This window comes from Glycine soja, chromosome 6 (assembly GCF_004193775.1).
Source record: "Glycine soja cultivar W05 chromosome 6, ASM419377v2, whole genome shotgun sequence".
Classification (NCBI taxonomy): Eukaryota; Viridiplantae; Streptophyta; class Magnoliopsida; order Fabales; family Fabaceae; genus Glycine; species Glycine soja.
Window position 1 is genome coordinate 17,147,381 of NC_041007.1, and position 72,089 is coordinate 17,219,469.

General features: G+C 32.8%; 3 protein-coding genes and 4 pseudogenes across 6 annotated transcripts; 3 read left to right on the forward strand and 4 right to left on the reverse strand.

Annotated features, from left to right (window-relative positions):
- Positions 1-7,918: 7,918 nt before the first annotated feature.
- On the reverse strand, positions 7,919-9,657 carry LOC114416541 (annotated as a pseudogene).
- A 924-nt stretch (positions 9,658-10,581) lies between these two features.
- Positions 10,582-14,615, reverse strand: LOC114416542 (NAP1-related protein 2-like). Of its 4 annotated transcripts, none has more exons than XM_028381447.1 (10): positions 14,356-14,615; positions 13,982-14,104; positions 13,813-13,863; positions 13,329-13,400; positions 13,079-13,192; positions 12,924-12,985; positions 12,176-12,236; positions 11,983-12,039; positions 11,792-11,839; positions 10,582-11,058 (listed from the first exon to the last, which is right to left on the reverse strand). In XM_028381447.1, exons 1-10 carry the CDS (start codon positions 14,476-14,478, stop codon positions 10,978-10,980), a joined length of 792 nt encoding a protein of 263 aa, XP_028237248.1. In that variant the 5' UTR covers positions 14,479-14,615; the 3' UTR covers positions 10,582-10,977. The 4 variants fall into 4 exon arrangements, with proteins under 4 accessions (XP_028237248.1, XP_028237246.1, XP_028237247.1 ...); XM_028381445.1 differs by having other exon boundaries at positions 11,765-11,839; XM_028381446.1 differs by having other exon boundaries at positions 11,983-12,042.
- Positions 14,616-16,989: 2,374 nt separating this feature from the next.
- LOC114416544 lies at positions 16,990-23,163 on the reverse strand (annotated as a pseudogene).
- Positions 23,164-24,425: 1,262 nt separating this feature from the next.
- LOC114414089 lies at positions 24,426-25,654 on the forward strand (annotated as a pseudogene).
- Positions 25,655-27,157: 1,503 nt separating this feature from the next.
- On the forward strand, positions 27,158-28,991 carry LOC114416545 (glutathione S-transferase U9-like). The gene is made up of 2 exons (XM_028381448.1): positions 27,158-27,527; positions 28,400-28,991. Exons 1-2 carry the CDS (start codon positions 27,207-27,209, stop codon positions 28,784-28,786), a joined length of 708 nt encoding a protein of 235 aa, XP_028237249.1. The 5' UTR covers positions 27,158-27,206; the 3' UTR covers positions 28,787-28,991.
- A 1,740-nt stretch (positions 28,992-30,731) lies between these two features.
- LOC114415882 lies at positions 30,732-53,586 on the forward strand (annotated as a pseudogene).
- A 96-nt stretch (positions 53,587-53,682) lies between these two features.
- Positions 53,683-54,652, reverse strand: LOC114415883 (methyltransferase-like protein 23). Its single transcript, XM_028380741.1, has 4 exons — positions 54,545-54,652; positions 54,366-54,470; positions 54,196-54,282; positions 53,683-53,700 (listed from the first exon to the last, which is right to left on the reverse strand). Exons 1-4 carry the CDS (start codon positions 54,650-54,652, stop codon positions 53,683-53,685), a joined length of 318 nt encoding a protein of 105 aa, XP_028236542.1.
- Between the last annotated feature and the right edge of the window lie 17,437 nt (positions 54,653-72,089).

Consider the following 72,089-nt stretch of genomic DNA (forward strand, 5'->3'; position numbering starts at 1 on the left):
GCCTTTAACACACTCACTTTAGATGGAATGTGTATTATTTTCTGATGTGTTTTGACTAGGGACTCTATGCCTATTTATATAGATCAGATTCTATCCATCATAAAAATTGATTCCATAATATCAAGATGCAAATATACTCTCAACAACTTTATAATTAAAATTAAAATGTTTTTACCATATTTGACTAAGTCAAGTGGTTGAGAAAACAAAAGAACTGGGTGAGAAAAATTAGGACCACTTTAATTTGATTTCAAAATCAAAACTAACATTCTCTCACTTGGTCCAATGTTTCTCACACTTTATGATATCTACAACACCGATAACTTTATGCTCACACGCAAGATGCTAACAACATGAATCACAGTGGTAGGTTCTCTAAAAATGATTATTACCTTCCATGTATTACAATGTAATCACTCTTAGTAAAAGCAACAATTTAACTAAATAAACAAGTTCAATATTTATTGAGTCCAAATTACATATTTTTCTCAACAAAAATGTATATAGTAAAATGAGAAGACAAACAAATAACTAAAGTTTCACTACAAAAAGGAACTTTATATGACAAAATCAAGTCCCATACTCTTAACATGATCCTTAAATGACTTTGTTTGCATGCCTTTTGTCAATGGATGTGCAATCATTAGTTCAATACTGATGTTTTCAATGATGATTTAATTTGCTTTGACATGTTCCTTCAAGACTAAATACTTAATGTCGACGTGTTTGCTTCAACTTCCACTTTTATTTTTTTTAGCCAAAAAAACAGCAGCTGAATTATCACAATATATCTTTAATGGTCTAGGAACATAATCAATCACTTGTAGATCGACCATGAAACTTTTTAACCAAATACCTTGTGATGTCGCTTCAAATAATGAAATAAACTCAGCCTCCATGGTAAGTAGCAACTAATGATTGTTTTGCACTTCTCCAAGATATTGCTTTGATAGCCATCATGAAGATGTATCCAGATGTTGACATGCGAGAGTCAACGCAACCAGCAAAATCCGAGTTTGAGTAGCCGACAACTTCTAAATTGTCAGATCTTTGATATATAAGCTTGTAATCTTTGGTTCATTGAAGTTATCGTAACACTTTCTTTGCAGCTGTCTAGTGCTCTATTCCTGGATTACTTTGATATCTCTCAAGCATTCCAAGCACAAAAGCAATGTTAGATCTTGTACACACATATGCATACATAAGGCTTCCTACAATGGAAGTATATGGAATGTTTCTCATTTGTTCCTTTTCAAGCTCATTTTTAGGACATTAATTCAAATTAAATCTATCACCTTTCACAATAGGTGCCATGTTGGGTGAACAATATTTCATCCGAAATCTTTCTAGAACTTTATTAATATAGGCCTTTTGAGACAAGCTGAGAATCCCTTGAGATCGGTTTCTATGGATCTCTATGCCAATGACATATGTTGCCTCACCCATATCTTTCATGTCAAAATTCTTAGAAAGGAATTGTTTCACTTCATGTAACATTCCAAAATCATTGGTTGTAAGAAGTATATCATCCACATAAAAGACTAAAAATATTATTTTACTCCCACTGACCTTGCGGTATATGCATCTATCCATACCGTTCTCAACATAACCAAATGATGAGATGACAATATAGAATTTTAAATACCATTGATGTGATGCTTGTTTTAGTCCATATATTGATTTCTTGATCTTGCAAACCAAGTGAGCCCCATCACTAGAGGAAAAACCTTTGGGTTGTGTCATATAAACTTCTTCTAAGTCACCATTTAGAAAAACCATTTTCACATACATTTGATGTAATTCCAAGTCAAAATAAGCAACTAATGCCATTATGATGTGTATGGAATCTTTCATAGATACAGAAGAAAATGTTTCTCTGTAGTCAACTCTTTCCCTTTGAGCGAATCCTTTGGCAACCAATTGGGCCATGTGTCTCTCAATGTCACCTAATGAATCCTTCTTGGTTTTTAAAACCCATTTACATCCAATAGGCTTTATCCCATTAGGCAACTCAACAAGATCCCAAACTTTATTATTTGCCATAAATTCCAATTCATCTTTCATAGCACCATACCATAGCTTGGAATTACAATTGTTAATTGCTTGCAAAGCCGACTTAGGATCATTTTCAACTCCAAAGTCATATTGAGACTCTTGTAAATACACTTGATAATCACTAGGAATTGTTGGTTTCTTTATTCTAATTGATATTCTCAATGTTACATCCACACCTTCTAGTTGTTGTTCAACAGGTTGCTCAACATCTTGTGTTTGATGTTGCTCAACTAGATATTCTAGGATAGGATCAACTTGATGTGGAGCTTGTGTTGCTCGATTTTGGTGAGTATCACTAAAAACCACTAGCTTATAACTTGATGTGGGAACTATTCCCTCACATTGATTTTTCTCAAGACCAATGCCTTGAGTTAAATCACTCCCACTAGCCACATCATTTTCTAGAAACTTTGCATTTCTTGACTCAACAATTCTAGTGCTATGAGTTGGACAATAAAATCTATACCCCTTAGACCTTTCAACATAACCAATGAAATATGCACTAATGGTCCTTGAGTCCAACTTCTTTTCATTTGGATTATAAATCGTAACTTCATCTGGGCAACCCCAAACATGCACATGTTTTAAATTTGTCTTCCAACCTTTCCATAATTCAAATGTGGTTTTAGGGACCACCTTTGTTGGTACCCGATTTAGTATGTACATAGTTGTCTTAAGAGCCTAATTCCATAATGAACGAGGAAGTTTGTAATTGCTAGGCATACTTCTTACCATGTCCATTAATGTTTGATTTCTTCTTTCAACCACACCGTTTTGATTCAGCGAGCCAGGCATGGTGTATTGGGCCACAATACCATGCTCTTGAAGAAACTTTGCAAAAGGACCAGGTGCTTGTCCATTTTCAGTGTATTTGCCATAAAATTTGTGTCGCCTATCCGATCTCACAATCTTTATTTGTTTTACACATTGTTTCTCTACTTCTGCCTTGAAAACCTTAAAGGCATCCAATGCTTCATATTTATTATTAAGCAAGTAAAGATACATGTGTCGTGAGTAATCGTCTATGAAAGAGATAAAATATTTTTGGTCATGCGAGTCCATATCGGGACAACAAATGTCAGTATGTATAATTTCTAATATTTCTGAACTTATCTTGACATTTATCTTTGTCTTGTTAGTCTGCTTTCTCTTTATGCAGTCCACACAAGTACTAAAATCAATAAAGTCAAGAGTCTCAAGTACTCCATCATTCACTAGCCTTTTAATTATTTCTATGGAGATATGTCCTAGTCTCCTATGCCATAATTTCGATGATTTTTCATTCATGATACAACGTTTAATACCAGCGTTTTCTTGTGTAACTATCAAATTATATGGAATCATGTTAGATAAATTAATTTTGAACAAACCATCATTCAACACACCATTTCCAATAATAGTAGACTTAAACAATAAATCAAATCTGGATGCGTTAAACTTTATTGAATAACCCAAAGGAACAAGTCTAGAAATAGAAATTAAATTCCTGAAAAATTCAGGAATATAAAAGACTATTCAATTCAAAAACAAATATAGATCCTAAATTAAGTCTACATGTGCCAATAGTCGCCACATGTGAACGCATCCGATTCTCAGAGTAGATGAATCGTTCACCTTCATTTGGCTCCCTCTGGCTTGAGAAGCCCTACATGGTATTAGAAATATGAATCGTAGATCCAGAGTCAATAAACCATGTATCATGACAAATATTAACCATATTGGATTCAAAACATACAAAGGAAAAATAATTACCCTTCTTTCCAAACCAAGCCTTATGTTTATAGCAGTCCTTCTTCATGTGCCTTTTTTTTTTTTTACAGAAAAAACACCCAGACTCCTTCTTAATTTTGGCAATAAGAGGTATATGGTTTTTTTCTTTCCTTTCCTTCTTCCCTTTATCTTAAGTCATGGTAAGAGCACCTTCACCAATCTCTTGCGCAAGTCTCCCTTGGACACACATGGTCAGAAGTTCATTGATTGACCATTTCCCTTTATGTGTGTTGTATGATATTTTAAAGGGACCATACTGTGATGAGTGAATTCAAAATTAGGTGCACCATGAAGGACTCAAAAATTTCAACCTGGAGCGACTTAAGTTGAGCCGCTAGATTCCTCATTTCCATAATGTGTTTTCTCACACTTGTAGCTCCAATGAGCCTCATAGATGACAACTTAGACATTAGGGTGCTAGCCAAGGCTTTCTCAGAACTTTCAAACTGTTCATCTATGGCTTTCATGAAATCCATGACCTTTTGGCATTCCGGAATTGAACCACGGATACTATACGCGTCTTGATGAACATAATGGAAAGACAGTTAGATCTTTCCCATCGTTCGTATAACGCAATTTCTTCTGAAGTGCTAGAATCCATAAGCTCAACTGGCTTATCCCTATGGAGAGCATAGTCAAGGGTCAGCAACCCCTAAATGGGGAAGAACTTGTTCCTTCCATTGCTTATAGTTTTCCTCTGTTAATATGGGAACATCAATTTTATTATCGGAGATTATCAAAGATTGAACCATAGCATGTAACCAAATATCAGTGCTTATAATAATTTAAAATGTGTGTGAATCAATACATCATCAAAATCTACTTGTGGGTTAAGATTCTAACAAAGAAAATCCTTTTACGGTTTGAAAAGGCAAAAATGCTTTTAATGGAATTAATCATGCTCGTATGTTTTAAAGGAATAACACACAGTGGATTAATAAAATATAAAATATATAAGCAAAATCCATATATATTTAATGCAGCGTAGAAGCCTCACAAAAATAGAAAATAATCAATTTGATTTTTTTAAAAGAAACATTGCAATCGTAATTTAAAAACTACCAGCACACAACACATGCCTATTACTAGAACAAGGTTTAATATTTAAAGGCTTAATTGACAACCATAAGGAAAACCAAGCTCTGATACCAAATGATGAATTTTTACACCACAAGCAACATAACAATACATTTAATTTGATTAGGTTACTAACCTTCAGTCATAGCTCTTTTTCATAATTCAACAGATGAATTTGACAACACTCGTAGTTTCAATGGTAAAGAATACTTCAAGCCTTTAAAACACTCACTTTAGATGGAATGAGTATTATTTTCTAATGTGTTTTGACTAGGGATTCTATGCCTATTTATATAGATCAAATTTTATCCATCATAAAAATTGATTCCATAATATCAGGATGCAAATATACTCTTAACAACTTTATAATTAAAACTGAAATGTTGCTACCAAATTTGACTAAGTCAAATGGTTGAGAAAACAAAAGAAGTGGGTGAGAAAAATTAGGTCCAAGCAACCTTTATTATGAAACTAGAACTAGGCATGATTAATTGATTGTTTTTGTTGGCAGTGATGGATCCACAAAGGATTCTAGGTATCAAAAAACTTATCAAATAAGAGTATGAAAACATCTCTGACCTAAAATTAGACCATCCAATTTTTTTACAAAAGAAAACAAGTTAAGTAGTGAAATAACATAAAGTAACATGTTCAGAATATTATGCAAATAATTCATAAACCCATGTTCCAATGTCACATCCTATCAGAGTATTGTGTTTTAGCGTCCTCTAGGATGAGGTTCTCCATAGCTATTCATCTAACCATCTGCTTCCACAAACACAAAGTTCGAGATCATCACAAGATCCAAACACAATCAACACACAAAAAGTTAGTTGTCACATTCCTAACTAATAGAGAGAAATGGAACAACATAGATATACATATCATAAAAATGAAATACAATTTACTTAAACACAGCTCAGATCATTCCACCACTTATCGTGTGACATCACATCTCAACACTACACATCTCACACATTTTTATATCATTAACGTACTCAAGAATCAAAACATGATATCACTCAACCAATCAATATCAATCAATACGCAAGTGTTATGCAACAATTATACTAAGATTCAATCTTATATGCAATGTAGTACCATATTAGTGAAAAACCTCGTCGGGTGCCTAAGAGTACATGACAAGACAGACCACACACTGGTAATTTAAGTCACTCTCACTTGATAAAATCATAGGGAGGCCAGTCGGGGTCACTCTGTTTTGCAAGAATGCTCCAATCATATGGGATTAGCATAGGCTTCAAGGAACATTCAAACTGAGTGTATTTACCCCCAAGGCCTACACTTTGAAGAGTCCATCAGGGTCTCCCCTCCTGATTTAGGTCTAACCCAAAAAATATTTTAGCACACAAACTCTATCTATGAACTGTATAAAACACACGACTCGTCAATTGTTCTCAAAATAATTTTAACTCGTCGCGTCTCAAAGTGATTAAACTCGTGGGTTCCCATAGTGGATCCTATCACAATACTCATCACACATGAACTCGTCGCCCTTAAAAGGTCTTACAGTCGTATGATTGTATGGTTCATAGCTTAAAATTCAATACACAAAACATCTCAATACATGTGTGATCTCACAATTTAACACATACTCAACTTGTCACTTACACACAATTCATCACACTCCCATAATCCCAAGACAACACATTATCACGCCTAATGCATCATATACATGTCACACTGTGATAATATTAATATGTTATGTTCATATGATTAAATCCCTCAAACAATTTCATATAATCATATCAAAATCAAATGAATCAAAATCATAGGTCAAAAATACGAAAACACCAAGAGCACTCAATTTTATCAACCAATTCGCATCAGGACATCAATTGGCCTATCAAACATAATAATCTCATAATTATAATCGTAAAGGAAAAATTATAATACAGTAAACATCTCAAAACAAATCTCATTTTGATCCTCTAAGGATCTCTACACTTGTTTATTTTAACCTCAATTGCGATAAACTCATCTCTTACATCTACATGGGCTCACGTGTGTAGTCTGGTAGTGATAGTGACGTCTCTAGTGGTTTTCTAAGATTTCTCAAGTTTTTCCTCTATTTGTTCTGATAGGATTTACAAGTATTAGAGATAAGGAGAAATGATTGAGGCCTCCATTTTATTGTCACCGTGCGAGGGACATTTCTCTCATTACAGACATTATTTCGCAAATCCCAACAGTGGGAATTTACAAAAAATGAGTTTCTAATCTGGTGTTCAAATTTCACAGCAATCCAACGGTTAACGAGTCTTGTACACAACAATCCAACGATTACTGAGACCAATTTGGGTGTATACAGGAAAGAGAGAGTTACGTGCGAGGGACATTTCTCGAGATTATAGTTTTACTAGGACATGTTTAAGTATATGCGAAGAAGAGAGAGTTTTGAGAGAGGGGAAGGGAAAACGAATATAAGAGAAAGAAAAAAACGTATAAATGTATTGTAAATGTAAAACTGACCTAAGATGTCTCTATTTATAATTTGGGTACTTTCAGCCTATTGTTTACTCTATTTTTTATTTCATAAAAAACTTTATTTTACTTCCTATCAAATGAATAAATAAAATCTTCTTTTTATTTTCTAAGAATATATATTTATTTTATTTACCTTAAAATTATTATGTTAATTAATAAAACTATTTCTTATTTATTTAATTACAAAAACCTCATCATTTTGTGAAAACTCAATTTATTTTTAAATAAAATTATTTTTAATTTATTTTATGAAAAATGGGGTGTTACAAGTAATGTAATAGGAATTATGTATTTTTCAATTCACCACATTGTAAGATACTAGCATATTATGCTAGACTAAAACCCTATTGGTTAGGAATATGTAATACTATCTTTGTTCCTTTTATCTATCTTTTAAGGTTGTTAGGGAGAAACCAATGAATACAGTAAATTTTCTTGATTCAAATAAAATAGTTGTGAAATTTCTTATTTTACCCCATTTCTTTTCACTTCACAATAAATGCATGAATAAATTAATTAAAAATTAGGAGACAAGTAAGAGTATAATTCATAAAAGGATAATTAATGTGATATTAAACTTTGTAAATGATAGATAAATAGAAACAAAAAATCTCTAAAAACAATCAATAATTAAAAAGGAATGGAGGTAGTACAATACAAACAAATAGCCCCTAAATTTTGGTGCATTTGAAAACCGAGTTACCTGGATAACATCGCTTCCATTGACCACAATAGTGCCCTCTTGGAACAGCAGGGATCCACTCAACATTCCTAAGGACTTGCAGGCCTCCCACTCCATCCTGGATAACAAAGGTAAGTATGTTGCTATCTTCATGCTCTGTGATTCCATTATTATCATTGTTAGAAGCCGGAAAGTAACGCAAGGCCAGAAGGAAATCCCAACTCCTATCATGATTGAACTCCTTCAAGAAGTTGGTAGGGAGACCCAAACACTCGTTTATAATGCTCTCCAACAGTAACCCATCTTGCGCATTTACACAAACATTTCTTCAATCACATCCCTATCACATTTGGCACGCATTTTACATACCTCAGTCACAGATCTACAATATTAAATGAATGACTAATGTGTGAAAAGCTTTACTAATATCTAAAGATGAACCTTTTTTTTATAATCAAAAGAGAATATATTGAATAAGTTGAGTACACTGTACAAGAGATACTCAACAAGAAAAAAGTTTACACAGAAAGTAAAGATACAAACCAGAGGCAACTCACATAAACCAATCAGCAACCCTCATAGTATATCCAACGTAATACCCCAAAAAACAAAAAACATGATCTAGCCAACAATCGAATTTATGCAGTTTTAAACTATCGAGTTATATAAATAACTTTTTTTTTAACTATGCATAATGGAGATTTTTTTTATCAGCAAACGTTAGCTGTTAAATGTTAATTTTATTAGCAGAGGGAATTCAACCCGTGACATTTCTCTTCTTTTCTCCCTTAACCATCCAATCCATCTTACATCAGCATGCATGATGGAGATAATGTAGATTTGAACATCAACACTTATCATATTCACAGAAGTGTTCAAAGGTTTAGTCTTAACCCAATTCAATTCATAAACTGAAGTAGAGGGAATTGAATCCACAACCTTTCCGCTCTTTCCTTCTCCCTTAACCATCTAACCCACCTCATATCTACATGGATAATGGAGATAATGTAGATTTGAACATCAACACTTACCATATTCACAAAACTGTTCAAAGGTTGAGATTTATCCCAATTCAATTCATAAACTGATGAGAAGTGATTGAATTGAACTAACCTGAACTTGGGAGGGTTTTGAGGGAAAGCTGGAACCTGGGGGAAAAAACAGAAAGTACTCATTCTTGTCTGGGGAGTGCAGAGGCTGCTTACTGTAGCCAGCAGGAAGTGGTGCATTAGTGGAAGGACTACTCTTGCTCTTTTCTTCATCAGAGTAATCAAAGAAGGTCTTAGATGGCTGCATGGCCTCTTTAATCAAATCAAGAGAAACTCCATGGTTCACAATTTGGAAGAAGCCATATTCAGAACAGGCTTGAGTGATTGCTTCCATGGCTTTCTTTTTGCCATCCTCATCCTCTCTCACGAATGGAGAGAGATCAGCTGTTGGAATGCATGCCTCACCCATCTCTTGCTTGCTTCTTCCTAAATGAAACCTCTATGTTTGTGCATTGTTGTATTTGGCACCCAACCCAATAATATATCATGTATGATTTCAATCTGAAACATGACAAGTTATTGCTGCTTTTTTCTTTCTTTCTTTAAAATAAAAATAAAACTTCGTACCCCATTGTCCAGGAGGAGGGATGTTGTACCCAGCCTTACCCTTGCATATACAAAGAGACTGTTTCCGGATTCGAATCCATGACCAACAAGTCACCAAGGCACAACTTTACCGCTGCAGAGGTTACTAGTTGCTTTCTTAGAGTCTGCAAGTTTTGGAGTTTTCTGGTTTCATGTGTATTGATTGGTATTTGCGATTTTTGTTAAACAACGTTTATAATAAACATTTATAAATAGATTTGTGGGGTAGAGTAAACTGAACTCATACTAGGTTTATAGTATCTTTTTTACAATGTTTATAGTTGACCTGAACTCGTACTTTATGACAACGTTTATAATAAGCATCACAAATTAATTAAAAATAATCAAGTGATTCTTCTTTCAATTGCTACTGAAAATTCATTTCTTCTTCCAATTGTTTGACCATAGCTATGTTAATTGCTATGATACTATTACAGCTATTAAAAAAATTATAATAACTTTTTTGGTACAGAAATATAATATACCTTTAATTAAATGGATTAAATAAAATAAGTAGGTGTAATTTTTTAATATTACAAAGATCTAGGTGTGATTACCACTTATCTCAGAAAAAAGTCTGTAATTATCAGAAACAATAATGCTACCTGCACAACGGCGTGTTCTAAGTGACCTTGACGGTAAATGTGACTGCATCTAAATTTAAAAGTCTAAAGGGAACACTTAAATTCAGATGCAGCATGACAATCAAAAAGAATCTAACTTAATTAATTAAATAAAATATCTGAATGTTGTAAACTATCCCGGTACCGTACGGCATGTAAATTACATTCAATTGTGACTTGTGCAAGTAGCATTACTTTTATTTGGTGAAAGATTAATCCCAACAGTCATTGGTAAGAGGAAATAAATTGGATAACATTGAAATAGCATTTGAACATCTGTATCTGATAAATGCTTCCCATGGTATCCTGCACGCTAAGAAATACCAAACTGGACTGCTATACACTAAATACTGCAATTTTTACTATTTAGTTCCACGACAAAGGGTTATGAAAAAAGAAACGATGTAACATTAGTATCTGAAAAAGTGCACAAGGGATGAAACCAGAAATAACTTCGTAGGACAATAAATAGGCTATAGTCAGAGAGAGAACCAATAACTGGCCTTGGTAGCTCCACCAGCTGACATAAGATGACAACCACAAAGGGAGGCCATGATCATCCCCTAAAGAACGCTTAAATACTCCTACAACCCCAAAAAAAAAAAGTAATATGACCATAATGTATTTTTCACTTGTCATCCTCCTCCTCACCCTCATCGTCATCCTCCTCTTGATCGTCATCATCATCACCAGATTCATCCTCCTTTCCCTGTTAATGATGAAAATATGCAACTTCATAATACAGCATAAATATTTGTACATGCCATCTCAAAAGTAGTAAAGTAACTAGAAATGCAGAACCCAAAAGACCTAAATCAATTGAGAACAACAGTAAGCTTAGTCAATTTCTTTAGTAAAGCAATTCCACCACCAGAAGCATTTCATTTCATTAAACTACATTTAGTGCTGAGGTCTGCCCTCTTTCTTCATGTAAGCATAAACCATAACTTATCAACAGTAAAAATTGATAAACCATAAAAATCACAAGCACCAAACCAATATAATGAGTTAACCGTCTATATCTTAGGGCCATGACTTAATTGCTACACTATTGGGCACTTACAGCAGTCACTTCATTGGGATCCTGAACCTCATCATCCTTCCATTAAATTTTGCCTCTTTATGTTGAATTTTGGCTTCTTTTAGTTTAATACCCATATCCACACTACACACTAACTGGTAGTCATCAGTGTTATCAATGGCGGAAGGCCAAAATTCCACCATATATGGCGCCGCCATAGCGGGCTCACAAATTGCCGATGGTGGTTGGCAAAAAAACCACCATGCCATTCTACCATGGTGCCACCATTTAACAGCACTGCTGGTAGTGCACCAATACATATTAAGGATATAACTAGAAACAGTCACATTCCATAAAACAATAGAAGCAAAACTCTACAGCATTTGCTAATCACCTGGGCTTTTTCTAAGGAAAAAATTACCTCATCATCAGCTTCATCCTCATCACCTTCCTCTTCGTCAGGTTCTTCCTATTCCAATATAATCAATTCTTGTAAGAGACAAAAGGAAAGAAACCATGGTGAGAGTAAAATGAATGATGATGCAAAACCTAGAAGCAGAATCGTCACTAAAGAGAAAGAGAAAAGGATATCAAAACTGAAGGTTAACTAACATTGTTGAAATAAGTAAGTGGATTTGGCCATAAATCATCCTTGATCAATTCTGCAACCTGCTATTTAGAGAGAAATATTATTACATTAGGGTGGCACTTACACAAGCTAAAGAAAGTCAATTATTATAATAGAGATATGGAAAATCAATAGCAGGGATGCACAACTAATTATACAAAACCGGACAAAATATACCTCATCATGAATGTCATCTATATCATCTTTCTGCTCGGTGTCACTAAACCAACTGAAGAAGCTGCATACATTAACACAAGAAAATCAAAATAAAAATTTTATTGGTTTCAAAATAACGATTTTATTGGTTTCATGAAGTGTTTAACAAAAGGAGTTTAGACAGTAATTTTTACATAAATTATTATTTGACAATTGGTTAACAAGAAAGAAAAAATAAAGAAATTGTTCTATTCATTCATTCATCATAGAATAAAATCATTTGTAAATTTAGAATGAGCCAAGTTCCAGTAAGTTGGAATCATACATTAGTGAATTGTCAACAAATTGAATTAATTTCCAGATTTTAACTATAACAGAATAACATTAGAACAAAACTAAGAGAGAACAATTTATAAAAGAAAAATTTGCTAATATATACAGTATTAATTAAAATTGGTCCCATACACACTATAGTTAACCATTTATTGAGAGTTGATAATTCAATAATCTTCTGTAATACCAACAGATCTGATTGTGATCATGTCAGACATATTTCTTAGCTTCCCTGAAGGAGTCAACAATCAACAAGTGAACTCAAACAAATAAAAATTACCCCATTCATACATGGGTCTGCTTTAACTCAGACACTCAGGTCTGGGAATCAATCATATATAAGAATGGGAAGCCAGAACAATTGCTAGTTAACAGTGCCTGTAAGCATTGCTTTCTTTGTTTCAAGATTTTCTGGAAAAAATATGTAGGCACCAACCTGACATCAGTAGGAGCACGCTTGTTCCTTTTTTTCTCATGATTAACTCCATTGGGTATGCCCTGCATGTTTAAGGATTACGTTTTCAGAAACAAACAAAATAAAAGCTGTACGAACCAACAGAAGAACACCAAAAGTGGCATTCATAGTCTTACCTTGCCCTCTTTCCATTTTATGGGTGTAGCAGTAACCTTAGTTGTTCCTTCTTCAAGGAAGGTATAGGTCTTTACAAGTTTTGTATCCTCAAAATAGGGATTGGCATTGAAATTCTGAACAAAGAACAATTTCAAAAGTGGTTATTATTCAATTAAGTGAAAAGTTCAAGACATAAACTTCTAAAACCAACAAGTAATTGCAAAACATTCTATGAGGCATACACCAAGGTAAAGAGGAAAAGCAACTTACAAAGGTGATTGAGTAGCCTGATTTGACATCTTTAAAATCTTCAACCTCAAGAGAACTCAAATACTTAAATATCTACCAAACAAGGGGGTCAGTAACAAATTAGAATTACTCATCAGGTATCTGTAACCAAAACAACAACAATATTTTAAGTACTTCCACGGAACCTTAAAAACAGGGTCCAAACACATTACATGGATAAACAACTCTCAAGTACTCCATTCAAGTAGAGCAAAGTGTTTAAGCAAGAATATTCCAAAATCAGCCACAACCTGAGCTTTCTTTCAAAAGGCTTGTTTTCACATGCATAAAATTCTTGCATATGAAAACAAGATCAGAACACCTTACAAGGGTTTCAAATGCCGTTTAAATAACATCATCCAAACAAAACCAAATCACTTCATAGGTGCAAATTATGGGGGTAGACAAAATCAAACAAGCCGAAAATAAGACCATCCAAATTTAGTATATGAAAAAAATGTCAGACCTTCTGATCTTCCTCGTTCAAAAGATCACCAAGAGCAGGATGGCTCAAAAACTGCACAAGGACAGCAACAATAGTAAACAACGCATTCCCAATATCATAACAAACAACAATTTCACAATTCAATTAATCAATTTCACAATATGTATATAAAGTATAAACTCAAACTCACAGCAGTTAACCAGAAATCGGGAATAGCCTTGATAATATCATTCCTCTTATCATAGACGGGCTTCCGTATCTCATTGTACTTCTGCTCTATTTCGAGCACTTTGTCACTGGCTTCCTCATTGATCTAAAATATAACCCAAACAAACCAAAAACAAAAACAAAAACAGGTTAATTAAAACAAGTTCGAAACCAGAAACAGATAACCAAACACATTGAGCGCGCGTGCAACTCTGAGACTCCATAAGCAAAAGTCACATTCCGAATATCACATAAAAAAAACCTCGGAAAAACCCGAAGGACGATCCGAAATACTCAAAACTGAAAGCCGAACAAAAGGAAGAAGAGTGGGAGGGGAATTGAACAAAATTGGTGCACCTTTTCGAGCTCGTCTTGGATCTCCTGCAACTTTTCGATAGAGAGGACGAGTTCTCCGTCGATTTCATCGAGGTTTTCGCCCTTCTCGGAGACCTTCGGCTTCTTGCTCCTGTCAGCCACCATTTTTTCTTCTTTCTTCCTTTTTCTGCAACTTCGGTGGTTTCGTAAAACCCTAACACAGTTCTAGGTCGAGCGAGTAAGGGGAGTGTGAAGTGAAAGTGTGGGTTAGTTAGGGTTTTGGGGGGTTTATATGTGTCGTTCGTGCGTCACCGCAGTGTGCGGGGTGCACCTATTAAATCAACAACCGCGTGACACGTGTCGGTTGTAGGGGTAAATTCGTCATTTCGAAGTCAGGGATTTGTTTATTTAATATGGGTCAATACTTAATTATGGTTGGGTAACTATTGAGACATGCTTTGGTAAGAATTTTAAGATACGCGTGCTCTTTTGTTCTGTTTATGAAATGAATGAATGAATTATACGAAAGGTCCTGTTTGTTACAAGTGAGAAAGTTTATTACAGTTGTTTTCATACTGTGAAGGCAAATACAGAGAGTGCACATAAAAAATGTGAGAAGCAATAAGGGTGAAAAAAGATACTAATTTTTTGAAATATCCAACAAAACTGTAACACAGTAACTCACGAGTCACGAGTCACGAGTCATAAGTTATCTAGGATTGGTACCTCAAATCCCAGTTTGTTTGGATTGAAGAAGCTCTTGTCCATGTTTATAACTAGTTAATGTTGGACATTTTGAGTCACTTCTTAATGGAATTATTAATGGAACTTTCTTCTTAATCTAAACAAATAAAATTTGACTAGCTAAAAATCTTGATTTCATTTTTATAATTGTGTTTAAGTTATATTTTAGAACAATGATTATTTTTATTTAGTCCAAAAAGTGCCTTATAATAAGCCTTTTAAAGGAGAGCCAAGAAGTGATTAAGGGAAAGACAAAGAAGCTAAACATGTTGTGGAGAATAAACTTCGACATTATGATTTATATCCCACAGTTTAATCAATTAAGTTGTCTTGACGAGACAAAATAATTACTTTTTTCTTATTGATTCTTGTAAACATCACTTTCTTCACTTGGCGAGCTATCCTTTCTAAGGAGATTCATTAACACCCAAGGATATTTAATAGTTGCAACCGGATGAAATTATTTGTTGTGTAAGTCTATACAATAATTCTCTAGGTGAGCCTCTATAGGTAGTTCCAACGTATCATTGATGTTTTGTTCGTAATGTTGGAGTTGTTATCCTATTTTACCAATTTTGTACACCAAACAAAATATGAACTTCGTGAATTTGATTATCTCTAGTTAGAAAAAAAAAATGTTAGAAAGTTTGGGTAAAGTAGAGAAGACCAACAAATATCACAAGGCGAGAGATAAAAAAAAATACACTATTTTGTGTTTGTCCTATTCGTTATTACCTTTTTCTCTTCGAACAAAGTTTTTAAAAATAATTTGTTTTCATAATTTAAGCTTTTGGACAATTTAAGCATTCCTATAACAAAAAATTAACCATTAACAACTATCATTTGCCAATAAATAAAGGCATTCCTATAACATTTTCAAGTTAAATATATTTTTAAAAACGTGAAGCATTTTATTTTTTTATATAACTAAGGTGTTGAAAGATATAACATATGTCACTTTGTTGGTTTTGTTAGAAATGTCACTTGAAGGATTCAAATCTGTAATTTCTTTCCCTCCTTTCTCTCTTTATCCTTCTTCTACCACTCAACAAACCTTATATCTTCTTGTTGTTTTTTCTTTCCTTTCCCCGCCAAAAATTACATTTCCAACTTCATGCAATCCAATGATAGAACACCTTCACTTTTTAATATTATACTATTTAACTTTTGTAGTGCTAATAAAGTGTGCCCACTTAGACTGTGTTTATTTTCACATTCAACCATGTTTCTCTTTAAAAAAATCCCATTTAACCTGTCTCCAAAGGTGTGTGATTTATGTAAAACAAACACACATTAAATAATTAAATTGTTTACATATGCTAGCATAAGTTCGATTTTTGCCCATGTACACATTAAATAGTTAAATTGTTTAAATATGCTAGGAGTACTTTGTTAAGAGAGGTTGTATCCACTTCGGAAATCTCTTCCTCTAAAAAGCGATCAATCCTCCAAGGTCAGCTGAAGGATACCTTGATGTTCAAAATTAGAAAAAACATTTAAAAAATCCATATTATTGTATTAATGTTATATTAGAAAACCTTTATACTATTACATTATACAGAGAAGAGATGCTCAGCAGTTGCTAATCCAGCAATTGGAAAAAAAAAATTCTTCTAGGGTAAGGGTAACCATTGAAAATTGTTTAAAAAAAAAAAAGATTTGTCACGTCACACAATAAAATATATGTATCATCTTTATTTCTGCTTTATTTTGTGTTTGGTAAGCCATCTTTAATTCTGTTCGAGCTATGAAAATGAGACATTTCATTGATTTCCATATACGCTTATTTTTCCATTTCACTGATTGGTAGTACATGCTTAAATCTTACCAAGAAAATTATGGCAACCTCAGAGACATGATTTAAATATCTGTCAGAACATTGAAACCCTGCTCTGCAAATTTTAAATGTTCAGTTATAAAATGAGCAAGATAAGGCCTAAAATTCACTCATAAAGCAAGATACCAGTGACTACACAAAAAGATGAAAATGTAAAACCAAAACCCAGCTCTCTCATGACCTGAGTTTCAAGATCATATACATAGATTGGTGATCTCAAGAATGCTTTGTTGTTTGCTTGTTTTAGAAGTAAAAACATGTGACTCAGGAGAAGCCAAATAAAAAATTTTATGACTATCATTTATGAACTCTAAAAAATAGGACATCTATTAACTCTACATTTTAACAACAAAAAAAAAAAAACAAGAAAACCCTATGCACACTAATGTTATGACACCAGACATTTTCATGCCCCAAGTATCTGACTCAGCTGGAAACATCTTAAATCCAAATCAGTTTTAGAATCAGTTTGTCAACCGTCATTTTAGAATTGTTCTTCCATTTTAATACTGCTTGGGACATCACACTGAGCTCATGGTGTTGTCACCGACAACCCAATACTGCTTGACAGCAAACAACACCTTCTCTGAAACCAGCGGACCGTCCTCATGATCCACCATTTTGGTATTCCATCTCATTCCTTTCACAGTTCTTTTCACCTGCATTAACATGTTGGCTTGATCTCGGAATATCACCGCTCCTTCAGGCCGTAAGATACGGTCCATTTCCAATAGAATGTCTTCGGCATTACATCTGCATTGATCATTTGAGTTAGCAAGTAGTTTGTTTCCCTTGCACACCTGTCTCCAAAGATGTTCCACTACACGGTCCCTTATAAACATTTAGCAGGCTTACCAAATTGTAATTATCTTTATGGTTACCGAACTTCATTTATTATATCCAAGTGCCTAGAAAAGTACAACTAGCCATGGAAACTACATTTCATCTGGGAATATAAAAGGAAATGAGAAAGAAATCAACTTACACATTCTTGTACAAGCTAAAAACGCCATTTGCATGGATAAGGTCATAGGTCCTTGGATATGTGGAGAAAGCTTCACACCTGGTAAAGAATTGATAATTATTAAATAGAACAAGGCCCTGTTTCACCCCTTTTCAGATTAAAAATCTCTGCGAGGTAGATTGTATGAAAGTCCATTGAAAGCAAATTTAGCATAATTTATTGCTTAAAGAATAACTCTTGAATGTAACCCTTGTACATAAGGTTTAACAGTACTGATCATCATTGCACCTGCCAACAATTAAGAATAAGAGTCTAGACTCGTATAAAAAAAGTCACTGCCTGGAATTTTGTAACAATTCATTGCACATGAATTGATAGTATATTAGATTTCTCTCTATTTTCCTCCTCTTAACTAAATCCCTATTCCCTAACATGATATCAAATGGTACCATTCTGCATGACCCAATCTTGTCACCATTTTGGTGTTGAATTTTTGAAAGTTTGGAACACTTTTATGTGTCTCCCTAGGGTTATCCGATTTGACACATTCACTCTCTGACATGTTTGATGCATTTGTGCTATTTCTTGGAACTTTTTGTGAAAGTTATCTCTAGTTTGTCAGTGATTTGGCTAGTATATGGCCCTCTTACAATGCTACCGTATTGACGGAAAGAACATTGGAAGATTGTTGTCATGTTGCCCCTTTGCATTAAGGAATCATATCAATGCTGACTAATATGTGATTTCTTTCCCATAGCACTGACTTATGCTGCCTATGGCTCTCACCAGCCCTTTCTTTGTCCCAAGATGTAATAAGGCCCCATTTACAGTCCCTAAATATTTTGATACATATTTGGTTAAATTTCTTTTAGTATGTTAAATTGTAACTAACCTAAAATAGTAAGTTTAAGTTTGAAGGATAGTATTAAAAAATATATGATAAGTTATTATCATTGTATCTTAGAATATTTAGAGCATTTTACACAAACTCTTAAAAGTGGTTTCCATATTCCATGGCTTGCTCTGTGTATTTGATTAAAATTAAGAGTCTAGTATTAGTATAAATTGAAGTAGCTCGCTATTTTATAACATATCATCACACACCATATATCAATCATTTCAACTTTTGTTTCTTTCCCCTTATCTAGATAAAATTCATATAATTCAACAAACTCTTTCTAATTTAATGGACCGTTCAAAATCCTGATCAAATCACCAAAAAAAATCCTATTTAATTGGTTTACAGACTCAAACACACAAAATGCGAACTATTTGCACTACTTTATGCAGTGGAAGGTCAAGTTTACTAGATCTTAGAGTTGTCATCTTAATTTATACTTTTATAGATAGGTTAAACTTACAGAGAAAAGTAACTAAATGAAAAATTAAAGTTGCAGAGGAGAAACCACGAGGAAAAAGAAAAGGTAAGGAAACCATGTCACAGTACCAGTCATGATAAATGCCAATTAATCCACGCTCAAATATAACACCCAGGTTAGCTTTCTAAGCAATTGTGGGCACAACATTCATAACCCACAATTTGGGAGATTCCAGTGCAGCAGCAAAACTTCCCAGACCAGCATTCATGTCCATTATGTTGCGATACCTCCCTGAGCTAATGATTTTGTTGATCCGTTTGTAAGCATTCACATGCTTCTTCCATAACCGGTTGTCCTCTTCGAATGCTTTCACAGATACACCAGGAACAAATCCACTGATAATTCTGAAAGGAACAACATTGATTGTCTCTTGGAATGGCTTCCATGGGCCACTTGATTTACTAGGAGTTACACAATCTTCCATTTTCTTGTACCTACACATTATCAGACCTTTCAGACAATTATTGAAACCAATAGTCCATAATTCAATGGTTAAGACTACACTAGTAACTTTTTGTAAAGAATTGAAGAAATCTGATCCAAGATAAACCATGTTTGTCAAGTACTCCATCTTGAAAGACACCATTTTACCAGCCAAGAAATAATTCTTACATAATGCATATAGAATAAAATTAAAACTTCTTGTATCCTTCAAAATTCCAATAAGTAACATCTCAAGGAAGCAAAATGATCATCATTTTCTCAAAAACAGTGTATTATTGTTACTTAGAAAATATGAATTTAGAAGAAATTTAATCAGTTATTTAAATTAAAATACTTATTTTCCTTCCAAGTTGACAAAGAATATGGTGCAAGAGTAACAATAATAGGTATCTGACTTTCCGAACATAAAGCATTAACTAATCAGTGAAACAAAAAAAGAGAAGGGGCAAAAGATGAGTGAAATAATTTACCAGACATCATCAGAATTTGTGGTTTCACAAATTGTAGGTTGAGTATCCTGTTCACTGCAATCATCATTATGTAATTTTTTTCTCCAAATCGCAATTTCACCCTTCTCATATTTCTTTTCCCAGCATAGTAGTTTAGCAGTATCCTCAATCTGCCGTTGCTCCTCCTCAAGCTCATCTTCAGGACGTTGCCATGCTTGGAAGCTATTCTTCCAATTGATAGGAGGACCAGAAAGTATCCAATAACCACCAGGTCTAAGAACCCGGTCAACTTCCTTCATGTACTTTCCATCTGAGAAAGAAGTTTCAATATATACAGTTTAAAGATATTTCTCACAACCATAAATCCAAAGTACTACTTTAATTAACCAATCATCAAACAGTAAATAAGAAACCAAGAAACATAGTGAATAATACAAATCAGACATTAATCTGTTATAAGAAAAAGGGAGCTTTGAAAATAACAATCAGGCCATAGTTTAAGTACTCAAAATTAGTTTAGGTTGTCTAAGGCTAGTGCGAACAAATCCAAGTAATTAACAAGCAAACCTTTTAAGTTTTTAACTTTACAATCAATACAAGTTGAATACGGCTGTATTTTTAGTATGTATGCATATATCATAAAAAAAAAGGTATATTTGTCGTCCATAGAAGATGGAATAACATACAGAATCATCTCCTAAAGAGATACCAGAATTGTACTAGGCCAGAAACATCATAGTTATTCTCACCATTTGCACCCCATTGAATCAAGCAGCGAGAACAATGTGCCATGTCGAAAGCTCCAGAAGGGAAGGGCAACATTATTGTTCCAAGAACACCAATGATTGCTGGAACACCTCTTTCCAAAGCAAATTGAACTTGAGCTTCATGAGAGTCCCTTGGGGCAATTGACATTGCAACAACATTTTTCTTAAATAGGTATGCACCAAAACTAGCAACCTAGCACCATCAATAATCAGCAAGTGAGCTACAATATATAATAAATAGGCACAACTACGGGCTCAAACTCAAATTTTGAAAAAGAAACAAATTTTATTTCAATGAATAAGAAAATGTTGCATGGATGAAGCATTCCAAAGTGGGAGGTTCCCTTAGGAAAGCTTACAATTAGCCAGGAATGTCTCATTATGGACAATAGTTTCTTCATGCAAACATTTATGTAGAGGCCAACAAAATAAATGCAATCAAAACAAGGATGTTTACTTATAATTTGACATACCCCACAGCCAGGATCCAATGCAGTTCTAACCATCCCATTGTCCAATGGAATAACAGATGCAAGTTCATCAATGTAAGCATCAGCTCCCTTGGGAAACTGCGTTCCACCACCAGGGAACCTGAAAACATTTCCTTCATATTGTATCCAATTCTGCACAGCCTTCTCAACTGTCAAGCTCTTGTAAGGTGCATTTGCATATGGTACATAATCACGACTCTTGGGTCATGAAAATGGTGTTGCATATCCTCTGGGAGTAGGTATGAGACAATACAATTTTTCTTCATCGGGAGGGCAATGCCTTTCTCTGTAAGCCATATTGTCTCGGGGAAATGTCATTGCTCGCGCTTGATCGTGACAAGGTGTGTAATCAATATAGCGATCGTCACACGGCTTGAACTCCTTGACTTGTGCGCCAAAACCATTAGGTGTTCCAGAATTATCATCATGGTGGGTCTCATAGTTTAGATCAGAGAGAACAATACAATCTGTCCGTTTAGTAATCTCAACCGCTATGCTGTCTCCCTTTCCAAAACCACTCCGTTGCCACAAACCCAATATGTAGAAGAAACCACACAATCCAACAATGATGAAAATAGATAGTGAACTCCTATTATTTTTATTGTCCCCAGGGTTTCCTTTCGTAACCATGATGAATCTTTATTATGTAAATTCTACATTGTTAAAGTGAAACAAATTAATGCATAAATTTAAATTGAATTACTAGCAAGCAAGCAAGATGGTCCATTTAGACCAATTCAACCAATGACAACAACAATCAATGCAACTAAAAATCACTCTATTGACCAAATAATTTACATAATTCGAATATATAAGGGTTTCATTTTGTGGTTGCATTTGCATTGTAGCTATTGTCAGTTGCCGCCTAATGCTGTCCAAGGTTTTAAAGAATAGTTCACAACCATAATTGCAGCTGCAACATCAAGGCTTTCGGGGTTTTTGTGACTGCATCCCAACTGCAATTGTTGCTGCATTTATCTGTAATCTTTTGCAAAATCAAGTATTGCACAACCCCAATTTGAAATCTTGCTGCGGTCAGCAATCACAGATTGTGAAGCTATCCACAATTTCTAACCCTTCTGACAAACTAATTCCTTCACCAATCTCAGTTAAACTAATCTTCAACATTCAACACATTAAACTGTGAATAAATTAAAATTAACATGGACCACAACCTCATGTTATTCCCCTGGCTCCCTTCGGAATCTTCAGTTTAAAGCATAAAGAATCAAGCAACAGTGCAAATTCAAAGGTAAAGAAAATAAAGCAAAACATTAGAATTTTATTCAATAAAACAGTTCCTCTAATTAAATACATCTTTCTTCTCTCTTCATAATAAAAAAAAAAACAGAAATACAAAAAGAAGAAGAAAAAAAGAATCAGAAAAATAAAAAAATCTGTTATAGCGGTTAACAAAGGTCATTATAAAATAACAAGATGTGAACGAAAGAGGAGAGAGATTTCGTCAATTACTGGCACAAGAACGACGCAAAAAAGAAATGATGAAAATCTTGGGTGGGGGTGGTGGGGCCCCTTATGGAATCAAGTTACGCAGCTTCATTATAGGGAATTCAAAAACGAAGAAAGAAGGATCTGTGGTGTAGAGAACGAAAATTTAGATGATTTGTTGTGTTTGGAATGAAGAAGTGGAATTATGGGTGTCTTTGTTTCTCCGAGAAGTTCGAGGGTACGGAAATGTCCCAGTGCGGGTGCTTCTTCAATTCTTCACTCTTTCGTAGGAATATTAAAATTTGTCGGTTTAACTAACACTTAAAGATCGAAATTTATTCCAAATGTGTGACCCTTTCACTTTTGGTCAATCGCAACAGTCCACGCCGGATCCGTTGGTCTTTACCCCTTGTGTTTTGTTCTATTTTATTGCCGGCAAATCCAAATCCAAATGTTTTTTTTTTATTATTTTTATTGTGTGTTTGTTTTGTTTACCTTAAATCCAAATTATTTATTACTATTATTATAACAAAAATGCCCTTCAAATAGTTGGTTTAGTCAATGATTAATTCTTAAACTATCAAAATTCATTTAAGAGGTTAATATTTCTTATATTTTTTAAAAATTAAACTTATGATCACATGATTAGGATAATATTTATCCCTCCATATTGGTGCTTTAGATGGTTGGTTTAGAATAATGATAACTAAAATTTTACTTTTATTATCAGTTGGCTTAGTGTAATGATAATTAAAATATACTTCCTTTATCTCATAATAAGAAATTTTAAATTAATTGATTTTAACTTTTTAATATAATATTATTTAATTTTTTTATTTATATCCTTTGATGATAAACAACAAACTCTATCAATGAATTAATTATGAGAATGTTAGTTTTGTAAAATAGTTATACTCTTTTATCTATTTATTATTATTTTTGTTTGGATAAAAAAAAATTAGGATCATAAATATGAAACATAAGGAGTATTTTTTTTTTCTTGGTAAATGAGGTTTGAATCCTGATGTTTTGAAGATTTCAAATTCTTCCCTTGCATATTCCTCCTTGAACCAGGCTGAACATGTCAAGTGTCCATGACTGATCAAGACTGCATTGAGGATAACAAAATCAGTTTAGTCAAAGCTAAAATATTGTATTAGACAGGGACATATACAAGGGGGACAGACAGGGGCTTTGGCCCCTTCCTTAGGATCTTTTATGTATATGAGAAAAAAAATAAAATTAATAGAATATTAATAAAAATATATAAGAAAAATAACTTTTTGAATTGATATTTATTTAATTTTTTTTATAGATTATATCTCTAATTTTATTTATAAAATTAATAATAAAATATTTTAATAATAGTTAAATATTTAAATAATTATGTAAAAAAAAATTGATCCCCTTTTATACACTTCTAGGTCCGTCCCTAATATTAAACTTTATGTTCAAATCGTGATCAAGATTTACATCATTACTATATGTTCTTATCAATAACTTGAAGAAAAAGTTCGTGACATAACAAATTAGAATCTATATAACCCTCCCACTTTTGCCATTCATATCATATCGAAGGAGACTAATAGAAAGAAATCAAGAGCTAGACATGGCAGAGCAAAACAAGGTGATCCTACACGGGATGTGGGCTAGCCCTTTTGTGAAGAGGGTGGAATTGGTCCTTAAACTCAAGGGTATACCTTACGATTATTTGAAAGAAGATTTAGCTAACAAAAGTGAATTGCTCCTCAAATACAATCCTGTCTACAAGAAGGTTCCTGTTTTTGTTCACAATAGAAACACCATTTCTGAGTCCGTGGTGATCCTTCAGTATATTGATGAAACTTGGACAGATGATGGCCCAAAATTGATGCCTGATGATCGCTATAAAAGAGCACAAGCACGTTTCTGGTGTCATTCATTGATGAAAAGGTAATTATGTAACAAAACTTCAGTATAGAACTCAAGCATGCGTGTCTCTTAATTTTTTTATGCTAGTATAGTAGTATTTGCAATTAGTAGCTTAAAACCTTACTTTTTGAGCTAAAATTTTGTTATAAAGAGATGCTAATTATTTATAGATAAGAGTATATCGTTGAAATAAAAAAGATTAAACTGCTAGAAAATAAGTATTATAGGAGGAACATGAGCAAGAAATAAATTTTGTGGGCAAGTTAAAATTTCTCATGTTGGAGAACTTGAAGATGTTTAGTTACTTAGCTCTGTGCAGCATATATGAGAAAAACTTGCAAAACTAAAAGCCTTTGTCGATTTCTTCTGATGCTTTAGTTTGTTTGCTTTTTTTCCTATTACAGTTACTTGAGAACGTGCTTAAAGTAATCAAAACTGAAGGAGAAGTTCAACAAAAAGCCATTAGTGAAGTGTATGAGAAACTGAACCTACTTGAACAAGGAATGAAGAACTTCTTTACAGAAGGCACTCCTAGTGTTGATCAGAATTTTGGACTTATAGACATTGTGTTTGTTTCAATTTTTGGCGCTTACAAAGCTCAATAAGAAGTTATTGGTATAAAGTTCATAGATCCAGAGAAGTTTCCTGTGTTATTTTCTTGGTTGATGGCTATAATTGAGCAATATAGTGAAAGAGGTAGCCCTTCCTCATGATAAAGCAGTGGGAATGCTTCAGGTTTTTTAGGCACTCTGCACTAACATCTTCTGCCACAGCTTGATATAATTTAGTATAATCCCCTTTACTTCAAAGTTTGGTTTGTTTAGTCTGATGTAGTGTGTCATAAAATTAATTATATCATATTTCCAAGTAGAAATGCGACATGATAAACTTACAATGTTCTTGAAATTTGACCCTTTTAGTAAATGTTTGTTTCTTAGTCTAAATTGTCGTCCCACAAATTTTAAGACAAATCCAACGAATTGGCGCAAAATGAAAGGTCCTTATTAGTATTCGGCCTTACCAAGGTTAGCCCAAATGTAATCCTAATTGGGAAAGAAAAGGAAATCAAACTCATAAGTATTGGTAATAACCTTAGGTCAATCAATAAGTGGACTAGTGGATGAACAATTAATCATGTACTTGACAAAATTACCAGTAATATGTTTCGATTTAATATAATATTAGTAATTACCTTGTAAAACACAAAATAAATTTTTATTTTATATAATTAAAATTTATAATATTAAATATATAAATTATATTATAAACAAATTTTATAATAAAAAAATTTTTAGCATTAAATTATATTTTAGATTTATGATAAATAATTGGATAAATTATATTTTTAGTGCTTAAATTTTTTTAAATTTTTATTTTTTATGTCTTATGTCTATTTTTAGTTTCTTAATTTTTTTTATCCTTACTTTTAGTTTTTTTTTGTCTTTACTTTTAATCTTTTTAAAGAGCTAAAAGTAAGACAAAAAAATTTAAAGCAATAAAATAGATTAAAATAATTCAAGGACTAAAAACATAAAAAAATTTAAGAACTAAAAAGATAAATATTTTATATCGTAATATTTGTGATCATTGATAATTTCTTTTCAAAAACAGCGTAATTTAATTTAGAAATAAATATGAAAAATAATAAATTAAAAGATAAAATGTTAAATAAAAATTTCTAAAAACGTTTTCGTTGAAAGAAAAAAAAATCCTAAAACGTAAAAACACTTCTATCAAATTATAGTTCCTAAAAGCATTCTCATTACAACTTTTTTAGGGGACCATAATGGAAATGTTGTATCAGAAACTTCCTTTTTAGCCACAAAAAAAAATTATCACAAGCTTTCTTGCCAAAATTAGAAGAACTTTTTGCCTCAGATGGACTCAACAACTTTCAAAGGATCTGCTGTTTTTCAGCATTATTTGTGAGAGTGATTGTCTCCATCCAATTGCTCCACCAGAGAAGTTACTTCCAGGACATTTTGGATGATTGTTTTTGTCTTAGCCAACTGTTCTAATACTGCTCTTTATCTTTCACTAAGAGAACTGAAAATCAAGTGAGCTTGCCAATTTAGCTTTTTTCTTGTAATGATATGTATTGGGTAGAGGATTACCCTCACCAGATTCAGTCTTTTTATTTTTGCTGATGTTACAGGACTTATCACTTGAATGATAAGTAAGCATTACACAAATATGCAGTTGACTCACGGAAACCAAACTCTCCTTGGAGTGGAAAAATATATTGTTTTGCTGACTTCACTTAAATTTTGACCAGATCTGAATTAAAACAATTCACATTCACATAGAAAACTTGGGGATCAAGTTTGCTGACATTTGGAGTATTATATTCTAACCCCACATGAAAAACTTGGGGATCAAGTTCAAAAAATTTATATAAACACCATCATCAATTCATCATATATCCAATACAAACATAGCAGAGAATTAGTCCATAGCAATGGCAGAGCAAGACAAGGTGATCCTACACGGGATGTGGGCCAGCCCTTATGCCAAGAGGGTGGAATTGGCCCTTAATTTTAAGGGCATACCCTATGAGTATGTTGAAGAAGACTTGAGAAATAAGAGTGATTTGCTTCTAAAGTACAACCCTGTTCACAAGAAGGTTCCTGTACTTGTTCATAATGGAAAGGCCATTGCTGAATCCATGGTGATCCTTGAGTATATTGATGAAACATGGAAAGATGGTCCTAAACTGCTTCCAAGTGATTCTTACAAACGAGCCCAAGCTCGATTCTGGTGTCATTTCATCCAGGATCAGGTAATTAACTTGGCTTCCTTATTAATTATTAGACCATATCATTTCATGTCTTGCTTCCAGAATGTTTTAATATTAGTATTATTAGATGCTAAGGTTTTAAGTTGTGGTCGCGGTTTATTGTGTTCTTTGATATTGCAGAAAAATACTGCCTATAAAACTACAATTGTGATCATAGACACTTGAAAACCTTAATGTTTCGGCCAAAATTACAATTATAGACCGTTTCTCAAAACCATGAGTAGATGTATGAAAAAGAAAAATGATAGTATCAATCGCTTTAAAACTCAACAATGAATAAAAAAATTGCTGATTTGAGTTGAGATTTTGTTGACTGAGTTGTGCACGTGGTAACTGGTGTAATATAATTGCTTTGATATCGCACACCAGGTGTTTGGTGAAAGTAGTAAGAGATAACAACAGCAAACTCTTATCCCACTAAGTGAGATCAACGACATGAATCACATGATATCATTCTACACGATAAAAGTAATGAGAGATCGAATGCTAAAAAAGTAGGTGGTATTTCTATTTCACAAATTTTGTTTTTTAACTTGTGATTAAAACTAAACTCAAATGATTTTGAAAAAGTAATATATGCATCTGTGATTTAATTCTCACAAACCAATATGCATGATAAATACGTTTGACTTTTATAATAATTGTTTTAAAAGTTATATTAAAGATTATTTACAATAACTACACTTTTACACTCATGTAAATTAAAGTGTTAGCTATTTTAAGTTTAGTATTCTAACTGGAATATATAGGATTCCCTATTTTGAACTTGGGTAAATCAAACTTCTTGCTTAAACCATACACTCTTAATTTTGTTCTAATGCATGTTTTTTTTTTCCTTTAATTTTTCGTTGCAGTTAATGGAGAGCACTTTTCTAGTAGTCAAAACTGATGGAGAAGCACAACAAAAGGCCATTGACCACGTGTATGAGAAACTGAAAGTGCTAGAAGATGGAATGAAGACCTATCTGGGAGAAGGCAATGCTATTATTTCTGGTGTTGAAAACAACTTTGGAATCCTTGACATTGTGTTTTGTGCTTTATATGGTGCCTACAAGGCTCATGAAGAAGTTATTGGCCTCAAGTTCATAGTGCCAGAAAAGTTTCCTGTGTTGTTTTCTTGGTTGATGGCTATTGCTGAGGTTGAAGCTGTGAAAATTGCAACTCCTCCACATGAAAAAACAGTGGGAATTCTTCAGTTGTTCAGGCTGTCTGCACTGAAATCTTCTTCTGCCACAGAATGATATATACTTCAACACTTTAATAGACTGTCCATCGTTTGCTTCTTCTGCGAGTCTTTAGTGTATGTATCTTTCAATAACAGGATGAGTAACACCTGAGTATGTAAAGCGTGATGATATAGAGATATACCTCTATATATCAAATACTCTTCTATAAACACTTCTTTCTTTCCTTATCATGTGATATCGTTTATCATATTTATACTTATCTCTCTTCCTTTTTGTTTTTCTCACTGTTAAATAGCATTCAGTCCACCAACCTTTTTCCGAATGTAAAACATATATATTGTGACAAGATGGTTTTTGTGCTTCAATTTTAATTGATTTTCAGGGTAAAAAAAGAATTTGATATGATAATTAAAATTAATAATTATGGTTCAATTTGAGTTAATTTAAATATAATATAAAATCTGGTTTAATTTAATTTGATATTTTTTAGTTTGTATTGGATTAATTTTAGTGGGTTTTTGCTTTATACTATATTTGTTTTTCTTAAAGATACTTAGCAACTTAACCAAGTAGTTCAGATTCAAATCCTAGTTGATCTTTGAATATGGAATAAATCGCGCAGAAACAATTATGGGTCAAACTTGATGTACCTCTCAATCAAACTTTGAATTAGTCAGAGTCTCTTTTCCTTGATAAATCAAATGGTTAAGACAAAAAAAATGAAAATTGAATATCTCATTACAATATGTAATTCTCAAAAGTCTAAATTATCTTATATTTTTAGTGTTAAGTGTGGTGCCTGAGATTGTCACACTTTTAAATCTTAACATTAGTTTCTTTTTTTTTTTTAAAGGAAATCTTAACATTTGTTGCTTTTTGTATTTGCTTAACTAATGATGACTACCCTAAGAGAAAGACTTTTCCTTTTAAAAGGTGGGATGATCTTATTCTTGAGACAATAAAACCTTAAGATGAGTGCACGACAAGGTCTTAGAACGATTTATTGTAAGACATTGTGTTGGAATAAAAGTGTGAGGTGAAGTCTCACATCAGGTAGGAATGAGAAGGTTAGGAACCATATAAGTGAGGATAAGACTCATAAACTTGAGTATTAAGGTTTTGTGTTAAAGTGTGGTGTCAAGTTCACCTATATGATTGCTCATGACCCATTGGTGTAAATCTATTTGGTGTTTATCCTCCTCGGTTGCACAACAATTGGTATCAGAGTCGATGGTTCAATGTGATGACTAACTCAGACGAGTAAGATGGTGGCGAAAAATCCATGGACATGGAGATTACTTGTACTCAAAGCCTTCCTGGCAGCTGAGTCCATGCATAGAGGCTAGGCAGTGGGTCCCACAAGTGTTGTGGCAGTACAAGGTACTAGAGCATGTTGGTGATAATGGCCAGATGAGCCGCAGCAGCCACGATTAAGCTCTAAGGGCAATCATTGAATACTCATGAATTAAAAATGACTTCTGCTTAAGGAGTAGGTTACCATGCGGAAGACACTCACGCTTGAGCGAAGATTGTTGGAATACATATGTTTTGGGTTAAAGTGTGGTGTCAAGTTCACTTATATGATTGTTCTTGTCTCATTGGTGTAAATCTCCCAAGTATTTACCCCTCTCAGATGCATAACACAGAGTTAGCCTTCCATCATAGGATTGTGATTATGTTAGAGTAAAGAATGTTTGTATACCCTTTGTAAGTTTTGCTTTAATAAACAAAGAGAATTATTTTTCAAGGTAAAAGGACTAAAATATAGTTAAAGTCTTGAAGATTACACTCACATCATCATGGAAACACTTGCATTTTAACCAAAATTGATTTAAATCAATTCACAATCACATTATATTCTATTCCCACATAGGAAACTTGGGGATCAAGTTCAGAACAATATATATAAACAACCATTGTACTAACATAACATGAACTCCATCATCAATTTATCATATCCAATACAACATACTATAGAGTACAAAGTAAGTCTATAGCAATGGCTAAGCAAAACAAGGTGATCCTACACGGGATGTGTGCCAGCCCTTATGTCAAAAGGGTGGAATTGACCCTTAATTTTAAGGGCATACCCTACAAGTATGTTGAAGAAGACTTGGCAAATATGAGTGATTTACTTCTTAAGTAGAATCTTGATCACAAGAAGGTTCCTGAACTTGTTCATAATAGTTGAATGACTTGAATCCATGGTGATCCTTGAGTATATAAAACATGGAAAGATGGTCCTAAACCACTTTCCTAGTTTCTAGTGATTCCTACAAAGGAGCCCAAGCTCGCTTCTATTGGACTAATTTCATCAAGGATCAGGTATTTAATTATTGACTTAAATATGTTTTTTATTCTTAATAAATATTTTATTTTTGTGTTTGCTTCTTAATAAATCTTTGTTTTGCATTAAGTTCCTAATAAAACAACAATTTTATTTTTGGTCATTGACACTTTTTTTGTTCCTGATAAATTAGCAAATTTTGTGTTTTCTCCCTAATAAATTTTTCCATTTGTTATTAGTTGGGACTAAGACAAAATTCGCTAATTTATTAGGAAACAAATACAAAATTTACTAATTTACCAGGAACTAAAACAAAATGTTAAGGACCAAAAACAAAAGTGTTGTTTTATTAGGGACTCAATGCATAATAAAAATTTATTAAGGAGCAAACACAAAAATCGAATATCATTAGGAATCAAAAACATATTTAAGCTTTAATTATTCAACTATATTCATGTCTTGCTTCCATAATGGTAACCATAGTATTAGTAGATACTAACTAGGTCCAACACAATTGCTAGATAATTGAGTTTCTTAGGTATCAATGTCGATCTTGGACCTTGTCTCGAGGTGTGATGATACAAGACTTATGACTAAAAAGGGCCCAATTTTTTTAAAAAAATTATACTGTTATATAATAATTTTTTAATATTATTTTGTGTTATTTTTATAACCAAATTGAAGTTATTATTTTACTTCACATTTGTCCTCTTTTTGTTCAAATTAAGTTGTGACATGTGATTAATTAAAAGGCACTATCATGTTAGTTGTTAGTTCTTTTTATGTATTACCTTCATAAGTCCATATTAAATGAATTTTTAACTCACATTGACATAAACATGTATTAGATCTATGATAATAGATTTAAAATATTCTTTAAAACATGATTTTAAAGTTTTGTTTTTTTAACAAAATAAGAAACATAAACAAATATTCAGATTATAAAGAAAATAAAACTAAATGTTTGTATATTAATAAAGAACAAAAATATGTAAATTTTAATATTAAATGATATTTTATCAATGGTGGATGATAGCAACCAAATTAGATATTTTTTCAAGAAACAAAATATAAAATAAATTTCAATTGTAAATATAAAATTAATATTTTAAAATATATAAGTAAATTAAAATTATAGAAAAATGTGATGGGTTCCTCATAGGTTTACCCAAATATGATAAAACTCAATCAGGATGGGAAATGGTTTAAAAAATATAAATCTATCTATTTTAAACCTAAACATGTCCTATCTTTTGCATGGATGGAAATGGAGATATTCAACGTACCTCTAATCTATCTCATTGTCAAGCTTATCTTATATATAAATTTTTTTATGTAATTTTGTTTAGAATAAATTGAATAATAGATGATTGTTAAGTCTGACAGCGTCCAAGTCATATTGGACTATACCAAACAATTAAATCCCTAAGTTTTTTATGATTGATGAAGTATAAATTTTATATGTTAACCCTTCATGCTTAAGCTACAGGTTTATCTATCTCTATGAGATACAACCAAAAAGCATGACTAAAAAGGCTCCAGACAAAAGCTAAAGTATAAGTCATTGGATGATACTACCTCAGTGTCCAGTTCTAAGAAGACAAGTGTTTTAGCACTTGGCTCATAGTACAAAAGTAATGGAACAGTTACTCGATCCTCAAGTACTGAAAGGAATCATCAGAAAGTAACGTCCATAGGTTCAGGAAGTAATCTGTGCAATAGCACACAAAAGGAAATATTTAAATTGTCTTGTCTTAAGATTCTTAATTCTTTTTGTCTTATGTTGTTAATGTTATTTTCGATTTGTACGTTAAAAATCATCTCTAAGTATAAGGCGACACTGGCAAGTTGTACTTCTCTAAAGATATGTTGTAGAAAGTGTTTGTGGCCCCACACACTCTCTCTCTAATCCTCAAGTACTGAAAGGAATCATCAGAAAGTAACGTTCATAGGTTCAGGAAGCAATCTGTGCAATAGCACACAAAAGGAAATATTTAAATTGTCTTGTCTTGACATTCTTAATTCTTTTTGTCTTATGTTGTTAATGTTATTTTCGATTTGTACGTTAAAAATCATCTCTGTGTATAAGGCGACACTGACAAGTTGTACTTCTCTAAAGATATGCTGCAGAAAGTGTTTATGGCCCTCACACTCTCCCTCTCTGCATAGTAATGGCCTCGTGTAAAACGCTAGAGCTATTGACAACAACTAGTTGGGATCTCTCAATGGATCGAAGTTTTGAAGTCTATATAAAGCTTGAAGATGTTTGAGTTAAGGTTGTCGAATCATAAGAGAATAATCTGAGTCAAAATGAACAAAGTGTTGTAATGCTATCAGTCTTATTGGACGAAAGAAACTTGAGTGAATCTTAGCTTTGGTAAGTTAACAAGTTTCATTGTATTCAAGCTTATTGGGCAAACACTCCTTGAGTGATTAGAATACACTTTCTATCAAACATATTTGTTTGTGAAAGCCAGGAGTGGATTAGTGATAAAGAATACATGGGTCTTAATCTTAGGGGAAGATTAATGATAAAGAATACTTTGGTTTTAATCTCAGGGGGAGATTAAGGGTAGTGTCAGGAATATCCTAGAGAGTACTCATTGTAACCAAAAGTGCCATAGAGAATACTTGGTTGTAATCAAAGATTTGATTAGTTGAACTCTTCAAGTTTTGAAGGAGAGCTGGACGTATCCCAAGAGTTGGGGTAAACCAATATAAAATTGTTGTGTTTTCTTTACTGCTTCTATATAACTAGTCCATCTCTATAGTTTACTTCTACACTATTGTGTCCAAGTTTTGCAAACTGGTTTTTAACGTACAAAGTGATTTCTAACTCCTTGGACAAATCCTATCATCCATTGATATCTATTTGAGAAAAGTTTTCAAAAGACTAAGTTTTTATCCATCACACTATTCAACCCCCCCCCCTTCCTAGTGTGTTTCAGGTACTTCAATTGGTATCAAGGATTTATCTCTGGGTTAAGCTCTCGATAGAGTAAAGGAAAGAAAATTCTTGAAATGATGGAAGAAGGATTTGTTGCGAACAAGCCTCCCATGTTCAAGGGAGCCAGCTATGACTACTGGAAGGAAAGAATGATTGGCTTCTTTGAATCCACTCACGTTGATAAGTGGGATGTTGTAGAAAAGGACAATCATATTCCTTTAAATGCTCAGAAGAACGAGATCCCCGGGAACAAATAGATAGATGATTATAAGTCCATATTTCTTCTTAATTCATGCGAAAGGAACATTTTGTTGTGTACTCTATCACAAGAAGAATATTCCAAAGTTCACATCTTTAGAAGCACCAAACAGGTGTAAGATACCTTAGCCATTACCTAAAAAGGGTCCTTAGAGGTAAAACGTAACAAGTTGAGCCTTCTAACACATAAGTATAAACTCATTAGTATAGAAGATGGAGAAGATATCCAAACCATGTTTCAACGCTTCCAAACCATTTTGAACGAGCTTCACTCTCTAGGTAGACATTATGATAATTATGATCACATTGATAAAATCTTACGAAGTTTATCTAGAAAGTGGAAACCTCAAGTTACAACATTAATAACCATCCAAAATCTAGATTCAATGACTCTTGAAGAGCTCATTAAAATTCTTAAAGTCCACCAGCAAGAGCTTGCTCAAGGTGAAAGAACAAAGAAATGGAAGTCATTAGCCCTTAGGGTTCAAAGACCAAAACATAACTTTGCATCCAAAGAGTCATCTTCCAAAGCCCTTATTATTAATGATGCTTCAGGAGAAGAATCTAAGGATGATGACTTTGATGAAGAAGATGACGAGCTAAGTCTGATCACCGGGGCATTACTGGACGAAAAGGTATCCTGTGGACCAAAAATCCTTCTTAAGGATTTTCAAGACTTGGCAGAAAAGATGAAATCCTTAACCACAACTCTTGAAAATTCAGAAGAAGAGAACAAGGAAATGCTTAAACAAAAGCTCTTACTTCAAAAAGAATGCATGCTTGCTAATAATGAGCTTGATTAGTTGAAAAAGGAAGAAATTAGATCTCTGGATGAAATGTCAGCATTATAAAAAGATTTCTTCTGATTTAAACTATAAGCTTTGAGAATGTGAGGTCTTGAAGGAACTACCTCCTGAGATTGAAAAACTTTATAATAAGATAGAAACCTTGAGAGATAACCTAGGAAAATTTGTTAGTGGTCATAAAGCTCTTAATAAAATTATTTAGGTGCAAAGAAACCCTAAAGATAAATCTAGCCATGGTTTCAAAGGCAAAAAGGTTGTGCATGGTGAAGAAGTAACTGTTTGTTATTTCTATGGAAAAGGGGATCATGAAACTCATAAGTGCAAGAACCTCTCTGAAAAGGGGAACCCATCAAAGGGTCCATGCAGTGCTTACCAAAACCTACAAGATAACCAGGAAAAAGACCCAAAATGATTTAGGTACCTAAGAATAAAATAATTCTCGTTGCAGACCTCTTTGATAGCAAGAAAGAAACACTAGTCATGGTACCTGGACAGTGGTGCTCATGACACTGTTGGATCAAGTGGCCTTAGAATAATTAAGAAGGGGGGTTGAATTAATTATTAATGTGTCTTGACTAATTAAAAATATAACCTTCTTAATGTTACTAGATTCGATTAGGCTTTTACTACAAAGTTAAGAAAGTAAAGAACAGAAATAGAAACTTAACCAAAAGTAAAAGCGGCAATTAAAAGTACACAACGGAAATTAAAGAGTGTAGGGAAGAAGAAGACAAACACAAGATTTATACTGGTTCGGTCACAAACTATGCCTACATCCAGTCCCCAAGCAACCTGCGGTTCTTGAGATTTCTTTCAACCTTGTAAAATCCTTTATAAGCCAAAGATCCATAAGGGATGTACCCTCCCTTGTTCTCTTTGAAAAAACCAAGTGGATGTACCCTCCACTTGAACTGATCCACAAGAGATGTACCCTCTCTTGTTCTCAGTATAACAATCCCCAAGTAGATGTACCCTCCAATGTGTTGGGACAAAGAATTCTCAGGCGGTTAGTCCTTTGAAATCTTTTGTTTAAGGGGAAGGGAAGAATCAAAATAATTCTCAAGCGGTTAGTCCTTTGAATCTTTTGGAAGAAAGAAGAGAGACACAAAATAATTCAGGCGGTTAGTCCTTCTATTTTTTTGGCAAAGGGAGAAGAGAGAAAAAGATGAATAACACAAGTTTTTGAACAATGAACTTTTCTTGGAAGAGAAAGTGTTGAACAAAAACTTTTAGAAAGATGAAGAGAAATGAATTAGAAAGTTCTGTAGAAAGTGTTGAAGGATGTTATGAAATTCATGCCATGGTCACATATTTATAATCTCTTGATGACTCAAGTTAAAGTTTAGGACTCTTGGTAATTTCTTTAAAACTAGTCACCCTTTAAAAATTGTGACTATTTTGAAAACTAGTCACTTAAAAAGTTGTGACTTTTAAAAAAAAACTTCAGAAACAAGTCACTTGAAGAATTGTGACTTTTAGAAATTTATTTTTCGAAATCAGTCACTGGTAATCGATTACCATCAAGGTGTAATCGATTATACATCAATAGATATGACTCCTCATGTTTAAATTTGAAAATTAAAACGTTTAGAAACACTGGTAATCGATTACAAGTATTGTGTAATCGATTACACAAATTTAAAATGATTTGAAAATGTTTAAACACAAGTTGTGACTCTTGAAATTTGAAATCTAACATTTTAAAACACTGGTAATCGATTACATGCTCATGGTAATCGATTCATGTAATCGATTACAACTTTGTAAACCAGTTTTGAAAACAATGTTGGCTACTAGCAATCGATTACTACCTTCTGGTAATCGATTACCAGAAAGTAAAACTCTTTGGTAATGATTTTGTGAAAACTTCTTGTGCTACTCAATGTTTTGAAAAAAAAATTTAGTACTTATCTTGACTAAGTTTTCTCTTGATTCTTGAATCTTGAGTCTTGAATCTTGATCTTGATTTTATCCTTGAATCTTGATTCTTGAAACTTGATTCTTGAATCTTTGGAATTTGCTTAACTCTTGATTCTTTGGCATCATCTAAGCCCTATGCCTGGTGGGGTGGTCACTTTCAGAGGGAATTGGAAAGGTTTGATAACTGGTGTAAGTAAAGTCTATATTCCTCCATATCTTCCTATTGATAATGTTTTACTTGTTAAAGGGTTAAAGCATAATCTACTAAGCATAATTCAATTATGTGATAATGGATACAATGTCACTTTTAACATGGATATGTGTATCATCCAGAACAAGGACAACCCTTCACTCTTTTTGCTAAGAGACAAGGAAATTTTTGTAAGATTAAACTTGGTGATCTATCCAGTCAAAAGGTGTCATGCTTACTTTTAGTCAAAGAACATCATTGGGTATGGTATAAGAAGTTTGGTCATGCTAGCTTGAGGTTGATCTCAAAGCTGCAAAGACATTGTCTCGTAAGAGGACTTCCAAAGTTTTCATATCAAGATGATTCTCTTTGTGAAACTTTTTAGAAAGGGAAACAAGTAAAAATTTATTTTAAATCTAAAAATGGGTTTTCCACTTCTAGGCCTTTAGAGCTCTTACACCTTGACTTGTTTGGACCAACAAGGACTGCATCCCTCTCTGGATGCAAATATGGTCTAGTCATAGTGGACGATTACACTAGATGGACATGGGTCAAGTTTCTAACCCACAAGGATGAGTCTTTTGGTACCTTTTATAAATTCTAGAAAAAGATTCAAAATGAAAAAGACATTTGTATCTCTTCAATCAGGAATGATCATGGAGGATAGTTCGAAAAAGATCTTTTTGAAAAATTATGTGAGGAGAATGATATTCACAATAGTTTTTCCACTCCAAGAACACCATAACAAAATGGAGTTGTTGAAAGGAAAAATAGATCTCTTCAAGAAATGACTAGAACCATGCTTATAGATCACTCAACTCCCAAACACTTTTGGGCTGAAGCAATAAACACTGCTTATTATTTACAGAACAAATATATGGCCAATCTTAAAGAAGACTCCTTATGGATTGTGGAAGGGACATAAGCCCAACATCTCTTATTTCCACCCATTTGGATGTCAATGTTTCATTTTAAACACCAAGGATAACCGTGGAAAGTTTGACTCCATATGTGATTATGGAATCTTACTTGGATACTCTGAATCGTTCAAGGCATATAAAGTGTATAACTCTAGAACCTTGATTGTGGAATATGCCATTCATGTAAGATTTAATGACAATAAGCGTAACACTACAATGTTAGAGTTGGATGAGTCCTTTGCAGAGATGAAAATAGAAAACATCGTCAAGTTTGTTGTTGCGTCTAGTTAAGACAAACTTGCATCCAATGCACCAATGGACAATCAACCTGAAGAAGTCAGAGAACCAACTGGACGCTTGCTGAGGAAACATCATTCAGAGTCCCAGATCCTTGGTGATCCTAAGGACAAAGTCCAGACAAGGAACTCTCTCAAGCATACAACTCTATATTTCCGAGATTAAGCCAAAACACATAGATGATGTTATGTTTGATAAATAATGGGTCAAAGAAATGCAAGAAGAGCTGGACTAGTTTCAGAAGAATGATGTCTAAAAGCTTGAAGAACTCACCAAAAGGCAAATCTATTGTTGGAGCAAAGTGGGTGTTCAGAAACAAGCTGGACGAAATAGGTAAAGTTGTGAGGAACAAGGCTAGGCTTGTAGCCAAAGGTTACTCACAACAGAAAGGTGTAGATTATATTGAAACTTTTGCTCATGTTGATCGTCTAGAGGAAATACACATTTTATTACCCTTTCCTACTCATCATGGTATGATGTTGTATCAAATGCACGTAAAAAGCATGTTCCTTAATGGATTTATCAAGGAAGAGGTCTATGTGGAACAACCCCTTGGGTTTTAGTGTTTTATCTACCCTCATCATGTTTTCAAACTTAATAAAGCTTTGTATGGTTTAAAGAAAACTCCTCGAGCTTGGTATGAAAAATTAAGCTCATTTTTAACTGAAAATGGCTTTATTAGAGTAAAGGTAGATACTACTCTATTTTGTAAAGATTATGGAAGTCAATTCTTGATCGTCTAGATATATGTGGATGATATCATATTTGGTGCTACTAATGACTCTTTGGGCGATGATTTTTCCAAGCTTATGCAGGTAAAGTTTGAGATGAGTATGATAGGAGAATTGGAATTGTTCCTTGGACTTTAAATCAAGCAAATAGAGGAAGGCATATACATACATCAAACCAAGTATGTGAAGAAACTTCTGAAGAAGTTTAAGATGGACGATGCAAAGCAAATGAAAACGCCTATTCATCCAACCACTATACTTGGACTGGACGAAGAATCAAAGCAGGTGGACGAAAAGACATATAGAGGAATAATAGGATCTCTTTTCTATCTCACTGCATCTAGACCTAACATTATCTTCAATGTATGCCTCTGTGCCAAATTACAAACAAAACCAAGGGAAGGTCATATATCTGCTATTAAACGCATATTTAGATATTTGATTGGAACTCCTAACCTTGGTCTATGCTTTAAGAGAGAAAAGGAACATAGGTTGCTTGGTTGCTGTGATGTGGATTTTGCTAGAAATAAAGTGGAAAGAAAAAACACCAATAGAGGTTGTCACTTCATTGGTGGATGCTTAGTTTCTTGGACGAGCACGAAACAAGGGACAATAGCTCTCTTGATAGCAGAGACAAAGTATATATCAATTGCAAGTTGTTGTTCTCAAGTCTTGTGGATCAAACATCAGCTTAAGGATTACAACTTATTTCAGAGGCAATTTCCTATCTTTTGTGATAATACTATTGCCATAGATCTTTCTAAAAATCTCATCATGCATTCATGTGCCAAACACATAAAAAACACATCACTTCATAAGGGATCACGTTCAGAAGGGTACTATAGAATTATAGTTTGTATCCACAAAAGATCAGTTTGCTGATTTATTTACAGAACCCCTTACTGAGGATAGGATAATCTCTTTAAGAGAAAGGCTTGGCATATTCCATGTGGAATGAAGTTTCAAATCCATGTGTGAAATCTTAACACACCACTAAGCGTCTAGAGGACCTATCGTCCAATGAGCTTAGTCAGTATTGATGCACAACAAACATGCATCCAATATATGGACTGTGACCCTAGACACAAGTTTAGTAAAACATATCATTTTGAGTGTACTTGTGATGAGTCACCTAAAGCAAGTTGAATCTTTTTTGAAAAAGCCCACATCTTTTCAACTCCCCCCTATGATCAGTTTCTCTCTTTTCACCCCAAACATTTAACTGTCACCATCATTCATCATTACAATATTTCACTATCAAAACCTTTTGTAAACTTTTCACATTCTCTCTCTCAGAAACCTCTCTGCATCCTAACCTATCTTCCCTCAGACACTCAGAAACTTCCTAAAACCCTAAAAATGGCCAAGAAACAAAACCAACCCTGAGATGTCCAAGCCACACCTGACTTTTGAAACAACACTCCCTCTGCATCCTCAGAGGACGATTCTCCTGTTCAGATCAACAGACTTGCACCCGTGACTATCCTTGCTATGAAAGTCACAATGAAGGACAAGGAACCAGGAGTTCATATTAAACACCTCTTCGATATCATCTCACTGGAAAACGCTGGCTATGCCATCAAAGCTTATCTCATGTTGTGTGACATTCACCACTTCTTTGAAGACCACAAGATGGTGGTGCCTGAACTTATCAGGGAGTTTTGGAGGGCTGCCAAAATCTACAGAAACGAAGACAGTGGAGGATACTTTGCTGGAAAAGTACTAGGGATACCAATGAAGCTGCCTGTTAAAACTATCACTCAAGCAATTGGTTGCGAGCATCACGAAACCAAGTTCATGAACAACTGGGGATATGAACTTGAAGACCACATTGGGAACTCCGTGTGAGGACCCTACTTGGCAAAGACCCCAAGGTGATATGGAACACTACTAAGCAAGGCCAAAATCTTTTAGTGGATAGTCAACAAGGAAATTATTCACAAACAGGGCTCAAAGTATTTCTTATCCAAATGGAGGGCACTCCCTTTGACTTACGCCAAATTCTCTTCAACTATTTTGCAACTAAAGTGATGAAGGACAAGAGCATTAGGAAAGACATCTACCATAGTGTCATCCTCATTAAGGTATTTGAAGTCCATGGAGTAATGAGAAAGTTCATGTATGAGACATCTATAGATGTGCAAGATCAAATCTACCTGGACGAGTTGTTTATACCAAAGCAAAAAAGCTTCAGTCAAGAGAACATCTCCAAAATGAGATTGGCAAATGTTGGCTAGTTCCAACACACACCCCAAGTGGATGATTCCATACTTTCTGAACTTCATCAGAAGTTTGGAGTCAACACTGGGCGGGACGACCAGCTGGACGCAGTTTGGGAGAAAGTTGTTGAAGAAGAAAGAGTGGACGCAGATGAAGCCATTGCTCAAGCTGAGTAGAGAACCAAGAAGAGTATGGACACACCTTCGTCCAAGGTTGCACCCGCTCAATAGCATCCACCTCCCACTCTCGCTGCTCCCAAGGAAACAAATGCCACGACTCATGTGTCCAAACACCAACACCTAAGAAGCAAAAGCCTTTATCCACTTCTAAACTCCTTAGGGCACTCAGTGAGATTGAGGATGAGGACAATAGGCCTTTGGTCTTCAGGAAACACAACGCTACACCACCTTTAGATGAGACCTGTGTGCCTCATGTGAAGAAGGTGAAACCAACACAGAAGGTTCTTCCTTCTTCTTCTCAACCCCGTGCTAGCAAACGAGAAAAGAGAGGAGCTCAAAGACCCAAGCGCCCAAAGGGTGAAAAATCTTCAATTGCCAATGATACTGCCGATGACCCTCCCCCAACTGACATTCAACCTGTTCGACATCAAATTTCAACTGTTTAACAGTTTGAACACAGTCTTTAATGCACTGAGACTTTTCATCTTAAGAAAAAGAAGAGAACTGAGTCCACTGCCAATATGGATGATGAAGTTCATTATGAAGCACCTCCATCACCCATCCACCTTGATCGCTTCCAACATCAAGGTCCACCTACCATCGACCCCAACCTAACCAATGAAGATATTGCACGATTGTGTTTTCTAGTGGTCTTTCTTTCTGAGAATGCTTACAACATTCAAAGAAGATTGGATGCGAAATTCCAATCTCCGGTGGATTGGATGCAATTTCCATTGGACATTGAAGAAGAAGTAGTTACTTACCCTCCGTCCATGCATACATATTTACAAGTTGCATCTTCCTCTATTGAGATGGATCCACCAACAGGGATTGAAGTTCTTCCTCCACCATCATGGAAGAGACTTCAACCCAAGGTATCCAAGCCTTCATCCACTGCGGCTCAACATACGAATGTTTACAAGATTCCATCAGGGGCCTGCAGAGAAAAGGTAACATATGATAAGGATATCATTGGATGGTTTCGCAAGATTGACGCCTAACAAATTGATCCATCATGTGATAATTTCCTACTGCCTTTTTTGTGTCTAAAGTACACCCCATTATTCACTCCTATGTACAAGTTTTTTCCATTAGTCTATGGTCAGCAAACCCTTCCTCTGACTAAGGATGACATATATAATGTTAGGATGATTATGATGCAATGCGAGTTGATTGATAAATGGTCAAATTATCCTCTTGGTATTCACATCAGACCCACCACTACCATCAAGTTCATGCTCGATCGCAATGCTCTGAGGTTTCCACCATTGGACCTTAGGAAGAAGAAAGTCAAGTTTCCTCCCCACAAAAAGCCTATGCCTCATCCAGACCTAAAGGACAATGTTTCCTTACGTCCAATTCCTTATGATTGGAGCAAGTACTTTATAAATGATGTTGCTAAGAAGATTGTTGCTTTGAAGTTGGACGCTAAGTTTGATCAAAATGATGCCATGCTCTTTGATTTTGAAGACATGTATGAAATCTCTTATCTTGCATCCACTTTAGAATATGACAAGGAAGACACCTCCAATCATACGTGTATCGTGCAGATCTTGCATCCAGCCAAGATTTATAGATTCAGTGATTGGAAGATGTGCTTCCTAAGGCAAGAAAAAGATAATGAGTCCTATCAACACCTCATCCATGATACTCTTGATCTTCGCTCTCAGTTTGTCTTTGACTTGTACAAGTATTCTAAAGCTGTAACAACAAGAGTCATTGTAACTGCTTGGGCATAGTTTCCTGCACTTAAAAAGCATCCATTCTCTCTTGATCAGAATCCTTGGGTACCAGGTCAAGGAAAGGGGTTGAACCTTAGAGGAAACAAGACAAACGAAACTTCCAACTGATGGAGATGCAGAATGAGGATAAAGCCAAACAACAGTAGGAGAAGATTGAATATAGAGAATTGTTGAAGCTATGCTGGTTGAAGTTACTTCACAACCTCTACAGATCATTGAAGATGCACTCGCAACTGTCAACATTTCCAATACTCCTCGTGAGGTGACTCCCTTGACCACCTTTGCTTCAACTGGTGTGTTTGAAGAGAGGATACAAGAACTGTTGCGCCTTCAATAGGCCAACCTGAAAGAAACTATGGAAAGAAGGTTTCTTGTTTGAATGCATGAAACTAATATGTTGATCAAGAACACCCTGGAGTCCTCACTCAAGTCCTTCAATGATTTTGTTCTTTTTAAAATGAGTATGCTTATGCCACAAAGGTTGCCTCCATCCATCCAACCACCACCAACCATTGTTGTACAATCTCATCCTAAGGTTCTTGCACCCATCATTGTTGATCCAATGCTTGCACCTCTGCCTTCGCTACCAAAGCCACCACCATCTATCCCTTAACCTCTGCCCATTGAAGGTTGACCATGATGTTCAAAGTCATTTCCTTTTTCTCTTCAAACCCGTGTCTTTTGATGATGACAAAGAGGGATAAAGTAGAATAAAGATTTTGATTTATAAAACACTTGTACTCATCTGAATTTTTAATAAAAACAAGTGTTCTAGTGGTCACATATGTGTGTTTTCATGTTTTTTAATCTCCCTACACATATGCTATGCATGCTCTGATTAATACATATTCTCTTATACATGCATAAGGTAATGAACTCAAGGAGAGTCTTATTTATCCTCACATAATCTGCTCATTCATTATGATAACATATTTGCTCTGATTATGAAATATTTGCTTTGATTATGTCTTTGAAAGATCTCTTTATGTTATGATGCTTAACAAGTTTCTTGTATATCGAAGTTATATTCTTCAGATACACAAACAAAGAGTAAGTGGTGTGTGATAGTAAATTCTAAACTCTTTTGATACTATTAACGTTTTAATTACTGTAGGATTTACGTCAACTAAGTGTAACTGAATCCCAATTGTAGTACTAAACTAAAGCTCTAGTCGTCACCCAAGGAAATAATGCAAGGTTGAATATTCAAATTAAAAACTTTCATACAAAGATATTTTTGTGTTTTTATATTTTACACTACCTAAAACTAAAACTAATCAAAACAGAAAATAAAAGATATATTTTTATAGAGAGATTAATGTGCTAAAAATTTAATAACAGAAATTAAAAGAAAATGTAAGAAGTTACTTGTTGACGATATAATAATTATAGACGAAAACAATAATGTTCAGATGTTAAGATTGTACACGGAATCCCTATATTTGCTGCAATTCCTCACACTTCTACGCCATTACATCATTCATCCTCAATTCACTAATGTATTCTATCCCTAATCCCTTAGGTGATAGATCCTAAATCACTTGCCTTGATTCCTAATTCCTTGGCAAACCGACACAAGCAATCAACATTACCGTTTAGGAATTAGCGAGGCTTAACTAAGATTATTTTATCCCTATAGATAATCCCAATTAAGTATCCGATTCAATTTGGGTTTCAACAAGATTTGCCAAAGTGTACACCAATTCCTAGAATCATCTATGAGGTGTGCAGGCTCACAAAGCATCAAATATAGAAGGTAAATAATGAACTCAAACAATATATTAATGTGATAAAATTACATCAAATAGGGTTCAATCCCTTCTTCTCCTAGCTAAGAAAGAAACTAGCCACTCATAAAATACAAGAAGAGAAAAGAGAAGAAGGTTTTTCAGTGAATGGTGGTGTGTAGAGATGTGTTTTTTTGCTACTGTCTATGTCTCTCTATTTATAGAATCATAGATGCATTTAATAGAGGCAAATAATCTCCTTAACTTACAAAATAATAATTTGAACAAGGAAATTAACTCTTCAGCCAATATAATTTGTTTTAACTATTTCAATTATCTTCCAAGTGATTCTCTTCATTTATCTCTAAGCTATATCTCCATAATTATCTCTATTTTGAATTAATTTAGTTTTTGGACGCACTGTCTGGTGTACTTCTCTGTTTGAACTAGCTTGAGTGGCCTATAACTCGCTTGAGCGAGGCTACCTTGTAAAATTGCTCTATTTATCTGTAAAAACTCACAAAATCATATTAAAAACTTCTAAAATCGTAATTCATATCTACAATATATTAAAAATTGGAAACATAACAAATTTGATTCAAAACAAGGCCTAAAGTATTAAATAAATGTCTTAAATTGCATATGAAAATATGATAAATTTGACGCTTATCAGATACCTTGATCTTAATTTCTTCATCTTATCCTTTTTGGTATAAAAACTTATATTGTTTGTCATCATAAAAAGGGAGAGATTGTTAGTTTGGATGCGTCCAAGTCATATTGGACTGCACTAAAATATAAAATCCCAAAGGTGTTGATGATTAACAAAGTATAAATTTTATATGATAACCCTTCATGCTTAAGCTATATGTTTATCTATCTCTAAGAGATACAAGCAGAGCATGAGTAAAAAGGTTGTGGAGAATAGCTAAAGTATCAACCATTAGACAATATTGCCTCAACGTCTAGTTCTAAGAAGACAAGTGATTCAACACTTGGCTCATAGTACAAAAGCAATGGAATAGTTACTCGATCCTTAAGTACTTAAAGGAATCATTAGAAAGTAACTTCCATAGATTCAGTAAGCAATTTGTATCATAGCGCACAAAAGTGAAGATTTAAATTATCTTGTATTGAAATTCTTAATTCCTTTTGTCTAATGTTGTTAACATTATTTATTATTTGTACGCTGAAAGTTAGCTCTAAGCACAAGGCGACATTGGCAAGCTGTACTTCTTTGGAGATATGTTGCAGAAAGAGTTTGTGCCCCCCACACTCTTTCTCTCTACACAGTAATGGCCTCGTGTAAAACACCAAAGCTATTAGACAATGGCTAGTTGGGATCTCTCTTCCTCCCAGTTATTATTATTATTTTTTTTTTTTGCATTCGTGCATCATAAATACATAAACAAGGATTCACTACCCACACTACTACAAAAAAGACTTTCTAAGCCAGTTAATTTACACTTTTCATGACGATTTTGAACCATTGTTGACTTTCCACGATGATTTTTAAACTATCTTAGAATCTCGGTTTTTGGATCGGTTGTCTCAGAAATAGTCTTAGAATGTGTTTTTTATATAAAAAAAAAACCTAAAAAATTGAGGATTTGAAGACGATTTATCAAAAAATCATCTTAGAAACTCTACTTTCTAAGAGGGTTTTTTTAGAAAACTTTCTAAGACGGTTTTTCCATAAGATCGATATTGTTTTTTTTTTTAATGTTCATTTTGTTTTTTCTAATGCCTTTTTAGTTGCAAATCAGACGTGAATCATATGATTCCAATGAAATATAGGTACACAAGACAAATTTACTAAAGTAGTGAATCTACTCAGGCATGGATTCACATATACAATGAGGGGGGGGGGGGGGCAAGTGATGGTTGCCCCCACTAACTTTTTAACATTAAATATATCTATAAATTGTTATTATAATTTTAAATGCAATAAAAATTCATAATATTAATTTGTGCCATAAATCTACTCATAGTTTAATTATTCTCTCTCTCTCAATTAGACATTCACAATATTATCTCTCTTGTTTCATTAGGACTTGCATTTTATACACTTTTCCCGTAAGGCTGCAACTACCAATGCAATCATTTCAAACTACCTTTCTTTTATGTCTGTACTTGAATTTTTTAACTGTCAATCCTTTTCAATCAACCTTGTTTTATCTCTCTCTTTACATTGTATTTCAGCGGTTAGAAATGGGATTCATATAAAAAATAATCTCATATCATATCTCAATGAAATTAGAACTCCCAAATTAAAGATTGACCCTAAACAGAAGTTACTAATGGAAAAATTAGGCAACATAGAAAGATGAAGTATACAGACAATAGGGGTACATAAAATATAAGCACAACCCACTATTTCAAAAAAAAATTAAAAACTATGTCTAGCACCATAATTTGGTTTTATAAAAAAATATGTATTACATTGAGTATCATGGAATGTACATGTAAGTCATATTGTTATAAACTTTTGTAGGACCATTCAACATTATGTAATCCATTATAACCTTGGCACATGTTCCAGGTCCACCACCAATTTCATATATTTGATTGCAAATTAAAGGATTGTATCAACTACTAATTGAAGTAATAAAAAGTAACAGCTTGGGTAAATAAGAAAAGTTTATGATGCTTTCTACATTATTATAAAAAAGAAAATATGAGGCTTACATAGATAATAAAAATGAATGAAACAAACTTATATAGAACTAAAACATTATCTAATAATGGTTTAGTGAAAAATAGCAGGATAATGCAGGGCTCTCATAAACTGAGTTGTTGGATGAAGAGACAAATTTAGATTGGGGAAAAAGGCCAGATGAACCTACACAAGAAACAATGATCAAATGCAACAAGATTGCAATACACTTACTTTTAAAGGCACAAAGAAATTTGCAGTGTGCATGATGGCTTCAGCAATAGCATGAGCATACTAAGGCTACAAAAGTAAATATACAAATAAATAAACATAAAAGAGCTAAAACATTGCATTGACACATGATTTAGAATTTTTGAAAAATAAATATATTATTTAAGATTCTACAGATGTTTCAAGCATCAGAAAGTAATTTCATTATAATTTGATGTGCTTACCAAAAATATTGTACAAATTCTGAAAAATTGCACGCCAAAGTTCCCATGTCCAATATGAGCCTAATTTTGCATTTAGATTCCAATGATGAATTAGGTGAACAGCACATGTAGGGTGAATTTGGTAGGTGATACATAGGGTTGCTTAGAGAATTTTGTAACTATAATTTCAACATCCAATTATTCCTTGTGGGTTTTGTAGTTGTTGGGAATTGAATTCAGACTTGGTCCTTCAATACTATTGTTTGTGTGATGCCTAACTTAATTTTTCTTCTCACTATCAATTTTAACTTAGATTTCTTTAATGTTAACCTACAAATTCAAATATCTCATTATGTAGCCAAACAGGATAAAATATCCATTTTCTTGAAAACCTAGTCAATTCTTGCCAAGACTTTCCCTAAATGCATCCATCTTAACACCCTAAATTTGTAGGTAATGCTGACAGCCCTAAAACAGACACCAATTGATCTTTAAATCAATATTTATTGTTTGCAGCCCTCTCTTGACAATAAGGTTGAGCTTGGCCACAATAATATCTCATAAAGATTAAAAGTTCATGGAAACTATAAATTGTTGATTAAATAAAACATAACAATTTTCTTCATAGCAAACTAAGAACCATAAAAATCACATTCTGAGTCATATTATTGATCTTATATATTAAGGACTAGAAATTTTTTTATCCCATAAAGTGTACCTTAAAAAGTTCCATTGGTGTAAACCATAAAAATTACCTAACAAGAGGACTTGAGCAGAACAATCAAACATTTCTCCCCCACCTCAAAGAAATACCTCTAGTCAACCACAAGCTAATACTTCATGCAACTTGAAATAATATATGCAAATAATGATTCTCAATTCACTTTATAACATTTTCTCAACATAATCGCAAAATCATCCTTCTCTCTTCTTCTCTTCCAAACACTCAAACAAAACCTTCTAATTATACAAACATAACGTTCCCCGTTATTTCTACCAACCTACCCTTCATTCCTTTTACGTTTAACAACAACACCAACTCACAACAAACAAGAAGTGTTCATAGGGGTAAACTAGTCAACACATTAATTAATTAACCAAGAAATAGATGAAGGAAGAAAGTTTGTTACCTAACATTGATGTAACAAGTTTGGGAACCAAGACCTCGTTGATGTTCCTAATGGCGTTAAGAACTCACTTTCCACTGTAAATGCTCTTGTCCTTGTCCCTCAACTCCAACGCCTCATAAATCCCCATGGACACACCGCTTGGCACCGCTAATCGTAAAATCCTGTCTACCACTAGATCCACCTCCATCACCGGGTTCCTGCGGCTTCACCGACTTCATCTTACACTTCCTCACCCCCATAACCGTTGTGGTGGCGGCGTGCACGATAAGTAAGCGTCGTAGGCTCCTCCTCACAGGGACACTTTGTGGGGAAGCTTCTCACGTTGTTGGTGGTGTCGCTTCTTTCAACCTCTAGGAGAGAGAGAAACATTAGAAGGGCTCGAGAGAGTAAAGAGCACGAGGGAGAAAATGAGTATTGACCCGAGCCCATTTAACGACGGTTTTAAATAAACCGATGTTGACCATCTCATTTCAACATTGGTTATACAAAAAATCAATGTTGAAAAATTCTTTCCACGATGATTTTTTGATAACTGATGTCAATAATTTGGATGTAATTTCATAAATGTCTCCGCATTAATTTTGATAACAGTTTTTATTGAACCGATATTGATGGAGCATCGGAGAAAATATTTTTTATAATAGTGTCACTGCATTTATTAATACATATCAGTATGTCACATTAAAACTTTACCACTTCATAATATCATTGCTTTGATATTGCAAACTTGTTGGGAGAAGTAGTGAGAGAATGCTAAAAAAAGTTGGTTTGTATTTCTTTTTCACAAATTTTGTTTTCTTGTGATTTTTTTGTTGTATAATGGTCACACCACCACTAGGTTGATCTGTTCTAACTTGTGATTAACACCGAACACAAATTATTTTTGAATAACCAATATATACATCTGTCACTCAATTGCTAATCGTCATATATAATAATATATTAAGGATGGTATTTGATTAATTGACAATATGTATGTAAAACTTTTACAATTCATAGTGCATGTAAATTGTGAATTAAAATCTTGGCATTTTTAAGATTAGTTACCTAACTAGAATATATAGAATTTCCTATTATGAACTGTGATTTTGAATTGGGTGAATCAAACTTCTTGCTTAATTAAACCATGTGTGTTTGTTCTAATTCATTTATCTTTTTTTGTTTCTCAATTTTTTGTTGTTGCAGTTAATGGAGGCCAGTTTTCTAGTACTCAAAACTGATGGAAAAACGCAACAAAAGGCTATTGTCAAAGTATATAAGAACTGAACGTGTTATAAGATGGAACTAAGACCTATCTGGCAGAAGGCAATGTTGGTGTTGAAAGCAACTTTGGAATCCTGGACATAATGTTTTGTGCGTTATTTGGTTCTAACAAGGTTCTTGAAGTTCATGGTGCCATAAAGGTTTCTTGTATTCTTTTCTTGGTTGATGGCCATTACAATACATGTAATTTTTAGCAATATTTTTTGTCTAACACTTATTAAAAATATTATTAAAAGTTTTTGACAATATTTAAAAAATATTATTGTTAGTCATCATTTACGACTAACTTTTGTATAAAAAGTTTTATAAAATGTTTATTTTTCCCCCAATTTATGGTTCTTTTTGTAGGGTTGTACATATTTTTAGGTTTAGTTTAATTTTGTTCAGTAGAAATGTCCAACATTGTGAATTTAATGTGTTTTAAATTCAATTTCAGGTAAAAAGAATGAAATTTGTGAAGGCTAGCAACTGGTGTCTCACTAAGCGAGGCTTGTGCGCTTAGCGAGAATCATGCGCTAAGCGAGGCACTTAGTCCGCTTAGTGATTTGAGAGAATCTAGAAGAGAATCTGAGAAGCATCTGCGCACTCAGCGCATCATTAGCTCGCTCAGGGAGACATTTGTCTCTTCTGGTGCTAAGCGCGCCCAGCTCGCTCAGCGGATATTCACTAACTCGAGCTAAGCGCGAAAATGGTGCTAAGTGAGCCTTCGAGGATAGAAAGCCCTTTTTAAGGCTGAAGTTGGGAAAATCAAGAGGAGCGTGGATTAGAACGTAGAGAGTAGAACAGAGGCAAAAAATAACGCAAGGAAGCCAAAAACCTCAGCTTTCAAGAGGATTTTAGGTTTAAGAGTAATTTCTAGGTTCCTAAGGGTGGAGGAGACATCCCCACCATTGTGTAATCTGTTATTTTCTTCTTAAACCCTCATCTTGTAGCTGAAAGGTGTTGCCTTGTGATGGAAGGCTAAGTATCTCTGTTGGGAAATTCTGCTAGAACTTGATGTAAATTCTTAACTATCTATTTAAAGTTGTTTTATGTGTTCATTGCTTCTATCTGCACTTAATTATTGCATGTTTTTGGTCTGATCACCATTGGTGTGTAAAGTTAGGATTTTTAGCATTGGAAAATGTATTAATCCCTAGAACTGGATAGAGCAGGGCTAGATAACTGCATTACTAGACATAGAGTGTAGGGTTTTAGTTGTTGATATGTTGTGATTGTAATGTTGTTCGGTTAGGCTAAGTTCGACGAGACATACGAGAATGAGGTTTAATTAGAATTAGTCCTTTCACGCGAGGAATCAGTGTTTGGTATTGTAGTCCTCAACATAGAACACAAAAATAACATTAAATAGAAAAAAATATTTTAATTACATCAAGTGTTCAGTAGAAGGACCCAACGTTTTAATAATTTGTTTTCTCTCCCATTTTGATAAGCGTATTTGTAGTCCTTTTAGATTTATAGCACATACATCTTTGATTTAATTCTTTTTACATGGCTTTATATCAATGCCTGCTTGTTGAATGAAACTTCACCAAATGAAACAAGTTCCCTAAGTTCGATACTCGGTTTCTTACCATTTTATTATTATTTTAACGACTTGGTACACTTTTTGATAAAGTTTGGGACTGTCCTAGAGCTCGAACAATTATCAAATATGTTTTCGCGATATTTGATCAAATGTTTTGTATAGCCCATGACGATAAAGGTAGGTTTTAGCAATGTGAGTTATACTCAACATTTGATAAAATGTCGTGAAAAATTATTAGTAATATTTATTCATATTTGATAATATTTTTTAAAATGTTGTAAAAAACTTTTAATAACATTTTTAATAATTGGTAGGCAAAAAAATGTACTTAAAGGTCACATGTGAAGTAATGGGCTATTGTTGAGGTTGAAGCCGTGAAAATTAAAGGCAGCTTTTTCACATGAAAAAAGAGTGCAAATTCTTTTGTTTTATAGGCATTTGTATTGAAATCTTCTACTACAACATATATATATATATATAGAGAGAGAGAGAGAGAGAGAGAGAGAGAGAGAGAGGTATCAAACCCCCCAAACCCAACTGAATTGATACAAAATTGAATAAAACCACTTTAAAAAAACTAAACTATTTTAAGAGTGAATAGGCATTTTGGTCCCTGACTTTTGACTCATTTTGCAAATTAGTCCCTATCTTTTTTAAATGTAAAAAATAGTCCCTATCTTTACGTCTGTTATGCTAATAAGTCTTTACTATTAAAATCCAATTTCCACTGTTAGTCATATGTTTATGTGGCAAGCCTTTGTCCATGTAAGCAAACTCATGTGACAAGTCTTTGGACTGAATTGAAAAATTATGATGCAACCCATTGTTAGCCATAAGGGTTCTGGAGGTGCAACCTACAAGAATGGGAAGGGATGTACACGTGGCGCAACGGGAATGAGTACATCGGAGAGTGGAAGAACGACGCCATCTCCGGCAATGGTGTGCTGGTGTGAAAGAACGGGAACCATTACGAAGAGTGTTGGGAGAACGGTGTTTCGAAGGGGAGAAGGGTGTTCACGTGGCGCAATGGAAGCACTTCTTCTAGGAATTGGGGGAAAGAGTTTGTGAATGAGAAACGTGTGTCAATGGATGAGTGTAATAATAATAATAATAATAATAATAATAACAGTAACAGTAATAATAAGAGTGTAATTTTTCCCAGAATTTGTATTTGGGAGCTTGATGGTGAAGCTGGGGATATCACTTGTGATATTGTGGAGGCTTCTATGATTTATGGTGGAGGAGGAGTGTGTGAAAGTGATGTACAGTTACAGAAGAGCCCTTGTGGTTCTGTTGATGGGGATGTTAAGAAATCGGGTCATACAGTTTCTAAAGGGCATAAGAATTATGATTTGATGCTTAATCTTCAACTGGGTATTAGGTATCTCATCTACATTGCTACTTTAATTAGCTTTTCAGTTATGGTTTGGTTAGAATTAGATAAAAAAAAACATAATAAGGTGATCATCTATATATGAAATGGAATTTTCTCAAAGCAAAAAGAACATGGATAATAACAATGGCTGCCGGATTAAAAAAAAGAGCTATATCTACCAATTGAATGTTACCACTTACATTGATGCTTTGCTAATAGACAGAGGAAGGTGACGGATAACTAACACAGCCCATTTTTTCTCACCGTTTGAATCATACAGCACATCAGCCCCTAGAATAATTGTTGGTTGTAAATTGAATATGGATGAATCCCAAACTCCCTATGTCAATCCCAACACCTACAAATAGAAGGCCAACATTCAAATTAACAAAAACAATATGATAAAATTTCAACATCAGGAACATGCACAAACAAGCATTGGCAAACTTCCACTTATTCACCACATGCCCAATGTAATCACTTATCAATGGCAAACTTCCTTGTAGACCCAAACCAAACAAAAAGCAATCAGCTGCTAGATATATTAACTTTTAGGATCCAACCATTAATTTAAACACAAGCCTATAAAAATCATATAAGAATACTATTAATAGAAATCAATGAGTCATATTGACAACCAGTTTTTTATCTTTAAAAATCACACGTAAGTGCTCTCCCCAATTATTCATCGCAACGCAGCTACAAACCCAAGGCAGGACTCAAACTAAAGATGACTGATTAAATCAAAACAATCATGTAGCAATTGATCCACGTGCTTGGTGGTTGACAATATTTTATTTGAAATCTTTATAAAAGTATATAAAATAAAAATTGGATGGTAATAGTGTAATACCCCTAATCTGGTGAAGTCATCGGTAAGAGTGACACAGGCATCGAGTTTTGCTGCAACCAAGCCAGGCAAGGAAGTTCTAGCACCTAGATGCATGAATACAATAAGAAAAAATAATGGAGAATAATAAATGAGCACATAACATTAGATAAGAATTTGAAATAAGAGGGTACCTCAACAACGCTGGCTTCTGAAAATCGATGATTGTGCTGCCAAACATACTCGGTGAGAACTACGTTGCAGGGCCACAAGAATAGGCCATATTCGTCCTTCATGTTCTGCGAGAAGAAGAGTAAATGTTAGTTGGTTAGGAAATTCATGGAGAGTGTAGTGGGATTAGGAAGTGAAGAACCTCGATGATGGAGATGGAGAAGCTTGGCGCTTCAGAATCATCGCCAAAACAGTGCTGAGAAACGATGGTCATGGTAAGGTTGTCATCATTCCAATCTTTCTCCTTCATGGCTCTCATCGGAAGGAGTTAACTGAAACCTCCAAAATTGTCACGTTGGATAGTTTATGTGGCACTAAAATTACCAACAATGTACCTCACTAACAAAGTTACTTTAAATTTAACGGCAATGACTATTTTGCAAAACTTATGTAAAGATAGGGACTATTTTTTACATTTCAAAAATATATGGACTAATTTGCAAAATGGATCAAAAGTCATGGACCAAAATGCCTATTCACCCCTATTTTAAAGAAAAACTAAGCGGCTGAATCACTTTATGAATGGTTCGGTGAACTAAATCATTTTTAAAAAGAGGTTTAGTTCAATTTTTTTTCATTTCTTTAGAGAAATTGATCCATATATGGATATAAAATGGATAATTGAATTAAATCAAACTAAACCTAAAAAATCTAATTGTTTTGAGGGAGAAAAAATCCAAACCCGCTTAAAAAAAGTGATTTGTTTAATTGGATCACTTTTATAAAGTTGTTTGAAAATAGATCGGTTCTGATTTTAAAAAAAAAAATCCACTTTTTGCTCAATCCTACCTAGATGTAAAGAATAATAATATATTGACACTTATATATTAAACACTTTATCAATATAAATTTCTTCTCCCATCATATCATATTTATTATAGTTATATTTTTTCTCTTTCTCTCTCCATGCTTTAAATAACATTTGGTGTCTACCAAATTGTTTTTTCTATATGTTAAACATATTGTGACAAGATGACTTTTGTGCTTCAATTTGAATTGATTTTCAGGATAAAAAAAAATCATTTGATTTTGATCATAAAGCTAAATTGAGCCCAATGTCCATAAAATGAGAACACAAAAAATCAAACATTATTAAAAAAAAATAATTTGGGCCACTGGCCCAACTCTCACCTATCTAAATTTTTTAACAAATAATTATAAAAAAAGACCAAAATAATAAGTTTTCTCTTCCCATGAGAACATATAGGTACTAGTTAAATTGTTCCATATCATGCATGGCAAATTAGGCTATAAATAACATACCACAAGCTGATATTTAGGCACTGGGGATTTTTTATGGAGAAAAACATCGAAAAATGAAAATATGGAAACTCAAAAATAAAAAGTAAAAATTTGACAACAATCGATGAAAGAAACAAAGGGGAGAAGAGGAGGAAGAGTCAGTTTTTTGGTGAAGGAATCTATATTTAAGAATCCCCCTTCCTCTCATTCTGCTCTCTTTTGTTACAAGGCGGATTTTACAGTGAAACCACTATTTCAAGTAGTTTACCGGTGAACAAATAATTATAACTGTTAGATACATTCTAAAAAAATTCAACGGATCAAATTCAACGTATTATAAAATTTAGGGTTAATTGTATTTTTTATTCTATTTTTTTTATGAATATTATCTTCAAAAAATTAATTTGATGTATTTAGTATTTAAATTTTTAAATTTTTACATAATTTACCTTTCATTGTTGAGCTGACATAATTATAAACCTCATGGGTAATTAATATAATTTATGCTATTTTTTAAACTGTTTCACACCCCTCTTCCTTTTTCCCTTTGATTTCCTTTTCCAATCGATCACAATGAAAAAAACAATTGTTGAGTTTATTATTATTGAAGATTTTAGTTTGACTATAAATATATTTACATTCAATTATATTTAATTTTTACATTTAAATCTTTTGAAATAAGATATCTTCTCATTTTATACGAAAAAGAAAGATTTCAAGCATAGATAAAAAAATTTAAAGTAAATTTAATAAATTTTTAAAAGATATTTCCATGAAGAAAAAAAAAACAATAATAACTAGTTAAAAAATCTAAGAGAATGGATATCAATGAAACCATAGTAAATTTATCTTTTTTATTTGGTAATCAGGAGGGTAAAATGTCCTGTAAATTTATCTCCCCTCTTTCTCTCTCTATATTATTTTTATCTTATAATAATGATGCAAAGTTGAAAAAACTAATGTGTTCACATCTCAATTTAGTGTACTTAAAATTTTCACAATTTTTTAGGAATTGTGTATTTGGGCTGTTCTATATAGTTTAGTGATAATTTGAATAAAACAAAGTTATTATAAAGACACACAAAAAGAGGTAACTATTAATGATGTTGTACAAAATAAAATTTAAATAATCACCAAAAATAATTTAAAATATATAATATGTTGGTTACATACATGCACATCTAAAAATTAATAGCATATTGAATATGTGGCTGTTAGATCTATTTATTTATTTTTACATATATTGTTTATAAAAAATAATTTGATTTGAGATATAATCGTTGAATAACTATTATTATTTTCAATTTAGAATTCTTATTAATTACTTTAAACCGAATAAATGTTAGTAATTGAAAAATTGAGTCATGATTTATTAATTGATTATATCATTAACTATTTTTTTATTTTATATTTAGGATACGATAAAATTACCATGAATCTAATTATTTCTGCTTTGTTAAAGTAATGAATGTGAACATCTCTTTCAATAAATAAGGAGTAGCCTTCAAATTATTATTTTATAATAAAAACTAATACGTGTTCATTTAAAGTTATATTATAATTCTGATATTAAAAAATTAAATTGAGTTTCTTACCGCCAAGAAACACAACCAGACAAGTCCATGCCAACACATGAATTTTATTATATAAAAGCTTGTCGTGGACAAAATTTGGTCTGTCATCTAATTCTTGATACCATTTTAATCTGCACCGAATATAGTATAATTTTATAGATCTTATACGTGCTAGTATGTAATTTTCAAAATATTTTCTTGTCTTAATTTATTAAAAATTCTAATGAATGAGTTTGAAAATTGAAATAAAGATATGGATGAGAACTGTGGGTTAGCACCTACAATATCACGCCACATTCAACATCTTGTCGGACTCAGGGTCCCACAGAACAGCTACGCTTGGCAAGTATCTATGTTCCCATGAAACTCTTCCCTTCAATAACATAACGACACGTGGCAAATAACCTCGGGAACACAGAAGAAGACGAGCCTTAAGTAGTGTTCTTAAGTGTTTGATTCAATTTCACATGAATATATATGATAAAAAAAACTAAAAAAAATATGAATATAATTTACTTTAATTCAAATTATTTCATTTTCTTTTTTACTTTCACCTTTTTCAATTTTTAAAACCAAATGGTGTCTAACTCACTCACTGGCGTCATCACTGAAACAAGGCACCCAGCCAAGTGTTCACTTGAATGGGCCCAGCCGGCCCATTATAAGATTTAAAAATCGCCTTTTTTCTTGTTGGTGTGGGTTCCTACAATTGAACCTAACGAACTGAACCAGACAGGCCCAGTTATGTTAGGTAGGTAGGTAGGTGCGTTTAGTAGTGAACTGGGATTCGTATCTTTTTCTTCTCATTTCATTTCGTAATTTTCTCTCCTCAATCATGCAATATCGTAGACCCTGTCCCATGAGCATCGACATCGCCAATTAAATGTATCTATCCACGTTCCCTTACGACTAACCATACTTGATTTGATGTGAACTTCTAACTAGGCCAGCTTTTTAATTATAGCAGATTAATGTTTATATACAGAAAATAAAATAGTTTTATATTATTATTTAATCATAAATTATTATTTGAATTATTTTAAATTGAAAAATTTATTATATACAATAAATTATAATTAAAAGACAATATAAAATTTATTATAGTATCATTACGTAATTCTTTTTCTCTTATTGCTGAATACTATTTATTATCACATTCATCTTATCTAATAATTACACTATAATATATGTTTGTTATATTTGTTTATTTTATAGGCAAAAAATATATTAATAAAGACTAAATGTCACAGAAGTGTCAAAGAAACATAAAAGTGTCACTTTCTAAACACAAACGTAAATTCTATAAGTGCAAGGCATCCCTATGACAATCCATAATAACCAAAATTCATTAATTTATACATGAATCTCCTTGTTTAATATGCAATCAAGCACTCTTTACTATATGTCAATCATAATTCCAAAAGTGACACCGCTAGTCTCTCCTTGTTGGTTGTAGTCTTCATGCTATACAATTTCTTTGAGCCACCTAAATTTTTGCCTTTTCTTTTTCGTTGCCTTCTCTCTCCTTGTTATATTTGTTATACTATTGAAATCATTAACCTTTATGGATTTGTTAACGTATACCTATTTACTTTTTGGAACGGGTATAAGAAGAAATTAAAAGGAGATACTCTTAGAAAAATTCTGATGTGCTAGCAGAGCAAGTGGTGGACTTAGCAAAGTTCAGGTCATGAAACTAGTTAAAATCAAAACTGGGAACATTTCATGCTCTTTCTATCAAAGGTTAATGCAAGCTATGTTGTGTTTGACAAGTATATGAAGGATCATATCTTATATAGTGGTGTTAAAAATGATAATGGTTCTTATTTTTATAATTATTGTATATGAATATTATATATAAATAGGGACACTTTATTCTTCTTTTTTTCACAACTAAAACCTCTCAAATTTCTCTTATTCTCCCTCTCAAAACATTTTCAACTTTTTCTATGGATTGTTTTCATTCAATGATCTAAATCAAAATTCATTCAATATATGTGATTAAATCTGATGTCAAATTATCAAAAACCCACAAATCCAAATTCACAAAATCCTCCAAATTTACTCGACCCACAAAATTTTAAAAATTCTTTAAATTTATCTGACCCACAAAATAATTTTAATATAACAAATTTTCAATATCCTACGTCCCTATTTTATTCATATCAATTTTATATGTTTCAATAACTGGCTAGGGATCAAGGATCTTCAATAGATATTAATGACAACCAATATAATGAAAAAGAGCATGTCACATTATCTGACTTCACGTTCAAGTCTCAAATTTTATCATTTTTCATTCTCAAATTTTATCATTTTTCATTCAAGTTAAATTGGATAATAGTGTGATCAATGAAAAAGGAGAAGAATAAGAAGAAGCATCTAAAACAAAACAAAAATTATATTTCTTTGACAAAAGAAAATGCATGTCTCATCCATGTATGACTAAATGTTTCAAACAATATAATTATAGGATACACAAAAAAAAATAACTTTTTAGACAAAAATTACAAAAAGTTATAATAATTATCATGAGCAACATTTGAAACCAAAAGAAGCATCATGAATAAAATATCGATGTTGAAAGATCAATGGATCTGCTAAAATTTTCAGCTTGCTACAAACAAGCTTATCAAATAGAGAAAAGTGATAGCTAACAGTCTGACATCATGCGAGTGGAATTTACATCTTATAATTAGTTTCTTTTTGGTATATGTTTAATGGTTTTATGTGGGATTTAGATATCTTGATATTGTAACGCTGCAAGTAGACTACAATTGTTTGAATTTGATTTGTAGCAGCTACTGAAAGTTACTGATTTATGACATGTTTTGTCATGTAGCATGGGATTTGTAATTTTGCTCATGCAAAAGGGATGGTACCAGGGACGAATATTCCGGAAAACCATCAAAGAGGAGGCTATTTTTTTTTCTTTGTATTTTAATTATTTAAATATTTAACCTCTAATAAATAAATATTTAATAAATAATAAATTTTATAAAATTATTTATTAATTATAATCGTAATACTGAAATTTATTTTTATTTCAAATGAAGCCGATGTCTTTATAACTCGTAATTTTTTTTTCAAGTTTTTAAAATAATTTAGTCTCAAAAGCACAATATCAATCAAACAGAATTCAACAATAATCTCAATAAAAAGAGGAATAAAGTCATAATATATAATAATAAAAAAATCATCAAATTTTATAACAATAACAATTATAATATATATATATATATATATATATATATTTATAATAAAATGTTGATAATAATTCATGTGAATAATCTAACTATGTATACTATATACATACGAAAATGCTTTAAAAAAGGAATTTGACATGTGGCTTGCTTAGGAGTTTTATAAAATAAATGGTTTTCAAATAAAAGAAATTATATGTAAGATTCTCAAAATAAATTGATTTGATTGAAATATTTATTTATTATGTAATTATAATGATGATGATCAAAATGGATTGATATATTATTTATAATGATTAATAATTATAATTATTATTATAATTATCAATATTGATTATAAAACAATTACAAACAAATCAAATTATATACATTAATGACATATCATCGTGAAAAACAAAATGATCAGTATAAAAAGAGAGCATAGGATTTAGTAAATGTGGCTTCATTTTTGCATACTCTTTGTTTCTACATCCATTTAATCCCATTCTTGGAGGGAGGTTCCTCATTTTCATTTTATATCTATTTTATATGTTTTTTCTATTTTTTTCGACTAAATTATGATTTAAGTTTCTTTTTTCCTTTTACCATTGTCGGTTGTACCATCTTTCTAACACTTTTTTTTTTTTATCATCGGTGTTGTTTCATTTGCCTGTTCTTAATTGCTTCTAATTAAATGTTCATTTAGACTCTCTCTCTCTCTCTCTCTCTCTCTCTCTCTCTCTCTCTCTCTCTCTCTCTCTCTCTCTCTCTCTCTCTCTCTCTCTCTCTCTCTCTCTCTCTCCTTCATATCATTGTGTTCTTAAGTTTTTTTGGTTAGTTATTACCTTTTATTTTCATTGATAAATCGTTAGTTGGTTCCTATCTTTTTTTTTTCATTTATGCTTTTGATTGTGTTTATAGAATTTTTTTTATTGATAGGAATTAAATACAGTACCATGAAATTTACAACACTCATATACTTTTCTCTACTAACTCACCTAGACCTCTTGTGCTTATAGAAATTTGATTTGCACCGATGATTTCTTATTTTCATTTGTTTATTCCAAGGAGCACACAAATTAAGAGATATATAAATTATAACGTTTTTTTTTGGGTTGATTAATGTTGTTTCCTTTACCCCTATTATTAAAATATTCTCCTTTGGTTGATATATGTTAATAAAAAAAATACCTTATACTAATTCCTATACATTGCAATAAGAAAAATCATCTATTAGTAGGGAACAGTAACTATACACAAGCTTATGTGCTACCAGAATATATGCACTACAAGTAAAAAAGGAATTCCTCATATTAAATAAATGAGTATATTAATTAATTCAAATCAAATTAACTATGATACCAGAATCTAATTATATTAATTATAGGTTTAAGGACCAGAATAATATAAATATTATTATAAATTTTAACTATAATTTATTTGATATTTTCTTATAAATTGTTATAGTTTAATTTTTAAAATTAATTTGCAAGTATACTAATTATTATATTGATTTGCATTAATTAATATACTCAATTATATATACCGCACAATGGTAATCAATAAAAATTATTATACTTTATGATACATGAATGCATGATTGATATGTAGCACACAATTCTTATTATTTTTAGTTCATAACTTCTAATTTAAATTTTCAATATTTAAAATTTAATATATTTTATAGCATTGTCTACAACATATTTCATGAATGACGTGCATATTTTGAATTTTAATTTTAATTTAAAAATATATAGTTAAAAATGTCATTTCATAAAAATATTTTATTTTTGTGACTAATAATTCTTACTTTAAATTGCTTGAAATATTTCTTTACAATAAATCCTTAAATTAATACCTTACCTAACATATAATTAATTTTTACTTCTCACATTTATTGCATTTTAAAATTCATAGTCTACGATATATTTAAAATGACAACAATAATTAATAATTTAAATATTATACTATAATTTTAAATAACTCTTAAGAAAAAAATTATATTTAAAATATTTATGAAAGATATTCATAAAAAATATTTAACTTCTGCACGGATCACACTCTAGTATTGAAATATAAATTATGGACTCATCATATTAGTTAATTATATTATATATATTTTTATTTTTTGATATATATATATATATATATATATATATATATATATATATATATATATATATATATATATATATATATTGATCAACCGAATTCAATATCTGACTCATTGATTCAGTAACTTGATCAGGTTGATTTTCATAATAATGATTATGAGTCTTGTTTAAAAATTTTATTTAAAATGGAATTTATTTTAATATATAAGAGAAAAATAAAATATAATTTAAAACGGAATTATTATTTTAAAAGAAAATTTGTGCGCAGCAAAAAATAAAAAAGTCTTTATTTTGTCCTTCAAAACATCTAAACTGTGATTAGCAATTGAAATATCAAATATGACATTACTAGGTTTTTAAATGCTAAAATGGCCGTCCTAGTTTGAAAACTCTTCGTTTTTGTATTGTGACTAATTTCAATAAGATTTATTTATTATTTTAACAATTCTAACACGAGACTGTTTTATTCAAGAGGAAATAGAGTATAATAATAGTGTAAATGATTTTTATTTTGCCATTTTTTTATAATAATCACACTGAAATTTGAGCTAATAAACTTATGCATTCTACTCCAACCTCTTACCATCTAGTGGATTATTTTTACTTTGCCGTTTAATCATATAAGATTAACTTATTGACTTTTAATCTGTTATAATAATTTGCTTAAAAATCCTATTAATCGTATTTTTTTTTTGGTTGAAAGTGTAATTTTTTTATACTGATAGTATATAAAACTAAAAATTTATCATAATTTAAAGAGAATTTATAATTATATACAAAATGAATTTTGTGATGAAAAATAAAGGGAAAAAAGTAACGTATATCTCTAATTTGAATGTATATTTCAAACTAAGTAATTGAGCACAAGTGATTAATGTACTGAAGATAAGGTTGAATCGTTTGGATACTATCTAAGTCCGATCTTCGACAAAAATAATTCTTAGTCAGACTTTACTTACTTTATAATTGAACTTCAGACTAGCGACAATGTGAAGAGGAATACTCATTCCTTGCAATCAAATACCCTTTAATACAACCTTATCGTTGGACTTTGGTCATGCAACCCGATAAAATGAATGAAGTGTATCATTCTTTTGTGGAGAAAAAACGCAGAACCATTATATTATTGGGTAGAATAAAAAAAATGAGTGAAATATAACTTTTTTATGCATATACATTGTTGCAAAAAGAGGTTTCTACGATAGTTTTATGGCACATGCAAAGGCGATTTTGAACTGTCTTTGAAGCCAACGTTGTGGAAAGTCAAAATTTTATATGATGATTCTTAAAAAATCGTCTTAAAAAGCTATTATTCTAACACGATTTTTAACAAAATAATCGTCTAAAATGACTGCATTCTACGATGGTTTTCATTTAAAACCATCTAAGAATGTATTTTTTTTAAAAAAATAAAAAAATTAAGAATTCTAAGATGGTTTTCGCAAATAACGTCTTACAAAAAGCTAAAAGTAAAACCTAAATAAACTTGGAGTTACCTTTTACTGAAGCTCAGAAATGGACTCGTACATGAGATCATTATATTAAAACATAATACATTTCAATGATAAGTGCCAAACTAACACACACACACATGAAGCATGAAAGTGAAATTAACATAATGAATTTTAGTTCAAGAGAATCACAACCCTGGAATTCGACGACAAGGTAAACCTCTAGACAATTATAAGGAAGAAAGAAGTTTTAGTTCTTTTATTTTTGCCCTCTCTCAAGGAGAAGGAATTCTTATATATAGCAAACAAGGCTAAGACTATGCCGACAAAATCCCAATGATGCTAACTGAAAGGATACAGATAAAATAACAATATCATAACAGAATATATTCTAATATCCTAATGCACTGCTAATTCCGTTAGTGCCTTATTACACGCAATCCTTCAAATATGTTGGTGGACACTCCTACCTCTTGGGCCTCTCCTTTATGGATAATTCTTGTTCATTCTTAGCTTCCAAATGATCCTTCCTCGTGGGCCTCTCCTTTATATGCTTGACCCTGGATGTGCATAGGAGCAACATTGCAAAGCTGATGACACTCTAACTCATCTCTATTGCCGACAGTGATGCGTAATGGCGTTATAGATTGAGGTTTAAGGCCGAAAGCAAATACCAAATGATGGCGGATGAAATTATGTGTACTACCCCCGTCTATTAATATATGCACCTTCTGGTTTGAAATGAGACCCACTAAGCGTAAAGTTTCAGGCACTACATGGCCCGCTATAGCATGGAAACTTATTTGGGTTGGGGACAGGTCAACTCTGATTTCGGTCGGGTTAGAGTCTAAATTGGCGAGAGTTTCTTCCAAAGACCCTTCATCCTCATCAGCTACGAGCAAGAAAATCCGCAAAGAGAACTTATGACCTCGAGAAAATTTGTCATCACAATTAAAGCATAAGCCCTTCTCGTGTCGTGCAGCTAGTTCCTTGGATGAGAGCCTCCTGAAGGGTATGGGTGGAGGTTTGGTTGGATTGGGGAGCAATGACCCTGGAGTTGGTGGAGGGGGCGACGGTGGTTGTCGTGAAGAGACTGGCCCTGTGGAGAAGGGTGGAAGAGGTTTAAAATGGCTGAGACGCCGTGAATCCAAGAATTTTTCCTCTTGCAAATGGGCCAAAACACCACCTGAGTTAGAGTTAATGGTTGCAAAGCCTGCACCTCCTGACGAATTTCTGGTGCGATTCCGGAGATGAAGCAACTTAGTAGAAAAGGATTTGGTAGCCCAACAATACGATTAACTAAGGATTCAAACTTCGAAAGCTACTGTAGAACTGTACTGCATTGAGATAACTTGAAAAGCATGCCGGTGGGATCCTCGTAGGACGAAGGTGTTGATGATCACCAAGATGTTACCAATTGGTCCATAACATCTTCAAATTAAGTTCAAGAAGAGGCCGATACAACAAAGGTTGTGGGTCATTTGAAAGCTAAGAATGAACATGAAGGATCCATAAAGGAAAGACCCAAGAGGAAGGGGTGTCCACCAACATATTTGAAGGATTAGGTGTAAGAAGGCACAATATATTCTTTTATGATATTGTTATTTTGTCTGTATCCTTTCAGTTAGCATTGTCGGGAGTTTGTCGGCACAGTCTTAGCCTTGTTTGTTATATATAGGAATTCCTTCTCCTTGAGAGAGGATGGAAATAAAAGAACTAGAATTCCTTTCTTCCTTAAAGTTTTCTAGAGGTTTACCTTGGTCCTCGAATTCTAGGGTTGTGATTATCTTGATCCGTAACAAACAACCTCACAAAATTTCATAAACTTCTTGCCTAAATCACTACAGTAACTAAGCATGAGAAGTATCTTATACTTTTGACTCATCATTATTAATAGAAAGAGTATTGACAACATACATTGTATCAATCGATCCCTCACTAGAATGATTGCATTGCTATTGGGCGTTCTTGCTTAATTAATCTCATATTTACCACTCAAAATTTCAAACTGATTTTTTGGTACAACTATTTACTATATAGTATATACAACTTGAAGTCTCAATGCCATTACTGTGCTTGACAGAAAACACTTATAGATTCATAAGACATTAATCATTGTACACAATCCACTTCTATTTTATCCATATTCTCAATTTTCCCTTTCCAAATTTGGCCTTCAACTTCAATTTATTGCTCACTAATAAACAAAATAAATATTTTTTTATCACCTATACATGTTTCATCAAATTGAACCATACAAGACCCAATGCAATTATTAGCAGCCATAGAAAATCCTTCCCTTCTTTCAAAGCCTTATCAAATGCCTCCTTGAATTTATCCAAAGTTCCAGATCTTATATGTCCCAACGCAGATTGGAATGCTGGTTGGATAAGCTAACCAAATGAAAAGGTGTTAAGCACCACTACAAACCTCACAATTTTTTTCAATAGTTATCAATTCATTTTATAAGAAGGAAAAAAAATGAGCCCAATTAAGAAGGATTACTTGGAACAGTTTTTCTTGTAATTCCTTTTGTTTGGAAGATCTCACACCTTTGTTAAAATAGTGGCTTTAGCATTATACCTTTAAAAGAAAATGCAATAGCTCAATATAACTTCACTACACATCAACTCATTCTTCCATGATGCGACAACAAACATGTAACATTAAGACAACAAACTTCTAAGATTCAAATTCAAGCTACATTTTACTTGAATGCTACAAAAAATATGATACTTAAATGCTACAAAAAATATGATATGAATAAGAAACATGATGAAAAAAACAAAGAAAAGGATTTGGAACAAGAAAAAAAGAAGACTTAAACTCCAATCGAGCAACCAAGTCATTAGTTTACCATGCCTAAATTGAATGAAATAAACCAACAAGCAACCAAGGCATGACTCTAACATGCATTTCTTTCATTTACAAGCAACCAAGTCTAATTTTTTGAGTTCCCAAAACATAAACTAGTAAAAATAAATATTTTCCTCCTTTGGGAAGAAAGTGGGAATGAACTTTCACATACTTGTAATCCCCAGGTAGAATTGGTATAACTTTGCGTACTGGCCAAGTTATAGAGTCTTCAATGGCATCTCTAATTGTTTCCTTAACAAATAGCAGAAGAAATTTTCACCAAGTTAGAGTGTTGAATGAATTAAAAATCTATTAACAATGCAATGTGAACTGATAATACAAATCAAAGGAATAACAAAAGTAACATAAATATATAAAGTACTTGTACCTCTATAGCATCAGATATCCTCGGTAAAGTTGATAAATCACCGCCAATAACCTTAAGAGTAAAATCCATATCTTTCTGTTGGCAGAACAAAGAAAAGGAAGACATTTTAAAATTAATTGGATTTTGTAGTTTATGCATATTTGAACAAGCCCCATCGACATCAAAGAAATGACATAAAAACTATATATCCCAGGTACAAATCTGCATTTTGTTGCTGGCAACTTGACATGCCCTGAAGCTATGTTATTTTCCAGTTACTTGACATCAAAAAGCAGAGATACCATTATATATAATATCATGTAAATTAATCTTTCTTCAACATGTTGAAATATTTCTTTGTAAAAAAATGTAGAAATGTTCTTTTTTTTTAATCTTCCCAGTAAAAGAATACTAGTATGCTACAAGAAAAATGAAATTCACCTTTTCCTTCAAGGAAAAATAGAAAGCTCCAAAGGCAGGGAACTCATCCATATTGGCCAGGTAGTGCAATGTAGGCAATCTTTCCCATGTTATTAGGAGGAAGTGCAATATGGTGTTGCATTAGACTATTCTCAAAAACAGGCTGCAATAGTATATAATTCATACAAAGATTTAGAAAAGAACCGATAAACCAAAAAGGAACAACTTACAAGTACTATTACAAAAAGAGGTTTCTAAGTCGGTTTTACGACACATTCAAAGACGGTTTTGAACCGTCTTTGTAGTCAATGTCATGCAAAGTTAAAACTTTTTGCAACGGTTTTTAAAAAACCGTCTTAGAAAAGCTACACATTCTAAGACGATTTTTAGGGAATTAACCGTCTTAGAATAACCACATTCTAATACGATTTTCATTGAAAATTGTCTTAGAATGTTTTTTTAAAATATATATAAAAATTGAGAATTAGGATTCTAAGACGTTTTTCCAAAAAACCATCTTAGAATGTTTATAATCTAAGATGGTTTTTCCAAAGAACCGTTTTAGAATGTGTTTTTTAAAGCAAAAAAAAATTAAAATAATTTTAGGATTCTAAGATGATTTTTCAGAGAACTGTCTTAGAATATTTTTTTAAAAAAAATTAAATATATTATGGAACTTATTTTATTTATCTTATTTTAAAATTTACATAAATTTAAAATATCTACAATTATTCGCTATACGTGTAAAGATTAAATTAAAAAGATTAAAAAGGCACTACACGTATAAGGAACCTCTTGATAATTTTAACTACAAATAGAGGCAGCAGTAATTACATCCACAAGAAATTCTATCATTAAAAATATAATCACTTTTCGAATATGATACTTCCACAAGACAACTAAAATTATAATTACCATTAAATCAAGTACTACATAGGTGCAAAGTAAGCCATTCCCACCACGTTTGAAAAAAATGGTAGTCTTTTCCAACCCAATATTCTTTAGGTTTTTCTTGGCATGCATTGAACTCAGCAGATGAAAACCTACATTGGAAGATAAGAATATAAAACAAAAAAAATTAATGAAAGCACCAAATTGTCAAGCATCCACTCTTGCAGTTACATAACAAATTTTTTAGAAACACCAAATTAATGAAAACATTTTTGTTTCACTTGTCCACTTCCTAGTATTTCTACACAAAAGTTGTAGCAGAAACTAACTTTCCTATGTATAAATACAAGTTCAATTAGAGTTTGAATAAATACAAGTTGTGATTTTAAAAGTACTCAGCTTATTTGTGTTACTTTGCTATGTACTCCTGAACATATCAGTAACATTAATGACTCCACTTCAAACCAACATGTGAAGAAATAGAACTTGCAATTGCATGACCTTAGCTGCTTGACAACCAGAAAATAACCAATAGCTCAAGCTATTGATGGTTTTGCATAGCACCTTGAGTAACAACATCCATTAGCCCTGGTCCAACCCTTGACTAAGAAGTGCAGTCCAAAAGATTTGCTATCTGTGCAACAAGGTATGTTGCAAAAATAATCAAAACTTATAACTACCTTTGCCACTATCATTGTTGTTAATGCCAAAAACAATGCGATTAGGTAATAAATGAATGAGATCTTATACAATACACATTGCCAAGTAAGCTGAAAAAAGAGGTAGGAAGCTATTGTAAGAATATTTACTTGCCTCTTTAGCTAGCTCTTGTGCTTGCACATAATGTGAATGGCTAGGTCCCATCCTTGAAGAACCCAGATACACAACTCCTCTCCCTAATTTGTTTGATTTCATAACATTTTTTAATCTCTTCTTTAACCTATAATATTAAAATAAAGAAAAAAAAAGTGAGTCAATTTGCTGGATTTTCGCTGAAATTCCAAAGGACTACAAAAATTATTGATAGAAGAACTCTGTGCAAAGTGCTTTTCTTGTGAACTCAAATATGTACAATTTAGAATCATTTCCAGCCATAAAAAAATTTATACCAAAACCTTGAGCTATTATTTCCTTATCCCTTCATATAGCCATAACACAATGGGAGCAAAACCACCAAAGAGAACCCAAAATTCACCTGAGTTTGACTCAGTATCTAGCTTGCCTTCATCTGCAGAAAAAGACCATTTCGCTAAAGGAATATAACGCAACACAAAATAAATAAATAAAAAGCCATATTGCAAATAATGCTTGATCCACATCAAATTGAAAAGGCAAACTATAAACTACTTGAACCTTGAGCCATATTGTAGGCATTTGGAATATGTTGCATTTTTTAAAATTATTTTCAATGGAAAAAAGATGTTGATGCATCATGCACAGATGACTAGCTCTGTCATTTGCCAACCAGAGTTGCACAAAGTGATGGAGGGTGCTAGTGTTTTCTGAACAACCAAAAGATTTTTAAGGAATGACTTTTATTACAAAAATTACAATCATTGTAACGGCGCCTATCACCCTGTGGAATTTTGAGCAACTCGTGAAAGTCCAAACCTAAAGATTAACATGGCAAAAACATCAGTAAAAAGTAAAACCAATGATCCATTATGCGATTGTGAGATCTTTTGAATGAAAATGTTGGTTGTAATTATCAGTACCAACTTTCTTTGTAGCACGAAACAACACTTCTTCAACCAAATGCTAAGTCGGGTCTCCCTCAGGTTGCAATGTGATACAAAGCTCGACTTTAGCCATTGCCTCTTCGATTGACAAGTACTGATAGAGCCCGTCAAAGCATAAAATTAAAAATTTGTCCTTTGGGCTTAATCTGTGGTGTTTTAGATATGGTAGGCGGCTTATGTAAGGAGAGTTTCCTATGTAGTCTATTCTAAACATCTCTAGAAGTGCCTTGTTCCACTTTGGCTACATAAGATAACCACCAGCAATAAGAAAATGCAGAACAATATCCATTTAGAGCTAACTAAATGCTGCTCAGAATTTAATGTGCCAGATTTCTAAAGATGCAATGAAAATTCATAACTCAATATTCCAATTTTGGTTAAGAGGAAATACATTACTAATGTGACATTGATTTTCTAAAAGAATGAAATCCAACATGAGTATCACAACTAATAGTAGTACTAATCAACAAACTTTCTTCTTTTTATACTAAAAGCTCATAGGCTTGAAAAATTCACTGCTACTCCTATACGCATCTATGACATATATAGTCAATATTTATATTATAAATATATAGATATATGTATATATATATACTATTTAATTAAAGAAATTATTAATGAAATAGTCAGAAGAACTCATTGTCATCCAAATTAATGATTGGAAGAAATTGTGGAGTATGAAACGTACGAAGTAGCAAGAAAATCATCGGCCAATCCACCAATAAAAACGACTTGCCACTTGAAATCACCAGTCTTAAATGCAACCTACAAATAAAAATAAAAATCTATCACAAGCCACTACACAAAAATCAGAAAAAAAGAGGAATTGAAAAGTAAAGAGACAATGGCAGAGATTGAACTATGGCATCTCAAGAACCAAAATCAAATAAGAAATAACACAATAGAGGAAAAATCATGAAGACATTAACGCTTACACAACACACTAACTGAATAATTACTACTTTTTTTTTGGTTTGTTTGAAAAATTAGAGATCTCGAAAGCCAAAGACAATGCAGAAGAGTAGGTGCAATATTTTACTAATTTAAAATCAAAATCATCCATGATAAAATTAGATTTAATTTTTTTTAAAAGCAATAAGGTAACATACCTGAATAGACTATACTTGAAAAGAACCCCTCATAAACAATTTTTGTGGACGACGGGGATTGACAAACCTTGAGAGCATTGACTAGATCGAAGCGATTCTCTTCATTAAGGGCTACACGTAGAGGGAAACAAAAGGATGATTGAGAAAAAGAAAGAAAATAATGAAGTGTGAAAGGAAGGATATGCGAACCAGAAGTGAGATCTATCACGACGATGTTGTCGTTGGTCATCGAAAAGGTGTGTGACTGAGAGAGGCAAAAAGGAAGAATGAAAACGACGTCGATCTAGTGCAGGAGGTGCTTCTCCTTTGCCTGCCACACATTCTGGTGCGAGGCGAAGATCTCCACTACGCCTGCATTGGCCTAGGAGTCCACCTGTCGTCAAGACTTCATCAGCAGGAGCTCCTCGGCCACAGCGGTGGCGATGAATGATGTTAGGGTTTTGAGGGGGAGGGAGGGATTAATTCTTTGGTGCGAAACACGGGCCAAAGTCTTTTAAAATACGCAAGAATGACATTAAGACGATTTTAACAAAACTGTCTTTGAATACTTATTTTCTAAAATGGTTTTTTAAAAATCGTCGTCATATATATTCTATTATTTACAAAATTGTCATTGCATTATATATTAAGACGATTTTCTGAGAACCGTCTTAGAAAGCTCATCATGAAAAATTACTTTTTTTAATAGTGAAGATAACCTAAAAAGCTGTAAAATATAACGCATATAAATCTCCACCAGTTA

Coding starts and splice junctions, on each gene's coding strand:
- LOC114416545 (XM_028381448.1), top strand. CDS start 27,207: ATGGCAGAGCAAGACAAGGTGATCCTACACGGGATGTGGGCCAGCCCT. Junction 27,528..28,399: donor GTCATTTCATCCAGGATCAG/GTAATTAACTTG, acceptor TTTTCGTTGCAG/TTAATGGAGAGCACTTTTCT.
- LOC114416542 (XM_028381444.1), bottom strand. CDS start 14,478: ATGGTGGCTGACAGGAGCAAGAAGCCGAAGGTCTCCGAGAAGGGCGAA. Junction 12,237..12,923: donor CGTGCTCCTACTGATGTCAG/GTTGGTGCCTAC, acceptor TAATGTATGCAG/CTTCTTCAGTTGGTTTAGTG. Junction 12,043..12,175: donor TAGATGACATTCATGATGAG/GTATATTTTGTC, acceptor CTCTCTAAATAG/CAGGTTGCAGAATTGATCAA.
- LOC114415883 (XM_028380741.1), bottom strand. CDS start 54,652: ATGAAGGAGAAAGATTGGAATGATGACAACCTTACCATGACCATCGTT. Junction 54,471..54,544: donor TCTCCATCTCCATCATCGAG/GTTCTTCACTTC, acceptor TTCTTCTCGCAG/AACATGAAGGACGAATATGG. Junction 54,283..54,365: donor CAGAAGCCAGCGTTGTTGAG/GTACCCTCTTAT, acceptor GTATTCATGCAT/CTAGGTGCTAGAACTTCCTT.